This window comes from Papaver somniferum, chromosome 7 (genome assembly GCF_003573695.1).
Source record: "Papaver somniferum cultivar HN1 chromosome 7, ASM357369v1, whole genome shotgun sequence".
In the NCBI taxonomy this organism is placed as follows: domain Eukaryota; kingdom Viridiplantae; phylum Streptophyta; class Magnoliopsida; order Ranunculales; family Papaveraceae; genus Papaver; species Papaver somniferum.
The window spans coordinates 21907655-21979743 of NC_039364.1; the positions used below are offsets into that span (position 1 = coordinate 21907655).

The window sequence follows — 72089 nt, forward strand, 5'->3', positions numbered from 1 at the left end:
CGCTGAGGCATTGTCATTGCGAGATTCTGATCCTACATCTTGCCTCTTCTCATATCTTCTCTGCAAAGTAGATAATGATGTGAGAAATGTCGCAGCTGCTCATCTTTTCATATTCTGCATTTATCACACGTATTCTTTCTTCCATTTATTTCTCGACGCGTCTTTTGTAACCGTTACTTTTTAACCCCTTATATCTTTCCGTATTAATCGTGTTTATTTTCTCGAGGGGAAATTCCCTCTATATATATTCCTTTTCACTCTCTTCTTCTTTCTTTTTATCTTCTCTGCAACTTCATCGTTCTTCTGCAAATTCCATTATTGCAACTTTTCTTCTTTCTTCTTCAATCTTTTTAAGTTCTTCTTCATCTTCATACTATTTCTTCTGCAAATCTTCATAGTTCATAATTTTCTTCGAAACAATCTCCCTGCTATTATCTTCCATGGATTCATCAAGGTTAGTTTTCTTTTTTCTTCTTTATGAGTTTTGCTGAAATTGATCTTGTGTATTGCCTTATTTGATGTTGTTTATGTGATTCTCATACTCTTGTTATTTCAGCAAAAGCGCTCCAACACTAATTTACAGTTCAGAACCCTAACATTCCCAAATCGCAGCATAAGGTTGTTGCGCATAAAAGAAAGTCTGCGAATGAGAAGGTAGTAAGAAACACTACTTTTCTAATAACAATATTGTTGCCTCTGTTTCTTATCTGGATTGTAATTCGCAGGGTGATAAGATGTAATAAACCTCTCAAGAAATCTCGCCACCTTAAAACTGTTCCAACTTCTGTTCCCTTCCACTTACTCATTCTTAAATCTCCTGCGACATCTTCGCAAGATAAACCTTTATCTCCAATTCGCGAAAAAGCTGCCTCAGACTTCATTTCTTCAGCTGACCTTTCAATGATTGAAACCCCTTGTTGATCCTCTGTGAATGAAACCTCTTCTCTTCCCATTGAGAATGTTTCTCAACCTTCTATCTACCAGTTCTCTACCTAAGTCTCTTCCTCTTTCGAAAGAAACCGTGGAAGGGATAGATATTGCTTCAAAGTTTTATCTGAAGTTCTGGATGATGTCAAGAAGTCTTCTATTGATCCTATCAAGTCTAATGTTTGCGAAATTCTGAGCAAGCATTTGGGTTCTGACAGAGCTGCTTCGCAGACAGCTTTGGAAAAAGAATGTAATGCTCTTCGTCTCGAAAATCAAAGCTTCAGAATGTTTTTGGATCGTGACAATCTTCGCAAGAAGAATGATGAATTGAGAGGTATGATTTTCTTATCTGTGTCTTTAATTTGCCTTTTAATGGTTTTATCCTTCCCATATTTAATTATCCTTGAAATCCCTCTTTCGCATGTTAAGCTTAAACCAGAAACGAATAATGGAGAGATATCAATTTGAATCTGCTGTTGAAGAAGCCCGTGTTGATAAAGAAATCTTGATGGATCAATATAACCAATTAGATAACCTCTATTCATATTCTCTTGATCATAAATAATCTTACCAATGAAAATACCCAATTAGTTCAAAGACAAGATTTATTAAGTAATGAAGTATCTCGTCTTTCTTATTCTTTAACTAAAGCTAATTTAGGGATGGAAACTTTATCAGATGAGAATAAAACCTTATCTCAAGAGAAGAGAACTTATTTAAACAAGATGGCGATATCTTCGCAACAACTTAGTATTCTTCAAAAAGTATGTGATGACCAAGAGCAATCTCTTCGCTCTTTGAGAAATGAACTTAAAGAAGTAACAGAGTCATCTATCGCTGAAAGAGATACACTCATTCAAGGTAGAATAGCTTTAAGTGTAAAGGCGAATCACTTAAAGAACAATATTCCAAATTAGAAGAATCTTATTCTTCTCTTGCGAAGAAAAATGCCTTTCTTATTTCTAAAGAGAAAAATCTTCAGTCTCGACTTAAAGGTTTAGTTGGAGATAAATTTGATGACGCAATGGACCGTTGGGAGAATAGTTGTTGTCCTTGATTCAACACCTTATTTCGCAAAAGGAAGGTAGTCATAATAGTTTGACTGCCTTAATTATCTTTTCTTTGTCATATCTTCTGAATTCTTATCTTAATGAAATTTTGTATTCTATCTTTCGCAGAGTCTGAGAAGAATCTTCATTCTTCCATTTCTGTTTTGGAGGCTAAATATGCCAAAATTCGCAAAGAAAATGCATTGCTCGTCTCTACCCTTACTGGTTCTCGCGACCGAGCAGAAAGAAGACTTGATTATCTTGCTTATTTTAAGGATATTCAAGATAGGAATCATCAGAGAGCACTTCTTCGCCAAGTTCATCTCCGGGCTGAAGTCCTTGTAAATGACATTTTATTGTCCAATCTCTTCCTACATCAATTGATCCTTTAGAAGTAGATGATGATGAAGTTCCTCGTCCTGCTGATAGTGATTATGATACGAAAGCGGTGCAGAGGATAATTTCTTGGAAGATGAAGAAGATTCCTTCTAAGCATCTGCTGGTGTTAATCATGAGAAAGAAATTTCTCCTGAAGAAGTAATTGCTGGCGATAATCAAGATGCTAGTCAAGGCGAAGATCAAACCGAAATGAAGGAGAGGCTTGCGAGAATATTGGCGAAGAATTTCTGTTATCTCCTGCTACTGAATTAATACTGAAGCTTGAGCTTCTTATCTAGCTTTGTCTTCTTGAACTGTCTTATTTTTATCACTTTTGCGAGTTACTTTTTCAACCAACTTTGGAATCAACTTTTCCTTTTATATTTTGTTGATGAGAAAGATAATGCTTCTTGTGTATTGATTCCCATACTTGCCTCTCATTATCTTTCTTGCAAAAAATAATCTGTTACGAATACTTTAAATATTTGTTTTATCATATGGTCTTATTTTGCCTTCCTAATTAAAGGTCTTATTATGCCACCTCTTGTCATTGCGACAAAATCGCAGGACGTCCTTGCACTTTCATGCAAAAACCCATTGATCTTGCCTTAACTTTTTCTTTTGTATTATGGCCTCTTCAGGAATGTTGCGACAATATGACAGGCCTAAATATTCTTGCGAAAATAAAGCCCCATGACATTGCCGTCTTGCGACGAAATCGCAGGACGTCTTCGCACTTTCATGCGAAAACCCATTGATCTCGTCTTATCTTTTCTTTTGTATTATTGCCTCTTCAGGATTGTTGCACAAATATGACAAGCCTTAATATCCTTGCGAATAAAAAGCCTCATGACATTTGCGTCTTAAGACACTTATCAGCTCCCTAATGGAGGGTGCCGCCCTTATCTCCCCCTGGTTGCCCCTTCAAGGAGGCGTACTTCTACCATACAAGGTTAGCTCCTCCCATCCAGTCTTAACAACAACCAGTTGTTTTCGCAGCCTCTTATCCCTTTTACCTATAGGGCTTATGGTTACGAGACTGCACCCTAAGTGGGGTTTTCTTCAGGCCGAGTGCAGTATAAGCCAAGACTTGTCAAGAATGGCAAGGTACGCTTCAAACGTCCCTGGCACTCTTGACTCAACCGTGTACCTCGGCGCCTTGATCAGATCTGCACTCCTTGGGAGAGTCCTTATTACCTTAGTCGCCCAACCCAAGTCATATGCTTAAGCTGAGAATCCAAGGTGCCTCTCCCGGATGGGCTTTATTGACCCCAAATCTCCATGACTCAGGTTCCGGTGGCGGTGTAGCCTTTCCCTGAGCCATGCAACAGGTACCCCCTAATATGACGTACTTTAGGTCTTACATTTGCCTCTTGCGAAATTTTATTCGCGAACTAGGGTGTACGCCATAAAGGTTCGCCCCTTTTTTTATGTCATTGTTCTGTGATTATCTCTGCGAAAATTTCGCACATCATGATCTTGTTTTGATATGAGTAATCTTGCAATTATTCTTTCAGAATCCATAACTTCTCAAAGCTTCTTACGGATAATATCTTTTTAAGTACAACCTGTTCCATGGTCTGTCTAATCTATGACCAACATCTCTTCCTTCTGGATCCATTAATCTATAAGCTCTGTTCCAACTATCTCCTTAATGATGTAAGGTCCATCCCATTTTTTCGCTAATTTTCCACCATTTTCTCGCTGATATATTGGTGTTTCTCGCAGAAACTAAATCTCCTGGTTGAAATTCGCGTATTTTGACACGTTTATTATATTCTCGGGCTAATCTTCGCTGATAATTCTCCATATGTTGTAAAGCTTTTTCTCTTCTTTCTTCTAATTCATCAAGTTTATTTAAATCAAGCCCGCACTAAGATTTTTCTCCCAAGCTTCTCTTTTTGTTGTCGGAATAACAACTTCTGTTGGTAACACCGCTTCAACTCCGTATGTTAAACAAAAAGGTGACATTCCAGTAGCTTCTCTTCTAGTTGTATTATAAGCCCATACTGCATTATGTACTTGTTCGCACCATGCTCTGTGATGTCCTTCCAATTTCTTCTTTAATATATCTGCAATTGTTTTGTTTGTTGCTTCTACTTGCCCATTAGCTTGTGGATACAAAGGAGTAGACTTTCCACATTTTATCTTGAATGCATTAAGTAGCATTTCTATATTCTGTCCTTCAAATTGTTTCCCATTATCAGATACCAACTGTGCAGGAATTCCGAATCTGCAAATGATATTTTCGAATATGAATGTAAAGATATCTTTGTCGCGAATATGTTGTACTGCCTTCACTTCTGTCCATTTTGTGAAATAATCTGTTGCGACTATTAAGTATCTTCTTTGTCCAGATCCTGGTAAAAATGGCCCCACAATATCTAAGCCCCACTTTCCAAAAGGCCACACACTGGTTGAAGATGACAATGGTGCTCCAGGTGCATGTATTTTCTTTCCATGCCGCTGACAATCTTCGCAACGTCTTGATATTTGTTTTGCATTCATGCATATGGCCAGTAATAACCTTGCATTTTTGCTCTATGTGCCAAAGATCTTCCTCCACTATGATTGCCAGCATCCCCACTATGTAACATTTTTAGCACCTTTTCTCCTTCCTCTCGTGTCAAACATCTGAGTGATGGTCCATTAAAGGATTTTCGGTATAGCAACCCATCTCTTAATTCATAATTCGTTGCACGGCTTTTTAACTTGTGTGTTTCCAATCTATTTCTTGGTGTTTCTCCTTTCGCCAAATATGCATGAAGTTCCATTCTCCAGTCTGCGATATTGTTCATTTGTTCTTCTTCTTCATTGTCTATTATCATCACGTCCACGTCTTCTTCTTCTTTATTGATTGATGGTGACAGAAGTGTTTGTATTTTTATGCATCTCGCAGTTGGATCTGTCATCATGCTTGAGATGAAAGCAAAAGCGTCTGCGAGTCTGTTATCCTTTCTTGAAATGTGCCTCCATTTTATTTTTGGGATTTTCGCTGACAATTCTTCAACCAGCTTCTTGTATTTCTTCAAGGATGGTTCATTTGTAGTATACTCCCTTTATTTGGCGAATAACTAGCTGCGAATCACTAGTGATCCTGGCATTTTCTAGTTTCATTTCTATTGCGAATTTTAAGGCATGTATCACAGCTTCATATTCTGTTTCATTATTAGTGGATGCAAATTCCAATCTGAATGAAAAAGCCATTTTATTCCTTCTGGCGAAATTAAAACAATTCCAACTCCATTTCCTTCTCCATTTGATGATCCATCTACCAATATCTCCCATCTATTTGGTTCTGTTAATAAATCTTTTGGATCTCCATGTTCTTCTTCTACATCCATCATTTCTTCTACTGCTTCATCTTCTTCTAAAGGAAATTCTGCCAAGAAATCTGCAACAACTTGTGATTTTGGTGAAGACAAAATTTCATATTTAATATCAAAGTGGCCTACTTGTGCATTCCATCTCTCCACTCTTCCTGATCTTTTAGAATTCTTCATCACTGATTCAATTGGTACTTTTGTTAATACCTTTATCTTGTGTGCTTGAAAGTATATGCGGAGCTTAAATGATGCATAAACTAATGCTAAGATTAACTTTCAATCTTTGAGTAATTCTTCTCGGCAGTATTAAAAGTTTTGCTAATGTAATAAATGGGTTTCTCCACTCCTGCGTCTACTCGCAATAACACACACTTAATGCATGCGACGTCGTCGCAAGATAGATCAATAATTCTTCTCCTGATTCTGCTTTTGTAAAATAGTTGTATTCATAAGATGTTCTTTGATTCCTTGAAAAGCTTTTTCACATTCATCAGTCCATTTAAATTTCGCACCCTTCTTGAGTATATCGAAAAAATATTTGCATTTGTCTGATGATCGCGAAATGAATCTCCCCAGCGAAGCTAGAAGCCCATTCAACTTCTGTACATCTTTTATTGTTGCTGGTGTTGGCATGTCACGAACTGCTTGCACTTTTTCTGGATCAACCTGTATTCCTTCCTTTGATACAATGTAGCCTAAAATTTTCCCGATGCAACTCCAATAGTACACTTCTCAGGATTCAATTTAATGTTATACTGCCGCATTTGTTCAAAAATCTCCCTCAGGTCTTGTACATGGTCTTTAGCTTCTTTACTCTTTACTAACATGTCATCCACGTATACTTCTAATGTTTTGTGTATCCATTTTGAGAACACCTTCTCTACCATTCTTTGGTATGTCGCTCCCGCGTTTCGCAAACCAAATGGCATTTTCGTGTAACAATATAAACCTCTAGGGGCAAAGAAAGCAGTATGTTCTTGATCTTCTTCAGCGAGAGGGATTTGGTTATACCCTTTGTATCCATCTAAAGATGATACCCTATCATTTCCCGCTGTGGATTCCACCATTTGAGGAATATCTGGTAACGTAAAACTATCTTTGGGGCAAGCTTTGTTTAAATCAGTGAAATCTATGCAAATCCTGATTCCTTTGTTTTTCTTTGGGACAATGACCATATTTGCTATCCATTCTGGGTATTTATCTTCTCTTATGATTCCCGCCTCAAGCATTTTCTGTAATTCTTCTTCTATTTAGGAATGGTAAGTTGTTGCAATTTTTCTTATTCTCTGTTTAAATGGTATCACATTTTTGTTAATCTCCAACTTGTGGCATGCAATTGATGGATCTATTCCAGGTATCTCGTCCATGTTTCCTGCGAAAACATCTTTATATTCTCGCAACAAGTTAACAGTTCTTTCTTCTTCTTCCATATCCATTTTGGTTCCAATTCTCAATATTAGAGGTTCTTCTATAGTCCCAATGTTTATTTCTTTTGTTGGTTCTGCGGCAGTGTAAGTGGGTTTAGGTTCTCCCATTGGTGTTGGTTCTTTTATTATTTTCATAGGTCCTTATCCTTCTTCCGAAATTTCGCTGGGTATTCCTTTGCCTTTTTTTGCCCTTATCATATATACTCTAAATTCTTCTTCTTTCTTTGCTTCTTTTTCCAACTTTCTGCGAAATTGTTTCTTTTATGCTTGTCCTTCATAATGCTTTACTTCAATCTGATGACATAATTTCGCATTGTCAACATCTCCTCTGATTTCACCTATTCCATTTGGTGTGGGAATTTAATACATTGATGCAACGTTGATACCACAGCTTTTATCGCATGTCTCCATGGTCTTCCTAATAACATATTATATGGGGATTCCATATCCACCACGCACAACGTTACATGTGTTTCGATTTCTCCAAGTGGAATTCGTACCACTATCTCTCCTTTAGGTTTTGTTATGGATTTTCCAAAGCCGTGAACAAAATATGTTGAACTGGACATTTCTTCATCTTTAAATCCCATTCCCCGGAATGCGTCATAAAATATTATATCCACTAAACTTCCTGTATCGATTAAAGTTCTGTTCAATATCCATTCTCCTGTGGATTTTGTCGTTGTCTCCTTTTTTTTTTCCGCATGATAGGCACTGTGACAACCAATGGAGATGTGTGGTTCAAATTTTCTTTTGGTATTTCTTCCGCCATGAATGTAATTTTTTTATTTTCCCAATCTTTCTAGGGTGATGTCTTTTCTACCGCCATAACTTTTCTTCCTTCAAAATTTCGTATATGTATTCTTCCTTTGATGTTTTCATGGAATTCATTAATCATCTTTTTTGTTATCATATTACACTCTAATATTTTGTCATACTCATTAATTCTATTCATCTTTCTTCTAACCGATTCACTGATTTATTTAATCACTTTCTTGATTTGAATATTCTCAACAACAATCTTCAACTTTCGATCTTCAGTCCCTGTTTCTAGCGCCATTATGTAGTTGCAGGAAATCCTACACTACACCCCTCATATGATTTCATTGTTAATCAACTCATTTTTAGGTCTACACTCTTAATTTTATTGATTAATCCTTGAATGTTCTTACAAGAAAAGATAAAGAAATCAAGAATGATCTCTGCTCTGAACTTTCTCTCTCCTATTTACTTGTTTCTTACTCAAAAAAGATATCTCCTTTTATTTACAACTCGAACGACTATTTATAAAGAAATACATAGTGGATGACAGCTAATCTGTCCTATATTTTCGGGTATGGTTTGCGACATTCTCGCAACCTTACAAATGTTAATTTCACAAACTCTCTAATTTTCGCAGGACTATCATATCTTTCTCGTGATCTTAGTTGACGTCATTTATTTTATCATTTCTGAAATTGTTTTGCGACGTTGTTGTGTTGTGTCATTGATAATTTCGCTGAGGCATTGTCATTGTGAGATTCTGATCCTACAACCTTCTCAAGTTCGCAGACTAGGTTCGCGGACTTAAGACACCGGATAAAGTTTACAAACTCCAGCAGAAATTCTCGGGTTCGAGAACTACGCCGGTTCGCGGACTCGGTTCGCGGACTTGGCTCACGCAAGTAGTTTGTCAACTCCAGCATAAATTCTCGGGTTTGAGAACTTCGGCAGTTTGCGGACTTTGCACTTTCCATACTTCCGGTTCTCTTGATCAACAAAGTTCGAAAACTTTGGTTCAAGGAATCCATTGGTTATGTAATCTAAACTCTCATTACAATCATTGAAACATTCTTATAGGACGTTATATAGTTGTTACACTATTTCTCGTCAAAGCAATTTTCAAAGTGATTGAAACATTCATGACTTTTGTCACTAGGTAAATATAAACTTGGTCGAAGCGAAAAGCTTACCAACACATATTTCGAGATATAGATAAGCGAGGTATACTCGGCTCGAAATACCAAATTTGTATGATCTAGTCTATATATATAGCATACGAATTTTGTCTCAAAGAGTAGAAGATAGAATAGATAGACTTTTGAGTGACAGATAAGTTCAAGTCTCCACATACCTTTTTGTCGAGAAGTTCCACCGGTTCCTTGAGTAGATCTTCTACTTGTATGATGAATTGCCATGAAGTTCTTGAGATCAACTACACTTTTTATCCTAGTCCGAGACTTAGATATAAGAGACTAGAAATCAAGACTTATAGTTTTGATCACTAACATTGACAAACATGTTTGAGATAGCAACGCATGCGAGTTTGACCGAGTAGTGCTCTAACAATCTCCCCCTTTGTCAATTTTAGTGACAAAACTATCAATACATATGGAATACAAAAAGATAATGAAACTTTAGTAGCTCCTATTCCACATGTCTAATCTTCAACATTCCTCGAAATCTTCGTAACTTCCAAGTACTCCAATGATCCCAAAGGTTGTAACTTTAGCATCACCGTCGTTGAAGATCCATAGCTATAACAATGATAAAGCATCGGTCTCGATCATTGTTATACAGTATCATAGTATTATTATACAGTTTCAAAGTCCAATTGTATCACAACTTCAAAAATAATACTATGGTGATATGTATCACTCCCCCTTAGTCAATACTCCATCTCACATGAAAACCACTCCTCCTTACACAATGATCCGAAAACCATATGTATTTGTAGTGTGAACTACATATTAATTCTCACCCTTTTTGTCAATAAAATTGGCAAAGGTACAAGAACGGGATCATAATGAAATTTCCGTAAGAGACATTTCATGACTGAGAGAAAGAAACACACATCATCTTATTTAGATGCAATCATATAGCCGAAGCTAACAACATTCATCAAGGAGTTTAAAGATACAAGATAACCTCTCTAAAATTCCACAGCCGCACACCCCTAAAGATATGACCATTAAGCACAAGTTCAAAAGAACTCTCCCCCATTTGATGTCATCCCAAGGGAACAACAAGAGCGACCTTAAATTCCGAAGAAAAGAAGGATTTTTATTGGACACCAAAACCATAAGAATGATTTTTATATCCAAAACTCAATCAAATTATTCATAAGTAAACCCATGAATAATCTAATCGGAATACATAATCAAATTAACCACAAAATTGATCAGCTTAATTGTTTTATGCTCAACATAAGAAAACTTACGGAACATATGACTAACATAACCATTAGAAAATGATTAAGATAGTCGTTCATATACTCAACACAAGAAAAACTCATGGAATATATGAAAACTCAACTAGACTAATTACAAGAGATCCCATAATTAATCTAATTGGAATACACAATCAAACTAATCACAAAAGTAATCAATTTAATTAAATAATCACAAAAGTAATTTGTTTTGCTCGACATAAGAGAACTTACGGAGCAATAACTAAATAACCAAACAAGATGATTAATTTAGTTCACAAATGCTCAACATAAAGTATCTTACGGAACAACCAACCAAGCTAATCAAAAAATAATCAACTTAGTCGTATCGTGCTCAATATAAGACACATTACGGAGCCTCACGGTAATACAAAAAGATGGATCAATGAAGATTTATACCGTGGAATACACAAGGATTCATTCTTTTGCACAAGCATATACAATAGCAATAATCCTTGGATACAAAAGATTTTAACCTATCTTCCGTCAAGGGTTGACAATACAGGCTTAACTTTTGTATATGTCAAAAGTCTATTCATCCTTAAACCAATAAACGAATACCGATCGTGAACGATTTTACTTTTGACAAAAATATGGGACAACAAAGTTCACGGACGTAAACACAAATATCCCATAACAAGTTTCAATATAACAAAATCAAAAAAATTGCAAAACATCATCCTCCAAATAGTTTTAGAATTTTAAACCTAAAAACAAGAAGATGAAAATAATAGCTATGTGTAGTCACAATCATCGCTATTCAAAGCAGTAGTTATTCTTCCAACTAAGCCAAAAATAAGACATACTAGGCAACAATGTCTTTGAGAAATTCTTTATCATCCCCGAACTCCTTGTCGTCAACAGCCATTGGTACATAAGGTTCGTGAAGATAGGAGTTAATATCAACAAACCGTCTTGGCTGATGATATCGAACCAGGGCTTTCTGAATTTCCAAATATCTTAAAACGCAAGATTTTATATCACGAATCTCCTTTCTTACCTCCTTCAATTCATCAAGAACATCGTAAAATTTCTGAGAGTTAGAAGGGACAGCCCTTGGCTTTCTTGTATTCCTCCCTTTTCTTTTCAATGACGGAATTACTGGAGATTTTTATTTTTCCTTGATTGATGGCTTAACAATCATGTTGACATCCTTTCCATCCAAAGACATGATGCTTATGAGAACAACTATAACCAACTGATTTTTGTGATTGGAATTCACAATCTCAACAAGCAGTCTTCGAATATAAAGAATATCAAAGAGGAAAAAGGAACGTAGGGTTCGAAACCTTTAAACAGGTTCGTGGACGTCCAACTCTAAACCCTATAGAAAGTAGAATTGTCGAAAGTAACCCTTCCTTTTATTTCATAGACAAAAAAGAATAAACCTAAGAAAACTTTTCCTAAAGCCTGTGCATTCACAACCTTGTCTCCTTTGAACAAGCACATGAGACAAGATTTACCAAACAACACAATTAATTTGTGATGTGTTGAACAATGATTTTTCCACCATTTTCCTCATGAGAGGAATCCCCTGACTTATGTCTATCAAAGCGATTTGATCATATTTTCTTCTCAAATGGTTTTGTTTTGTCTTTGGAAGCTAACTTCTTAGACGAAGATAAAAATCCTACATACCTCAGCGGTCTTCTGAGCAAGTTTAAGCTTCCTTGCTAACTGATTTGCTCTTCGTTGAAGTTTGTTGGCGCGCCTCAATTGATGTTTGTACTTGTAACATCTTGATAGTTCATGACCCTTCTGAGGACAAAACGAGCACGTCAATCTTGGATAATAATCAGGCATCTGTGGTGCAACAACACCTAAACACACGGTAGATCCTGAAACATTACAGACAGGGTTTCCAAAGGTTGGGTCAATTGATTCTTCCAGCATGATTGGCTTCTTATCTTCACCGAAACCATCAAGATTGATATATGTATTGCTACAGTTATCAAAATCAATGTTTTCACATAGAAGACCGACACTTGATTTCCTATCTTCATCAGAATCATAGATCTCAGTCATCTCATCAAGTGTTACAGCAAGACCTTTGTTCCCAGTGTATTTTCTACGATTTTGGGCACTCGTTTGAAAAATGACCAAAACCTTTACACTTAAAGCACTGTTGCATATCCTCGTCATCAGCCTCGTCAGCATCCCTATTTTTAGGAGGAACACGATTGTGAGGTTTATCCGATGACCTAGGTTTGTCTCTTGAAAACCGTTTACTTCTCTTCAATAGAAGATCCCTAAACTATCTTGTGATCAAGGAGACTGATTTGTCAAGATCTTCATCTGAAAAATCTCCCTCAGACTGATCACCCTCAGAGACATAAACACGTTTACTCTTATCAAGTAGTTTAGTGCTCTTATGTGCTTTAAAGGCAACATCCTTTCCGATTTTGGATGTATGCTCATGATCAAAGATATTTAGCTTTCCAACCAATGTATTTATGGAAATATTATCAAGGTTATTTCCATCAATGATGGCATGCTTCTTAGACTCATATCTAGATGGCAGCGATCTGAGAATTTTCATCACAATGTCCTTTTCAGGAATAGTCTTACCCAATGCAAACGATACATTAACAATCTCAGACACTTTCTGATTAAACTCATCAAACGTATCTTCATCTTCCATATGAAGGTTCTCCCAATCAGAATTAAGGTTTTGAAGCCTAGCTTCATTTTCACTGGAGTTACCTTCGAATACGGTTTCTAAGATATCACAAGCATCTTTAGACCGAGTGCAATTAGACACATGGTGTTGAAGATTTGGGGTAATGGCATGTATGATAACATTCAAACCTTCGGAATTTTTCTTTGCAAAATTTATCTCAGCAGGGGTGTATTCACCAATAGGTTTGGGAATGTTTACATCTCCAACTGCCACAACGGGAGCATCATAGCCATTAATAACATATACCCATGATTGAAAATCACGTGCTTGAAGAAAAACTCGCATAACAATTTTCCACCATAAGTAATTAGAGCCATCGAAGACTGGTGGTACGTTAATAGAGATAGCACCTCTGTCCATAGAGTCAGATCACTACAAACACAGACTTGTAAGGTCTTGAACGTGTTTGCCTGCTCTGATACCAATTGAAAAAGCGGGGGTCTAACAACACCACCCAATATTTCGATTAGCAATCTGTATGGACTAACTCTGAAACACTTACTAGAGAATCAACTAGATAGTCAGACTCAATCTAGATAAAATTATCTCAAGGTGTTAATATTTCTCTCTTGTTTTGATTCACTCAAGCTAATAGAAATCAACAAGTCTGTAATCAAACACAAGGAATAACTTGGACGGTACCAAATACCAATGTCCAAGGATCAATCAATATCAATCAACAACCAAATGTCGGATTTCCAATTGATTGATTCAAACGCACAACCTGTATTATTTCAATTATATAAACAAATATAATTCGAAAATAGAAATAACACAGACACCAGAATTTTGTTAACGAGGAAACTGCAAATGCAGAAAAACCCCGGGACCTAGTCCAGATTGAATACACACTGTATTAAGCCGCTACAGACACTAGCCTACTCCAAGCTAACTTCGGACTGGACTATAGTTGAACCCCAATCAGTCTCCCACTGATCCAAGGTACAGTTGTACTCCCTACGCCTCTGATCCCAGCAGGATACTGCACACTTGATTCCCTTAGATAATCTCACCCACAACTAAGAGTTTCTACCAAAATCGCAGGCTTTAACAATAAAAAAATCTGTCACACACAGACAAGTCTATCAAATGATCAATCTGTCTCCCACAGAAAAACCCTAAAAGTTTTTGTTACGTCTTTTGATAATAATCAAGGTGAACAGGAACCAGTTGATAATCCGGTCTTATATTCCCGAAGAACAACCTAGATTAATCAATCACCTCACAACAATCTTAATAGTATGGTAGCGAAAAAAGATGTCGTGGAATCACAAACGATGATACGAATGTGTTTGTGATTACTTTTTATATCTTTACTATCGGAGAACTCTCACGATCTCAAGCCAATCAATATGATTGTACTGTTACGATAGAAGATGCAAGATCAAATCACACAACTACGATAAAAGTAGTATCGGTCTGTCTTCACAATCCCAATGAAATTATTTAAGTCGTTAACCTGGTTTTAGAAGAAGAAAACCAAAGGTTAAAGGAGAAACGACTCTAGCACGCAAACTAGTATCACACGTAAGGTGTGGGGATTAATTTTGCACAATACTAGATGTCTCCTTTATATATCCTTTCAAATCAGGGTTTTGCCTTAGTTACAAAGCAATCAAGATTCACCGTTAGATGAAAACCTGATTTAGATTCAAGCTAATATTTCTCAACCGTTAGATCGAAAACTTAGCTTGTCATACACAAATAATTGTATGCTTCTAGATTTGTTAACCGCACCCAAACGTGTACATTGTTGGTTCAGCAATAGTCTACCCAAAGAGGTTAACCATATGAGCATTTCATACCAACCATGTTCTTCTTCACCATAACTAGTTCAATTGACTCAAATGAACTAGTTAAGAGAGTTGTTCAATTGCAAGGAAATCTTATGTAACTACACAAGACACAATTGAAGCAAAGATGATTTGATTCACTCGAATCGGTTCATGAACTTTAATAGCCACGGTTTGCAAATGCATTCCTTAGTCTTTTAAGATTAAGTTCATAAATCATCTTTAGATATATAACCTTCTCAAGTTCGCAGACTAGGTTCGCGGACTTAAGACACCGGATAGAGTTTACAAACTCCAGCAGAAATTCTTGGGTTCGAGAACTACGCCGGTTCGCGGACTGGGTTCGTGGACTTGGCTCACGCAAGTAGTTTGTCAACTTCAGCGAAAATTCTCGGGTTTGAGAACTTCGGCAGTTCGCAGACTGAGTTCACGTACTTGGCACTTGCCATACTTCCGGTTCTCTTGATCAACAAAGTTTGAAAACTTCGGTTCAAGGAATCCATTGGTTATATAATCTAAATTCTCATTCCAATCATTGAAACATTCTTATAGGACGTTATATAGTTGTTACAATATTTCTCGTCAAAGTAATTTTAAAAGTGATTAAAACATTCATGACTTTTGTCACTAGGTAAAGATAACCTTGGTCGAAGCGAAAAGCTTACCAACACATATTTCGAGATATAGATAGGCGAGGTATATTCGGCTCAAAATACCAAATGTGTATGATCTAGTCTATATATATATCATACGACTTTTGTCTCAAAGAGTAGGAGATAGAATAGATAGACTTTTGAGTGACAGATAAGTTCAAGTCTCCACATATTTTTTTGTCGAGAAGTTCCACCGGTTCCTTGAGTAGATCTTCTACTTGGATGATAAATCACCATGAAGTCCTTGAGATCAACTACACTTACTATCCTAGTCCGAGACTTAGCTATAAGAGACTAGAAATCAAGACTTATAGTTTTGATCACTAACATTTACAAACATGCTTGAGATAGCAAGCATGCGAGTTTGACCGAGCAGTACTCTAACACCCAGTTATACTTCTGTTAGATCTGATGGCGTGTCCGAATATGTGAATGTATCTCTGTGGCGTATACTTTTGGGGTCTTTGATGCGCGTGTATATCTTCATGTTGAGAAATTCTTACGGCTCGTAAAACTTCGACAACGATGATGCTGAAATCGGGAATAACCTGGTTGAGGGCAGTAAAGGCCCCCCATTCTGGTGGTCCCCATGTGTGATTATCCTGAGCCTATTTTCTCGTGGAAGATGTGCTTTTGTTGCATTCACTGGTAAGATGGTGACTGCGTTTAAGCTTGTAAACATGAAGGAGGCTTCAGTCCCCAGGTGTAGCCTACTTTAATTGCATCTCCTTGAATCCACGCCTATGGGATTTGATACAATCTTATCATACTCTCCTGGATGTGATGCTGGGATGCTTGGAATATCATATGGACGAAACATTCTAGATAACGAAGAAGTAGAAGTGAGAGAGTCACGTCGTTAATCGTGGCTCCCTCTGTCTCTTCAAGAAAAATGTTTTTTCCGCGTCTCTGGAGTTATCTCATGAATGCTTGATTGTTGTCGGGGATGGACCGTGATGAGCAGTCCCCAGTCACACTTCTCTTTGGTTATTGAAGTTGTTTTCTCTGAGTAGGCTTGGGATCTGCCGCGACCTCGTATAGTGTTGCAGGCGCCTTCTAGACAGAGAGGTGATGATATTCTTACGCTACACCTTTGAAGGGTGGATGACCTTGTCGTGGCTATGACTTTTGGTTAATCGTGTCTTCTGAGCTTTGACAGTGAAGGGATCCCGTGTAGAGCCTCAGTCCCCAAGTGTGGTTTACATGTTTATATCTGGTGCGGACGGTGAGTTGACCATGATAAGGATATCACCATCTTACATCCGTACTGGTGAGTCTATTGCTTCTTCCATGTGAAACTAAAACATGGAGAAGTACGGATTACCCTTGTAGCGGTTGTTTCTATGCTGAAGCTCTGGCTGGTTTCAACAAACGAGCAGCAACAGTTCTTGGCAGCAGATGTGATCAGAAGATACCACATCGCGTGGAACCAAAATAGGTTGGCTGGAATTGCATGGGCGTCCATGGAAGCAAAGGGATCGGATGGATGCGTAAGCGAGTAAACTGTCCACGACCACGAGGTTTGGCGAGATGGATCAAAAAGTGGCCACAACTGCGATCCTTGATTGGTTGTGATCACGATGCTTGACAGGGAGGAGTGTGGTGGCTACAGGCACGAACCTTGGAAGGAAGAAGTGTGGCGGCTACGACGATCTTTGGAAGGAATGAGTAGCGTTGAAGCGGCTTCGGCTCTTGGAGAGGACGTTGAAGCGGATCGACTTCTGGAGAGAACGTTAAAGCGGAGCCGTTGCTGGAGAACGTTGAAGTGGAGCCGCTGCTGGAGAACGTTGAAGTGGAGCCGCTGCTGGAGAACATTGAAGCAGAGCGACTTCTGGAAAGAACGTTGAAGCGGCTCCTGGAGAAAAACTTCGAAGCGACTCCTGGAGAAAACTCCAGTGAGGGCGCCATTAACCCTTGACTTCGAAAAACGACTTGGTACGATATGGTATATGGGAAGACATCACAAATAGTGGTGGTCGGAAAGTAGCGTTTTTCAGCTTATGGGAAAGAATACGCTTCTTCTGTTTGATTTTCCCTTGCAACTCTTAAAGCCTTGACGGTTACAATGTTGAAGTCGGAGGCCGCGTCAATCAGCGTGCTATCAAACTCGACATCCTTCAAGTGAACAGTGGTTAGGAGTCCCCAGTTCCATCTATCAATCGTGCTTTCCAGGAGAGGTTGGGTTTCGGGAACGACTTCCCTGTCTGGAAACAGCTGCTTTCCTGATGCAATGCGGTTGAGGACTGCAAATATTTCTTGACGCTGCGCCTTGGAGAAATACAGAATCTCACATAAATGTTTCATCATAGACTGCACGATTTTGTAGGCGAAGTACCCAGAAATCATGCATCTCCTGATGGGAAGAGGGTCTCTGTGAACTCAAGAGGGTTGCTGATTTTCTTTGCCCCGATTTTGGAGAGGTCGTTCCTGATCTTCACGTGTGATGAAATTGGATTGATGATTCTTTTCTACTGGCCGTTTAGGAGCAACGCGAGCCTCTTCATCTATAAAGGCGCGTCATGCTGAAGTGCTTGCGCCGGATGTTAAAAGTATTCCTTGTCAGCTCCATCTGCGGTTGACATAACTCTTGTAGCAGCCGCTCGTTAGTGTCTTGAGGAAAATAGCTATGTCCTTCTGAGTTGTAGCCATGTCCGTCTGAGCCCTACGAGAATTTTTTGTCTTTCCATCAAATCAACAGTGGTAAGGGGAGTTTGGCTTCCCCTGGCTCCTCCAGTCTCTCGTCCTGGTGATGGAGTAGCAGCGGCTCTGGTGACGGTTGGAGGTGTCATACATGTAGAAACGTTGGTAGAGGCGGAAGCGGCTCTGGAGATCGGTGGTGTAACACCTGAAGGAACATTTTCTGCGCTGCTGGTCTTGGAAGGTGGCGTATTAATGCCACTGGAAGGAGCGTTAGTACCAGGGATGATTTCAACGCTAGTGTTCTCAAGGTTTGTTGTTGATCCGGACCTGAGTTATACCATCTTGAAATCGTGTTGAAGAACGGTATTGGAAATTGGAAATTGATGTTGTAACCGAGAGATTAATCTCACACTGTGGTCGCCAATTGTTTGTGGGTGAAAACCGTTTCTGCTGATTTTGGTAATTTTGGGTGTGTGGGTGAGAAACGAATCTAAGCCCTAAACAATGTACTGCACGGGAGTACTTTTGATTCGAGATATCAATCTGTACAATCCTGGCCTAAATCAAGAAATGGTCGTTCCGGGATTGCTTCGGTCACAAAGTGAAGGAGAAGGGTTGGTCTTAGGGAGGGAAGCGAAGAAAGTGTTGAGACTAGAATAGTTGATTCTAGAAGTGTGGGCGTTTTGTGACTTGTGTCAGAAAGTTGAACTGGCTAGCTGGATGAAAAAGCTATCAGATGGTTTCTGGATGTTGTATTGTTCTCATGACCAAAACATGTTGTTTGGTGGAAATAAGTGAGACCTATTTATACAAGTCATAGTGAAACGTACCCTGGTCTTGTAGGAAGTGGAAACGATTGAGTGGTGGAAGAAAAGAGTAACGTGTAACTGTCAAACGTTATGCTTCCATGATGAGGGAAGTGAATTCGTGTAACCGCCAGTCATTACGCTTTCATGATGAAGGAAATGAATTGTTTACATCGTTACTTTTTACCACCACTAATTATCCCAATTTATGACATATTTTGATGTCTCGAGTATTTTCGTGGAAAACATGTAGCACTTTGCTACGTGTGGCAAGTTAAAATCGAGAGGCTTGTCGCAGGTAAATAACATGTGATGCAAGGCTCATTTTAGCTAGTCGCCTAAACCTTGTCGCGAGCTTACCGGTTTGGTGGCGAACTTGGATGGCTGAGATTGCATCTCATGAAGAAGGATGGTCATTGAATATGGCCACATCTTGTTGTATAGCGAAGTGGCGTCGGCCACATGCTAATGGCATGCCAGTGGCGTAGCCATGGCATAGCGGCATGCCAATGGCGTAGCCGTGGCATAGGGGCATGCTAGTAGCCGCAGTATAGTGGTATGCCAGTGATGTTGCGGCATGGCCAAAGCTAAAAATTGGCTCCGTGGCCAAAGTTAGGGTTTGGCGCCGTGAAAGAATTCGTCGTGGAACAATTAGGGTTTGGCGTGGCCAAGGATCCGTGGAATAATTCGTCGTGGAAGAATTAGGGCTTGGCGTGGCCAAGGCTCCGTGGAAGAATTCTCCATGGGTGGCTATTAATGGCAGGTTGACACTAAGTGGCATGTTTGCGAGGTAGCATGTTGCGAAGTTGCCGCGGTAGAGTGGCATGTTGGCATGCTACCGCGGTAGAGTGGCATGTTGCGAAGTTGTCGCGGTAGAGTGGCATGTTGGCATGCTATCGCGGTATAGTGGCATGTTGGCATACCGACCAATATGTTGTTGTGGTAGGGCGTGTTTGGCTTGTCAGTTTAGCATGGTGGCGCGGCAGGGATTGTTTTTTAATGTATGGTGGCAAGTTCAGAGCAACTTGATTGGCCCAAAAAGGGGTCCGACCAAACATATGGCGCGACTATACTTCTGGTGAGAGTATGGCGAGTTTAAAGCGACCTGATTGGTCGAGGAAATAGGGTCGGGGAGTGGCTAATGGCGCTAGATGGCCTCGGGCATGGCCTCGGGCATGGCCACGCCTCTTTTTGCTGCTGCGACTCCCTATTTCTTCTTATTCTGAGCGAGGTTCTGCACCTGCTAATCCATGGCGGATTAATTACTCAGTTTGCTTAGGCTTAATTTTGACAAGAAAGGTCTGGTATATTACGCGAGGCGCGAAACCCTAACTTCTGCAAGTTAGTCAGGACGATTGACTGAATTCTATGTGTCGACACAGAGCTCTTTTAAGTTCGTTGCCAGATAGCAGCATGTTTTTCTGATTGAATACCTTATGCAGAGATCTTATTCTTGATACTTGGAGATTCGTGCTACTTTGCTGCGAGTGAACACGAATCGTCATGCCATATTAACATTAAGAGTTCAGCCGGAGAACATAGCATATAAGGCATTCAGAGGAACTTATATTAAGTGAATATACGCGAGGCACCGAAATTTATAGAACATCTAGGATTCGCCAGTCTGGATAAATTTCATGTAAGTATATTGAGCGGCTCAATGAGTATGCCAGTGGAGAGGATAGCACACGTGGCTCTGTTTCCTTGCAGAGTGACGTCACATCAGATGCAAGGTTTTACGATTTTAACCCTAAGCTAAAAACCACCATCAACACCATCATAAGGTTGTTGATATGTATGAGAGTATCCATAAGGCTCTGTAGGGTATGGTTGGTAGTTGTTATATGAAGGAGATTGAAAACCATATTGATTACCACTGTTATATAATGATTGGTCTTGTTCTCCATACATGTTATTTCCGTAAGGAAACATGACGACTCACAAGATAGAGAAAATCAAAAAAAAAAAAAAAAAAAAAAAAAAAGCTAAACAAATAACAAATCAATTAGCAACCGCTCCCCGGCAGCGACGCCAAAATTTGATGCGTGTCGTAACCACAACAAATTAATCAAGATATTTCCCACTATTTAACTGGTAATATAACGGTAGTAAGAGATCGCTCCCGCATAGAGCTGTGTAATTGATAGGTTATTTGAATTAGCAAATCAAAGTAAATAACAAAAAGGGATTGGTTCTAAAGTAAATAAAAAGAAACAAATAAGAAAAGAAAGAGATGATCAAGGAATCCTTCGTCGTTACCAAGCGATAACTGGATTAGTATACTTATCTATCTTTGTTAGAAAAATTCATCACCAACCATAGGAAAGAAGCTGGCGCAGTGCTATCCCCAAAGTCCCTTATGTAACTTGATACCGAAGCGCTCGCATATCAAATTCTATCCAACTGAACCACCAAGTAGTAGCGCACTCAAAGTGTAACCCAACCGAAAGTTTTAAGTTATGTGAACTTAGGTTGATCCTAGCAGTTAGACTCTTAGCGCAAGGTCCACTTACTAGTGTTATCTTCACACACGATTGCTCCACAGAATCCCTCTGCGAGGTCTCACGTTCTCTACTTGTGTAAGGATTATTCAACAATTACACAGATATCCTAACCCTTTACTAGCAATAGAATGATCAAAAGATTAATCCAATTATACACTTAAACAATCTAGAAATCAATCATAAACCCTAATTATAGTGAAAGCAAACGATAAGATAATAAAACTCTGAATAGATTTGTATAAAGCTTCACGTTAGAACATTGAATTCATCCTCAATCAAGAAAGGTTTAGCAACTCATGATTACAATTACCCGGTTTCCCCCTAAAAGGGGTAAACTCTAGAATATTTTATGAAGAACAAAAGTATAATATGAGATGTGTTTTCTTAATGTCTTGGGGTTCTCCTTATATAGTACCCACGAATATAGGGTTTAGAATCCTTCTGGGACCGCGTTTTCCTTGATTTAGAAGCCCAAATACGGTTGGGTTTCCCAACCGTAAGTTGCCCTGACTTTGTCTACGGTTGGGTTTCCCAACCATGGGTGCTTCAGAATCTCCTCCATTGTCTTCCTTCACCATCTTGGCCATAACTTCTTCATCCGACGTCCGATCTTTTTTTTGTTCTTTTTGTACCGTCGTCCTATACAAGACGGTGTGTTCAAATCCTTCATATCTTCTCATTTGTACCTATGGTTTGGTAGAGAATGCTTTCCAACCCGTAAGCTTCCCTGGATTTGCATACGGCTTGCTTTCCTCGCCGTAACTCTGACTTTGAGACTTCTCTCTCGTGCTGAACTTGATTATTTTCTCTTCTTAGCTCTTACAACCCCGATTCCATTGACTTTGGATGGTTCAACTGAGTAAACAAATAAGATAGAAAACAAGAGTAATACAAGGATAATATGCAAGAAATCCAACTAAAACAAGTATGGAATTGACATTCTAAACATGTATATTACGAACTTATCAGATTTATATATTGAAATATTTAGAGAAATCCCAGTAGGTGGATTACTATCCCATCCTAGTCGACAGTACGATTAATTTATTTTTTTGTTGTCTTTTTGGCTAAAGTATTTGCTACGTTATTGGCAGTTCTAGGAATAAAGGAAAAATCAAGAAAATTAAAGCAGAATTTAGCAACTTATTAGCCTCTTCTAAAATTGCTTGACTCTTTTATGAAATTGAAGACGAGTTTTCATTCATGTAGTCAAACAAGTTCTTGCAATCTCCTTCAATGCTACAATTAGAGATGTTCTTCTAACTGGCCCATGTTGGTGCTTGTAATGATCCTGCTGCCTCTGCTTCATCTGGTTTAGCTATTGAGGATGGTCCTACTATGGGTTTTTATGGATTATTATAAGGGTGGTCTTTGTTCTCTTTGAAAGGATATATTACATCTTTCTTTCCAAATAAACCACATCCTTGTCAAGACTAGTTCTAATGAAATTATTAGGGATGAACATGGTGTCGGTTAACCGTTGGAAACCGACCGAACCAGACCAATAAGCAAGAAACCGAACCAAACCATTTAGATTTGGATTGGTTTGGTAAAAGATGTTGAAAAACCGACATTACTGGTTTGGTTTTGGTTTGACCTGAAAACCGAACCAAAAACCATTGGGGAACCGATTAATTTTTAAACTTAATTTCTACCGTCGATTTAAAAGTATTAGATTCTACCCATTAATTTAGAGGATAAATAGAAACCCTAAATCTAATATTTCATTATGATACTCTCCCTCTTTCTCTTTCTCCTTCTCTCAGCCGCCTCCCTTCTCCACCCCCAACTACAGCTGCTGCCACTCGACTTTTTTCTTCCCGTCTTCCTTCTTTTTTATTTGTCAATATCTAAATTAAGATATATTATATATCTTCATTTGATCTCTAGAATTAGAGTAAGCTTTAACTATTCTTGATTTTTTTTTTGTTTGTATATTTGTGTAAACCAATACTATCGGCAACTACGATTTTTTTATCTGTAAATTTGTGTATTTTTTTTTGGTTTGACATAATTATTGGTTAACCAAAAACCACTGGGACAAACCGAAACCAACTGGAACCATTTGGAATCCGAACCAATGGTTAATGGATTGGTTTGGTTTAGATTTTTAGAAACCAATAATATTGGTTTCGGTTTTGGTTTGGCTAGAAACCGAACCAAAACCGACCATGAACAGCACTAGAAATTATAGTTATGAGAGAGTCCATCCAATCTTTACAAATATCAAGAAATTTAACCGATTCATTAAAATGAAATTCAAATGGATTTGGGTCGAGGGACCAAACTTGTGTAGCAAAGGAGCAGTGGAAGAAAATATTCTATATTGTTTCATTGTCATCACATCCAAAAAAAAAACAACAAGGAGAAATCTCTCTGATTATCCCTGAACGTCTAAAGTTATTAGACATAGCATTTTGAAAATATTTTCAAGCAATTTTTTTACGGGAAAGCTACACCACGCCCGCAACGACGCCCCACTTTCCGCCCAATCCAACGTGGTTAGGCTAGCTGTACATCCTATCAAGAGGTATGTGCCATGTAATCACGTGATTCTCTTCCCTTTTTTTTTATCTTGCCCTTGAGTTTTCGGTCTTTCTTCTTTTCTTTTTAATTTGGAAAATGATATATCTCTGTATCTTGCATCGTTACAAGATCATCAAATTGGAGCGCAGAATCACAAGATCATCAAATTGGAGCCCAGTATCATCAAATAGTAGCTGGACAGTAGAAAAAGAGCAAGAACTACAGCATAACTAACATGAAACTCAAAAGGATCCAATGGGTCTTATTCTGATTAGCAATGTCAAATACCAATCTCAATTAAAATCATTGGTGTCATGTTTAGAACCAATGAATTTCAATTGGTTTTAGAGTTTTACCTAGGAATTTTTAAAAACCCATCTTGAATTTAAAGAGAAGACCAACAAACCTGCGAATTCTCGCAGATTCAATAAAGAGAAACAGAGAAGACCAACAAATTTATGTTTCGAATCTCCGTTTAAACCCTGAAAATCTGTGAACACTAATTATTAACCCCTTGTATTTAACTCAAACAGATTGTAAAATCTGGGTTTTTCTAAAACTAGTGAACAAAGTGTTATGGAGTCTTGAATTAATGATATGTATTTTGGATTTTAATTCCTTCGGCTTGGTCTTGTCTTTAAATTCAAGGTCTAACGATTTCTGCAATGGGATATGAGGAAGGCTCTGTTTCCATGGAGGAAAATAAGAGAGAGATGGGAAATGTTCATAGCGGGGAAGTAAAAAAAAAAAAATTACACGGAAGAAAGAGAAAAACATAATTACGTGATTTTCAACACGTCATCTAGCCACATTGGATTGGGCGTAGAGTGGGGCGTCATCCAGGGTGGGGAATAGCATTTCCGTTTTTTTTATTCTCTCAGACATCTCCATTCCCCCCACAGATCCTTCCAGAATTGATCCGACATATTAAGGTTATTGGCATTGGTTCCGGGTTCATTCAATTTGTTATACATAGATTTAATTATTTAACTGTGAATTCACTTGAGGGAGTGAGAAGTCATCTTACAGTCTATCCATTCTCATTCCCATCCTCCCCGTCCCCATTCCATTTCCGTCATACCATACATGTGATTTAACGTTATCGCCAACTGTAGAAACTGAGCTAGATGACAAAGAACGTGGATGGTACATCAGTTTCTATTCCTATTTCAACTGGCTCCACCTATTTGCCACTCTCACTTTTCCTATTTACCACTCTCATCACAATTTCTAAAGTAATTCTATTTTTTACTATTTACTATCTTTAGAAGTCAAATTAAACTTGACTATAACTATCATCACTTTAATTTGGCTTCTTCTCCTTTAATCTCTATTTTCATTAAAAATTTATTAAAAAGATATTAACCCAACCTTAGAACTCTGTTCAATAATGAATGACTAGAAAAAGTTGTAGTCGTTAAGACTACAAAGGTACAAAACACTTGTAGTTGTCCAGAATTCGACGACTACATTTGAAGAGTTCCTTCTAAATAGAATTAGAGACGACTACGTCTGGACAGTTCGTGATTTTTAGTCATGGTTGCCGAAGTTCAGGTGAGTTAGTGATTTGGTTTCCATGGCTGCATGTTTGTCTGGCAGGTGTCTGCTAGAGCGCTAGGTCGGTACCAAAAAGCACAACTTAAGCATGAAAATGTAGAACACAAGATTTCTTATGGTTACGCACTGAGCAAAAACTCTGTTGTATCAGATACAAACCAATCTGTATATATTGATATGCTTACTATTTTTTTAACTATCCAGAGAATGACAGGCCACCCAAAGGATTACAACATAGCAAATCTAATTGGTTTTGGTGGTCTCGTGGATCTTTGAACTCTCCTTTGTTCGATATCTTCGTTTTCACCATCTTGTCGGCTACTCCCTCCTTGGTTTGATACTGCCTGAGATGGACCTTCATTAATCTCTCCAAATTCGGCTAGTGGCTCGTCCCTGTGGTAATTTTGAAGCTTCCATGCCACATCTGCATCAACGTTCCGGCATAGTGCAACTTCGATGATATGCTTAATGCGTTGCACCTAATAACAATAGAATATTTATCAGGACCATTATTAATTCAAGGAGTTTAATGCTATGACAGTGATCATATTACCAATCATCTTCAAAATGTACATGTACTTAATCATATTTTTCCTGTAATCATCTTCAAAATGTAAATGTCATATTTTGCCTGTAATCATCTTCAAAATGTATATATACTTGATCATATTTTTTCCAGGTAAAAGTACGTAATAACCAAAGTGAAAAAGCTGGAAAGAACTAAAATATTCATTTGAAAAGAAGCTTAAGTAGGCAATGTTGAATCAAATACCAAATGATTAGTAGATTTATTGAAGCGACAAACTAATACTACCGAGGCACTGTATAATTAAAATGAAATTAGGGCAGATTTGTATCTGTGATCTTGTTAAGCAGACAAATGCGATACACATAATGATAAAACTCTTTCGAGAAACATTTAGCTCAAAAATAAACAACGAGTGTCAATTGGAACAACTCTGTAGCTAGCTTAACACAACTGTAATCTCAAAATTTTCAATTCCTAGGTAATTGCAATCCCAAAATTAACAACAAAAAAAAGAAGCAAAAGTTTTCATTGAGGCAATTCAACAAACACTTGAAGTACTTGCAATAATCTGTCTGTGAACTAGATAAAACATGCAACAACTTTTGAACACAAACTGAATCTAAAATCAAACAACAAATACATCAAATAAAAAATCTAAAATCAATAAACAAAAATCACCAAAGATGGGTTTCCACCAAAAATGAAAAAGGAACATCATCACAGCTTACTTAATGTTTGGAACGTGTATAACAAAACTACCAGACGATAGACTGTTGTGGACTCGGCATGTATAGTGTGGTAACATGAAAATCGATTCAATGTATTTGAGGATCAGAGATTAAGATAAAAATTAAATTTTAGAATCGCTAATTAGGTTTTGCTTTACCTCTTTTGGATTTTTTATTTGGTAGAACATTCCCTTCCTCTGGAGGCATCTGTTTGATATGAAGTCAAAAATGAGAAGAAAAAAATTAAATAAAGTACGAGAGAAGGTGGTGATGGACGGATGGCGGGAAAGATGGAGTAGAAGAACGGTAGGAGAAATGGAACAGAAGAAGTGCCGGTGAGAGATTGATTTGTATCTGTTGGGTGTTTGTTCAATCAAAGTTATGGGGGTTTTGTTGGGTGCAAACAAAAAGTCAAACAAGTGGTAATTCCTACAATTGGAAAATTTCTTGTTTGGTTCTAGGCCCATATAGTTATTTATAGTAGGGTCCAACCGGATCTTTTTTTTATCCGCAGGTCCAAAATTAATTAAAACATGGAAATATCCATAATACCCATTACTACCAAACGTGTGTGTCTACACTGCTTACAAATTTGAGTACATATCTGGTACGCTGCTTACAAATCTGAGTACATATCTGCTACACTACGTACAAATCTAAGTATGTATCTTCCTCACTGCTTACATATAGAGTATGTATCCGTTGGACATATTGAACCTGTAAATGTGACCAGAATATAACAATATTAAAACACAACAACAAAACTAGCATCCATTTCAGTATTTCGCATACGTACTCATGGATCAAACCAAAATAAAGTGGCAAAACTATGAATAAAACAGAATTAAAAGAAGTTTTTATCAGTACAACATATACGTACCGCGGATTCATAAACTAAAAACTCAATTACATGTCAAGAAGTGATGAATCCATGAATATAACCGAATCAAAGCACATACTTCAGTATTTCACATACGAACTCATGGATCAAACCAAAAAAAGTGGCAAAACTCTGAATAAAACAGAATCAGAAGAAGTTTCAACCAGTACAACATATATGTACTCCTGGATCAAACCAAAAAAATAAGAGAAAACCTATAGATTCATAGTAAACAAAAAAAGAAAACAGTACGTCAGATATGTATTGATGGTTAATACACAAAAGAAAATTGAAAATCAAACCAAAAACCATAAAAATATCAGATCTACTAATGAAATAAACATAAAACATGATTTTTTATTTAGATCTGAACTTGTTTCATTAAAATCCACCAATATATCATATACGTACCGATGATTAATACACAAAAGCAACTCAAAAGCATATAAAAAAAACCAAAATGGAACTAAAATCAGCTGCATGTGAAAACCAAGTAATGAATCTATAAAAAACTGAATCGAAACACTTTGTTTTTCCAGTATTCCATATATATACTTCTAGATCGAAGAAGAAGAATATCCAAAACTACAAAAATAACAAAATTAAAGTATAATTTTTCAGTACATCATATATGTACTGCTGATTCATAATATAAAATTTAGCTGCATGTGAAAAACAAGTAGCGAATCTATGAAAAAATAGAATCGAAACACTTTAATTTGAGTATTCCGTATATGTACTTCTGGATCAAACAAGAAAAATCTCCAAAACTATAAAAAAAAAAAAAATTAGAGCAGTATATTTCAGTACACCAAATATGTATTGTTGATTCATAGTCTAAAAATCAGCAACACGTGAAAAACTAGAGAACATCATGAAATCGAACTACCAAAACTGGAAAAAGAAAGTGAAAACATCATGAAATCAATCAGATCTTCATGATTCAGTTGAGAATTAATCAAAAACAAAGAAGAACTGGAGAAAAGATGACATAACATACCTGTAAAACCACGAAACATCTTCACAAACCCTAGGTCTAAACTTCATAAGCGGCTGCAGCAGAGAAGAGGAGAGCGAGCGAGAGAGAGAAAACGGATCTGAGAAGAAAATTGAGAAAATGTGGCTTTCATTTCTGTTATATTTATAGTGAAGGCCATTTTGGGAATTATTAAAATGCACGTAATAGGTTACACACGTGTGTAGGATCTGGGCTTAAAAAATTTGGTCCATTTCTATGTTTTGTTTTAATTATGGACCTCCGGTTACTGGGCTTTAATGGGTGGACCTGCCACTAACTAAAAACACTATAATAATACCTATTGGTAATTCCTACAATTAGAAAATGTAAAAAAATATATGGGTGGCAAATAGGATAATTGAGAGTGGCAATTAATGACAGTGGCAAATAGTAAAAGTGAGGATGACAAATAGGTGGAGCCATTTGATTTCGGCCGGTCACTTTACTTTATATATCCAACAATAACAACTATTCTTCTTCTTGTTGTTGTTCTTTCGAAAAAAGCGATTTCCCATTACTTAACCGCGTCATCTACTATGTTCTAGAATAATAACCACCTTTCTTTTTCGTCTTTAAAATCAGGAATAATATCCAGTTTCTTCCCCAATTTCATTTTGATATCATCTTCCACTGAATTCTTCTCTCTTACTGCGTTTGATTAATGGCTGGAAAACTTATGCGTGCTGTTCAGTTTGAAGGTTATGGAGGCGGAGCTGCTGGATTAAAGGTTTGTAGATTTTCAATTTGGTGTTTCCTGGGTTGTTGTCATATTATTGTTGTTTTATAATGTCGATTGAATTAATCTCCCTAACCAGTTGAGACGTTGCACTTTATATTTTTGAATTTTAAGTTGAATACTGGAGATTATCTTGGATTTAGAAAATTTTCACATTATTCAGTTGCCAACCAAGTGCTTGTGATTATTACGCAGTTGCTTTTCGATTTTAGTTTTTTTTTTAGTATGAAAATCTTATGAATGAAGTAGGTTTGGTTGAAACTGTTTAATGGAAATTTATTAGTGAAGTAGCTAGGTATCCTTTGGTTTCTTGTTTTGTTACTGAGCAAATGGAAAAGGATGTGTGTTCTCTTGTTTTAGAACCATGTGTTGGCCAAGCAATTTCGCCTTCGGTAGTAACAGCTTGTTTAATTTTTTTAACTAAGCAATTTCACCTTGAACACAAATATCTGCAGTCTTCTTCTTTCACTAGTTTTCTTCCTCCATCTTTAGATACCTTTCTCTACCGGAAGCTCATCATTGTTGGGTGTAAGAGTAATGACGAAATCGGTTTAGGAGGTTAGAACTCTGCTTCTTTAGATTGTTAAACAGTAAGCCCCTTGTATAGACAATGACTTATATGACTGAAAACCTACCAAAAGCTACCATTGCTAACAACTTGGATACTAAAACATAAACACGTGATGCGTCAATCAAATAACTAAGACAACCTAATTCAAACAACTAAGTAATTTAAATTCTAACAGGGAGTAGCAAAATACATGTAACGTTTTAAGGAAATAGTTGATGTTATATGATGATTAATATTACTTTTTCAACAGCATGTGGAAGTTCCTGTTCCTTCTCCAAAGAAAGATGAGGTTTTGCTAAAGCTGGAAGCAACAAGTATAAATCCAGTTGATTGGAAGATTCAAAAAGGGGTTCTGCGACCAATTCTGCCACGCAAGTTCCCTTATATACCAGGTATTAATGATGAATTTTGTGGTTTTGGATGTTGTTGGTTTAAGGCTTAAGATACTTTTCTTGTTGTAAGTTAGAAAAATATCTAATTATTCATGCATCTGAAAGATCAAAAACAGAAGTGCAAATCAAAATTTATGTGCAAGTCCGAGTGGTGTAACAGTGGAGTAAGATCATTCACGCCTCAGTACAGTGTCAAAGTAGAACGACGAAATGTTTGTCCAGAATAGAAAAACAGGTTCCCAGTATTTCACAATCAAACATATTTTGTTGCGGGTCTGAGAATCTGGCGGATCTTAATAGCATCATACCTAATCCCTATCCCCCTTACCTAAACACCTTAGGTGATTTTCTGAGTTCATAAACTGATGAGATGCCTGTTGTTGGAGAACACCAAAATGGGCCTCTATGAGGATGATTCAGCATTTTAATACAATCATATATCTTTGTGCATAACCATGGTTTTAATGGCACAGTAATCTTTTTAAGGCTTGGTCTTATGATTCGTCTCTATTTTTAGCAGGAGGTTTTTGCTTTAGTTTATGAAAGTCACAAAGAGGGTCCTTCCCTCCCTCCATAAAATCTAGGCATCACAAATATTTCTCTGACGTTTCTCCTTGGATCAGGTACTGATGTTGCAGGCGAGGTGATAGAGGTTGGTCCAGGTGTCACAAACGTCAAAGCCGGTGACAAAGTAGTAGCTTTGCTTAGCCATAATGTGAGTGGTTATACATAATTTTAACTCGGTCCCCCAATCATGTTTTTTTCCTTTTTGATCAAAGAAAATATATTTAACTAACCAGCGACATCCATATATTGCCATTATCCATCCAAAAGAATAACTAATTTCCCTATTAAGTAACTTAGGAGCATTGTTGTTGAGAAGCATGCATAGTTCACGAAGAGGGTCTGCACTGAAAGCGTTTAATTTCTCTCTTTAAAATGATGCGTTGTTGAGTAGGGTAAGTAATTTTAATATATGAATCGTTATCTTTCAGCTTAACTCAGCGTACATACTAGGTATCAGTGCATGTTTGTTTTCTCATATCCTTAATTTTAAGTTATATTCTAGAATATAGAGTGGGGATGTTCAACCTCGGCCTTGGATTAGAATTGCCAACACTCACTCTTTGTTGGTCAGAGATGGGTTTGATATGGGAGAGGCGCATATGGGTTTTCCAAACAAAGATCTAATGGCCTCTCTTTGAACCAATTATTTGTGCATGATTATGGTTTTCTTGTATACTTATGATTCAGAATTCATTTTATGACCTTTTGAACATTTAATCATAACATGCAATTTGAATTCGTCAGAGTGGAGGTGGGTTTGCTGAATATGCGGTGGCGTCGAAAGGCTTGACAGTTGAAAGACCACCTGAAGTATCTGCTGCTGAAGCTGCAGGCTTACCTGTAGCAGGCCTTACTGCACTTCAAGCCCTCACCGATGCATCAGGAATCAAGCTAGATAGCACAGGGAAACCAACTAACATCCTTATCACAGCTGCCTCAGGTGGAGTGGGTCAGTACGCTGTTCAGCTTGCAAAGCTCGGAAATGTTCATGTCACGGCAACCTGTGGAGCACGTAATATTGAATTCGTCAAGAGCTTAGGGGCAGATGAAGTTCTCGATTACAAAACCCCGGAAGGGGTAGCCCTTACAAGCCCATCAGGGTGCAAATATGACTTTGTCATCCACTGTGCTACAGGCATTCCGTTTTCTACATTCGAGCCCAATTTAAGTGCCAAAGGTAAAGTGATTGATATTACTCCTGGTCCAAGTGCCATGCTAGTGGCAGCATTTAAGAAGTTGACATTTTCGAAAAAGGGATTGGTGCCACTGCTTATGATTCCAAAGAGTGAGAACTTGGCATATCTAGTTAATTTGGTGAAAGAAGGAAAGCTTGAGACGATAGTTGATTCGAAGCATCCATTGAGCAGGGCTGAAGATGCTTGGGCAAAGAGCATTGAGGGCCATGCTACAGGAAAGATAATTGTGGAGCCCTAAGCACCATCGTGGCTGCACAAATAGTGTCTTGTTTTGATCTGAATATGTATGTATGTAATGGAGGGGATGTTTACTTCTTATGCACTTTGTATGCATTAAGATGTACTACTGGTACACTGCTGTATTTAGGTTACTTTGGATATGTGGTTTTCTTTTGGGTGGCGCTGTGTTTGGCCTGTAAAGCATTACCTTTTTAGATTAGACCTGTGTGGTTCATAGTTAAACTCGTACTAATGTTGCATTATGGAATACAAGTTGAGTTTCAATTTGTCTTTCTCCACTGTGTTCCTTTTCGTTTTCCCACACTAGCATAATTTAATTTTTTTTTACCTTGTTGGCATATCATCAGGGATGACTTTATGGAGTTCATACAAAAATTCTTCAACACCGATGAAATGTCGATTAGATATGGGCATTCTCCAGTTGTCTGAAGTTATTGTTTAGATGCAAGATCAGCTAATCCAGCCATATCAACTACAAGCTGAAACACAGGCAAGTAATATCGAATAAGCGAACCCAACCACATTGGCATTGTTGATTTAGAAGAATCTGAGGCTTAGTCAAAAACTTGTTCTTCACTTTCTTTCAAGTTAATCCCACAGTCTGAGCTACCAGTTCCCAGAACAAATCGGTATTTTGACTACTGTTGGATTGGTTTTATATCGACAACATCTTCAATATAAACCAGGAACTGAGTCCAGTGGTTGTTCAATCTCGCTCCAATCAAACGTTCCAAATCCAAGTGAGAGAAATCATAAGAAACCCATTTCCGATCTCAGAACTATTATTAGGATTTCAGAATTTAACTTATCGTTGCCATGGAGTAGGATAGTTTCACATCGTGTAGATTACTGTCTTGCCTTTTGTTTATATCCCACAAGATTCGGTGAACTAGCATCGAGTTAAGCGGACAGGAGCTGAAAAGTTTAACCCGTAGTTCGCATCCTTGCGGGGATGCTGAGCGACCAACGCCCTTGGCTGGCTTCGATCCGTTGGCTTTTTGTTTTTCATGTCCTTCCCTCTCTGACTCTCTGAAGCTTCAGCTTCAGCATAAATTAGCTTTGCGTCGACAAAAATATATTGTTTTTTTGCTCTTTTTTTGTTTTGTTTTGTTTCGGGAGAAAGCATAAGAGAAGCTGGTTTGTGATCAGTAAAATAGGTAATCTTTAACATAGCTTGTATAGATTTTTACAGTTATATGATCAATTTTACTATCATATTTGAGAAAAAACATGATCTGTATAGCAGTGGCCTTGGGTTAGCAATGGCCTTCGGTTATGGAGTGGCACTTTGTTATTCAAGTTTGTTCTTCAAAGGATGTGAAAAAAATATTTGTCCGCGTGTATTAGTTCACTTTATTGGATTATTGGTCTAATGTATTTAGTCTAATGTTCATGTTTGGTAATCAAGAAATTATGTTGTATGTGATTATTGGATGCATAGACTACGCCATGTAAGTGTTCGATGAAATGTCGATTAGAATTTTTTAAAGTGTTGTTAGCATCATCAGGGGATGACTTTATGAAGGTGAATTTTTAAGTATGTTTTAGGGCATTGGAGATTGAATTGTTCATATATTTTTCTAGTTCCAAAGAAAGAACAATTCTTGTACTCCCAAGGATTTCAGGCCTTTTTGTGTCTCTTATGAAGTAGTTATAGAGTCTCTTGGGGGTAGCTGAGTTCCTCACACGTAAAGAAGTCATGTCTGAATCGCATACCGTTCGGCGCTGGAAATGTGCTTTAAGGTCTTATTTTACTCTTAAAAAGATTTAATACTCCTGTATTTTTAAGCAATAGATTTTATTTTTCTGTTCTTCTGCATTTTTTTCTCTATAGTGCAAAATCGCTTTATGGATTTGTCCAGTTCAGTTCACTTTACCCAACAACCATTCTTCTTCTTCTTTTAACCGACTTAACCTTTTTCTCTCATCTTTAAAATCAAGAATTTTAGTTTCCAGATTCATTTTGATTCTCTCATTCTTACTCCTCTATATCTCTCTTTCTACGCTTTGATTAATGGCTGGAAAACTTATGCGTGCAATTCTGTATGAAGGTTATGGAGGTGGAGCTGCTGGATTAAAGGTTTGATTCTCTTTTTTTTTTTTGTAGATTTCAATTTGGTCTGTGTTGTTGTTGTTGCTGATTTATTATGCCAATTGAATTATCTTCCTTATGCCGATTTTTAGAAATTGATGACATTACTCAGTAGCCAAGTGTTTGTGATGATTCTTCAGTTTTTTTTTTTGTTTTTAGTTTGATGAGTATGAGTGAAGTTTAATTGAAGATCTATTAGTAAAGTAAGTACTAAGTAGGTATCCTCCATTCCTCCTACTAATGAAGGAAAAGGATTTTTGTTTTGTTACTGAGCAAATGATAAAGGATCATGATTCTAGCTGAAACCACCTGTTTTAATCAAGTAATTTCGCGATCGACTGGTATATACCCTAGCTAGTAGCAAAATACGTGTATGGCGATTAGTAAATAGTTGATGATTAATATTACTGTTTCAACAGCATGTGGAAGTTCCTGTTCCTTCTCCAAATAAAGATGAGGTATTGTTAAAGGTGGAAGCAACCGGTATAAATCCAATTGATTGGAAGGTTCAGAAAGGCGAACTGCGACCGATTTTGCCACGCAAGTTTCCTTTTGTACCAGGTAACTTCGATGAATTTTATGGTTTTGTATATTTGCTGGTTCAGGGTATAAGCGGTACTTTTCTTGTTGTAAGTTAGAAAAAATATCTCATAATTCCTGTTATCTGAAAGAAAATAAGCGAACAATCAGAAGCAAAAGTAGAATCGGTCTTAGAAGTAGTCCAAGTTGAAATTCTAGTTTAAGTGTAAATGGATGCACATATTGAAACATAAAAACCTGGTTCCATGACCTTGGGACTTGTCTAAGCTTACAATGGAGTAAGATCATTCACGACTCAGTACAGAGTTGAGTATAATGATGAAACTGCATGGCTAAAATAGAAAAAAAAAATGTTTTCAGTATTTAAAAATGAAACATATTTCAAAGCCACAGGTCTGAGAATCTGACAAATCTTTATAGCATCATACCAAATCCCTGTCCCCCTTACCTCCTTGAGGTTATTTCTTCTGAGTTCCTAAAGCTGATGAGGAGCCGCTTGTTGGAAAACGGGTTCCTATGAGGATGGTTCAACGTTTTGATACAAAACCTGTCTTTGTGTATAACTGTTGCTTTAATGGCACCGTAAGTTTAAGGCTTGGTCTTATGATTCGGCTTTTTAAGCATGAGGTTTTTATTTTGTTTTGAATCAGAAACTAGGCACAACATTTTTGCTTACCTGTCTCCTTGGATCAGGTACTGATGTTGCAGGTGAGGTGATAGAGGTTGGTCCAGGAGTCGATAACTTCAAAGCCGGTGACAAAGTAGTAGCTTTTCTTACCCACGCTGTAAGTGGTTACATGTAATTGTGATTCTGTCCCACAATCATATTGCTCTATTTTCCAAACAAATGTGTGGTTAATTGGTTGCCAACGACATTCGTATTTCCATCAAAACTATTATTGTTTATCCGAGAGAATGACTAATTTCCAGATAAAGTAGCATACTTGCATTGTTGTTGAGAAGCATGCATAGTTCACGATTAAGCAACTGCTAGTTATGGAAAAGTATCTCTAGTACTATGATCTGACCTTGTGAGGGTTTGCACTGGTAAGACTTCATTTCTTTCTTTAGAATGATGGATTGTTGAGCTGATAAAGAAAATTGATTGGTGAATCACTGTCTTCCATGAAGCTCAGCTCAACTTACATACTACTTGTACATGTTTGATTTAGTATGTCCTTAATTTTGAGTTGTATTCTAGAATATAGACCGTACAAATAAAAAAATGAAAAAATCTAGAATACAGATTGGGGATGTTTAACCCTGATTCTGGATTAGAATCGCGCATAATGTATGTATCACTTGTGATTCATAGTTTATTTTATGAATCTTTGAACATTCATAACGTGCAATTGAATTCGTTAGAGTGGAGGTGGGCTTGCTGAATATGCGGTGGCTTCGAAAAGCTTGACAGTTGAAAGACCACCTGAAGTATCTGCTGCTGAAGGTGCAGGCTTACCTATAGCAGGCCTAACTGCACATCAAGCTCTGACTGATGCATCAGGGATCAAGCTAGATGGCACAGGGGAACCAACTAACATCCTCATCACAGCTGCCTCAGGTGGAGTGGGTCCGTACGCAGTCCAGCTTGCAAAGCTCGGAAATGTTCATGTCACGGCAACCTGCGGAGCACGTAATATTGATCTTGTCAAGAGCTTAGGAGCTGATGAAGTTCTTGATTATAAAACCCCTGAAGGGGCAGCCCTTACGAGCCCATCAGGACGCAAGTATGACTTTGTCATCCACTGTGCTACAGGCATTTCATTTTCTACATTCGAACCCAATTTAAGTGAGAAAGGTAAAGTGATTGATGTTACTCCTGGTCCTACTTCCGTGATGGTATCTGCATATAAAAAGTTGACATGTTCGAAGAAACAATTGGTGCCACTGGTTGTGAGTCCAAAGGGTGAGAACTTGGCGTATCTAGTTAATTTGGTGAAAGAAGGAAAGATTAAGACGATAATTGATTCGAAGCATCCATTGAGCAGAGCTGAAGATGCATGGGCAAAGAGCATCGAGGGCCATGCTACAGGAAAGATAATTGTGGAGCCCTAAGCACCATCGAGTCTGCACAACACTAGTGACCAGCATGATATATTCAATGCTTATATAGAATGGTACAAAACATCACACATAGATGACTTGTTTCCGTCACTTGTGCATGGGATACTCTGAATATGTATGTAATGGCAGCAATAGGTCTCATTTACCTTCCTATAGGTTGAGATACTTTGGTGTCACGTCTTTTAGTTTTGGTGTTGATTTTTTCTCTTCCACTCTCTGAGGTCAGGTATAGGCCCTCTTCATTTCTGTTTTTGATTTCTTTTACTTGTAAAATTCCCCCTTAGAGCTTTGCCAAAAAAAAAAAAAAAAAAAGTATGTAATGGAGGGAATGTTTACTACTGTATTCTGGATCCATAAAGATGTACTACTGGGACACTCCTGTATATAAGTAACTTTGAATATGCATTGATTTTCTTTTGGGTGATGCTGCATTTGACCTGTAAAGCATACTTCTTTTGTGTCTAAGCTGCTTCAATATTTGAAATCCTGTTTAACAAAGAAATGATCAAGTCACTATAGAGTTACCTAACTTACTGGGTAACCATAAGAAGATGGCCATAAATTTGTCACAAAAAATTTGTGGCCGTGTCAATAGACGTTTCTAGTCTAATTGTCAAAATGGGTCTTTGAAGGTTGAAATTCTAACCTACTCTTCAAGCTGCCAAACATGAATCTCCTGCCTGACAAAGGATAAAAGTGATACTGATTCGAGTAAGATCGATATTCTAGATTAGACCTGTGTGGTTCACAGTTAAACTCGTACTAATACATGTTTGCATTATAGGCTACAAGTTGGACTTCAAATTTGTCATTCTCTATTCCTTTTCATTTTTTCGCACTTTAGCAAAATTTAATGGCCAGCGTTAGAGTGATAGAAATGATTTTTCTCTTGGTCTTTTCAGTTTAAGAAGTATCAAATTTTCCCACGAAATTCCGACTCCTTGTACTACTCAGGTCATGTCATAATGAATATATTGTTTTCTTGTCAATTTGATGGCTACTTTTCTTTTGCTTCACGGCTTATATTACATGCCCTTGCCTCAATTTACACCTCTATATATATACATGCAGCATTAAGCCCCGTATTAGAAGACAAACGCAAAAGATTAGTTTTGCCATTTTTACCACCTTGGTGAGTTCTTGATTATGGCTGCAAGGCTTATGCGTGCAGTAGTATATGAGGGTTATGGAGGTGGAGCTGCTAAATTAAAGGTTTTTCCGTTCTACTTTTTGAGCTGTCAGTTATTTTTAAATTCATTTGAGTTTTGATCGAAATGATGAATATGAATTATAGTATCTTCTTGTGCTAAATTTTGTATAGTCAAACTTTCAAACTGAAACTGTGATATTGATCAGCATGTGGAAGTTCCTATCCCTTCTCCAAGGAAAGATGAGGTTCTGCTGAAGATGGAAGCGACAAGTGTTAATCCATTTGATTGGAAAATGCAAACAGGGCGGATGAGCCCCTTTTTGCCCTTCAAATTCCCGTATATAGGAACGGTAAAGTGATAGATCTTACTCCAGGACCTAGAACAATGCTGAACTTTGTATTTCAGAAATTGACATTCTCAAAGAAGCAAATTGTACCGTTACTTGTAATGCCGAAGAGTGAAAAATTAGAATATATGATTGAATTGGTGAAAGAAGGAAAGCTCAAGACAATAATTGATTCGAAACACCCACTGAACAAGGCTGAAGATGCATGGGCAAAGAGCATTGATGGTCATGCTACCGGAAAGATAATCGTGGAGCACTAAGTATTTGTATCATCACTAGAATCCATCATTGCAGGGATCATAGCCGACTCGCATATTTCCTTAATCAACTAGAATTGATTATGAGCGTATTATTGTTTTCTGAAATGAGCATTATATATATATATATATCATTGTACACAATAATTCAGTTATATTGTACAAGAATGTGGGATTTTTCCACTTTACTCTATTAAGACGAATATTGTTATAATGTAAACATTACAAGTTTTGTTCCAAGGGAACAACACTACAAGCCTTCAAAGTTTATGTTAAGAGTTTGATTCAAACTGAACAGATGATAATCCAGTTTCCTAAGCAGTGTAAGAAGAGTGTTAGTAGAAGGATTCGGACATCAATACCCTTTGTGCATGTTGTTATAGCCAAGAAATAGACATTTGACAGACCTATTGTACAACTTAATTATGCTTATTGTAAGGCATGATACATAGATATTAAATTGATATACTTTTCTTTAGATTGAGTCTGACTGTCTAGTTGATTCTCTTGAAAGTATATTGGAGTTTGTTTATTCAGATTGCCGAACGAAATATTGGGTGTGGTTGTTAGACCCCCGCTTTTTCAATTGGTATCAGAGCAGGCAAACACGTTTAAGACCTCATAAGTCTGTGTTTGTAGCAATCTGATTTATGTGGACTTTAGAAGTATCTCACAAACCACGTACATAGAAATGTCTTCCAAAGTTTCTGATTATGTCAAAAATCTTGGGTTCACTCAAAGGATAACTCCTTAGCAGATTCTTCCGAATCCCGAGGGAAAAACGAGAAAAGTGACATCGTATCAGAATCTGAAATGGAGCTCACCAGATCGTTAAAAGAATCTTCTGATATCATTGACTTTCAAGGTTCTAAAATCAAGACTCTTGAAGAAAAGAATGATCAACTCACTGATGAATTCGAGAAATCTCTTGAAAGAGAACGTGAACTCTATTGCTTTATTGAATCTCTCTCTAAGAGTATTGAAAAATTGATTCAAGAAACTACTCTACAACATGAAAAAATTAGTAGACTTGAAGATAATGTTAATGAAGACTCAATAAGAGAAGAACATTTAATCAAGACTCTCTAGTCAGAAATAAACGGTCATCGTGTTGAAAAAGAGAAACTTGTTGCATCTCTTCGATGTGCCCAAGAACAGTGTAACACCTTGAAAAAGGAAAACTTTGTTTTGATGAGTAAGTCATCCTCTGTACCTTCTTCTTATACTCACAAGGCTTTACCCAGCGTGAAGGAAATTCCCTCCAAGGAATTACCCACTGTGAATCACTTGCAAAATTCGCATGTGCCGGAAAAGGTTATGAATCAAGGCAATTAAGTTTCTAATCCACGATGTTGTTCCTTCTGTGGGAAAAAGAATCACTTTTCCATTCATTGTTTTGCTACAAAGAAACAAATCTCAGATCTTCATAATTTGCTTCTTTCTACTGTCAATGGAGTAAATCGTCTGACGACATCTACAGTGAATTTCTTTCCTACAGAAAACCAGAATTCTTATAAGAATGATCTATTTTCAAGAAATCGTCACAGGTTGCAAGTTCCTCTTAATGGTACAAACTATTGTGCCACAGATGAACACTTTCCCTGTACTTATAAGAACAAGTCTGGCAAGTCTAAATCGAGAAGATGGAAGTCCTCCAACTCCTCTCCTCTGGAACCGATCTCTAGAGGTCCTAGACTTAGTCCTCAGAAAAATCCTTTCAATGGACTTTTAAAAGTGTTTATGAAAAATTCTCCTGGAATAAGTTATAATCAATGGAAAGAAGGAAATACACGTCACAAACGCACAAAATATTGGTACAACTCTTCTCTCATAATTCATAGTCAAATTACTTCTCACCCTTTACCTGATCTCAGGTAATATCATCCTCGTATCTATCTTGAGAGGTGCAAGGATAATGATTGTGAGAGTTTCAAGATTAGTTGTATGATTTTTATGCGAGTTCTTGATCTTGTTGATCATGAGTCATGCTCTAACTCTTTGAGCATTGTTAACAAATAGTTTGTTTCCTCTTGTTGGATCTTTTCAAAATCCATTCTTCTTCTGTAACCGGTCCACGAACGTCCGTGTCCCCTTTATATGAGTTCATAGGGTTTCAATAACAAGAGATTCCTTCTCCTGTTTACAAACATATATATATATATTGTGTTTTCTCTTGTTGGATCTTTTCTAAATCCATTTGTGACCAGTCCACATGCGTCCATGCTCTCTTCATATGAGTTCATAGGGTTTCCATAACAAGAGTTTCTTTCTCCTGTTTACAAACATATATATATTATGTATTGTGTTGTACCATCCCTAACAAAAATTACATGTAAAACTCTTCAAGATCTCAAGAGATTGTGAGTCTTGACATGGAGGAGGATACTCAAGGACGTGGTTCAGTTCAAGAACTTGTTGTGAAGAAGATGCTTCCAAGGAAAGAGCACAACTCCTGGATTCATGAATCTGTCAAGGATTTAACTCGTTTTCAGGATGTTTCAAAGGTCGAGTTTGAAAATCTTCAACTGCAAATAAATCATCTTTTAGATGGTCAGGCCAGAATCCTTGCTAATCAACAGATCGTGATACGGAATCAAAAGAAACTCATCGTGGACTGCGCTAAGGCTAGACAACTTGCTCATGTTGTTGATCATAAAGTTAGTGTTCTAACTCATGAACATGGAGTTTCCACGGTCAAGAGAGTCAAGGAAATCAGCGACACCTTCTATGATGGATTCATTGAAAGGTATGAAGTTATCAAAGAACAATAATCGTTGTCTAGAAAACTTCTTATGAGAATTTATTCTTGTGTTTTTAAGAAGGATAACTAGGGTTTGGAATAGCCATTATTGTGAGTACACATAGATATTGCCAACGTTTTTCATCTTGCAATGTTTTTAGATTTATTTGTTTAAATTCTAAGTTATTTGGAAGATGATTTTTGCAGTATTAATCTTTATGGTTTTATATATTGCAAATTGTTATGGGATATGTTGTTTACGTCCGTGAACCTTGACTATCCCATATTTGTTCAAAAGTTAACTCTATTATATGTCGGTATGAAAGTATTGATAAAAAATAGAATGAACTTTTGACCAGAAAAGTTAAGCCTATTATGTCATTATACAAATATTGATGGAATATAGGATGAACTTTTGTTTACAAAGATTCAGTCTATTATATGTCATTGTGCAAATGGTGATGAAAAATAGAATGAATCTTTGATTATTCTGCAGTATTTGTCTTTCCCTGATCCACATCTTTGTGTATGTACTGTGTGGCTCCGTAAGTTCTCTTATATGAGCATGACCAATCGAATTGATCATTTTTCTTGTGGTTAATTCAATTGATATCTTTGGATACAAATTCATTATTCATGAGATTTGTTAATGTCCAAAGAAATCATTATTTTCTTGTAAAAGTAAGGTCGCTCTTGTTGTTCTTTCGGGAATGACATTTATGGGGGAGAGTTCTTAATTGAACTTGTGTTTAATTACCAAATCTTTGTGGGGAGTGCGGTTGTGGAATATTTTAGGAGTTTTCTTGTATCTTTATAAACTCTTTGATGAATACACTAAGTTTGGACTATGTGAAATCATCGAAACAAGTTAGTATGTTGTTTTCTTTTGGTCATGAAGTATCTTTATGAAAATTTTATGAGGATCCCACTAGTTTTCGTACCTTTGGCAATTTATATTGACAAAAACGGGGAGAATTATTGTGTAGTTCACACTACAAATACATATGGTTTACGGATCATTATGTAAGGGGGAGTGGTTTTCATTATGAGATGAAGTATTGACTAAGGGGGAGTGATACATATCACCATAGTATTGTTGTCAAAGTTGTGATACAATTGAATTGTGATGTTATATAATAATACTCCATCCGTTTCACTTTAGATGATATTTTAGGGTTTTTTGTGTGTTCCAAAATAAATGAGAGTTTGGCTATTTTTTTCTAAATTCTCACTGATTTACCCCTGCTTTGGGATCACAACATAACGTTTATTGTCTTTGTTATTAGTGAGAAATAATAAACCTAAATTAAGATATTAAACCTATTCTCTATTATCTTAGGATATTTAGTCATCCCAAGTGGAATTACATAGGGATTCATAATTTATACTAGAATCCAAAAACAAAAAACTTGGAGGTTTAAATTTTTATGAAGGTATTAATATGGACAGATTTGGGAAAAAAATATTCTCTTTGATGTTTCTTAATCTGCGTAAAAAACTCTACAACATCATCTAAATTGGAACGGAGGGAGTACTATGACACAGTATAACAATCAGTATAACAATGATTGAGAGCAACTGTTTTCTCATTGTTATAGCTACGGATCTTCAACAACTATGATGCTGAGTTGAACACATTTAGAATCATTGGATTACTTGGAAGTGACGAAGATTTAGAGAAATGTTGAAGAACCAAGGAGATCAAGCATTTGGATGAGAAGGGGGAGATTGACATATTGATAGTTTTGTCACTAACATTGACAAAGGGGGAGATTGTTAGAGCACTGCTCGGTCGAACTCGCAAGCGTTGCTATCTCAAGCTTGCTTGTCAATGTTAGTGTTCAAAACTATAAGTCTTGATTTCTAGTCTACTTATAGTGATGTCTCGGACTAGGATAAATTGTGTAGTTGAGAATTAGACTTCACGGCGTTCATCAATTGAAGACAAAGAACTACTAAGGAGAGCTTGTGTAACTTCATCAACAAAAGGTATGTGGAGACTAAAACTCATCTATCACTTGGAAAGTCTATTTCTACTTTATCTCCTATATTGAGACAAAACTCGTATTGCTAAATAGTATTCGATTATGCACATTTGAGATTTCGAGCTGAGTTTAACTCGCTTACACATTTCCCGATATATGTGTTGGTAAGCTTTCGCTTCAACCAAGTTCATCTTATATTCTTGACGAAAGTCAAAAGATGATCATATGAAAATCGTTGAGTAACATCTTACATGGTTTGTGTGATACAATCATTTGTACTAGACTTGGAATGTTTCGTTTTGATTATTTCAATAACTTGAAAATTTCTTTGATGCTAATAGTGTGTGAAAACGGCTATTGTCATCCTCTAAGAAAGTTTGAATGATTGAAATAGAGTTTAGAATACTTAACCAGCTTGTTAACAACATCATCGCTACCTTTACATTATTTTTTGGGTTTAAACCATTACACGCTTGCAATTCAGTGGCCTTTTACGGTATGTGAAGCAGTTAAAGATCGTCCTCCAGATTTATGTGGCACCTATGAATTACCTAAACGCTTTACTATGCATGGTCTTTGGCTGCACGATGAGACATTCGATAAAGAAAAGTGTGATTATGAGAATTGGGGTATCAAAGTATTGAGGGAAGACGTGGATCTATGCTACGGTTACGGGATCACTGGTTGGACCCAAAGAATCCAGATCCCAAATGGTTGTGGACCATGAGTATCAGGGCCGGCGCTACAATGTTTATGCCCCGAAGTTAATTTATGAAATGATGCCCCTAAACAAGACCATGTATAAAAGATAAATCGTTAGATCACTTTTTTTAGCACCGTAAGTAAATTAATATTTTTTTATTAGATCATAATTATAAGCATAATATAATAAAAAAATAAATTCGAAAAATGTGTTAATGTGTTAAATTTATTGATTATGTGTAAAAGTTTCCTCCTATACATTTCCGGAAGCAAAGTCTCTAATAATAATAGGCTTATAATCAAGTACACTACTTCTCTTTCATTGTTGCCGTATGTTTCAATATGCACTTCAAATGTTTGCTTCATTAACACAATTATCATTTAAATCTTCGACTGTAGACTCGGTAGGTTTAATTATATATATTTATTTAAAGATTCGACAAGAAATTTTACTAACTCACCACGTTTTTTATTTATTTTTCTATTTTGAGATGCCGACGTTTGCTTTCTTTTTAGATCCGGAGGCATACCGACAAATCATTACATACAATTAATATATTTTGTTAAAATCTAATCATAATAACTTTTGCAAAATAACTTATTCCCTAAATCTACCATTATAATCAACGATTCAATCTATGCCCTAAATTTAATTTTAACAATTAAAAGAATAAATTGATTAGTCAAAATAAAATGATCAATGATTTGATAATTGATTAAAAGAAGAATTTAATAATATACCTTGTATTGTTTTAATGAAATAATAATGTCCTCATTCTTTGATAGTTAAAAAAGAAAGAAATGACTGAAAACGCTAATTAAAAGAAGAGTACAATAAAATAGTGTTAAAAGACACGTCATAATTAATTGTGAGAAACAAAGCGTTAAAAATCTCATTCCTTCCATAACGTGTTTTGGTAACACTTCGGTTGAATTCTTTTTTTTTTTTTTTTTTGAAGGAAAACATGAGCAAGAAACCTTAAATTTCATATATTTTCAAGAAGATTTACATCAATCAAATACATTGTAAAGGAAATACACGAAGAAATACAAATATTATGTATTTAAAATACAACAAAAATATGAAATACATGCGTTCCATTGAGGAGGTTGATGATGATGATTGACGGATGGTGTGAAACTGCTGATTCCACCATTTGAAGTTTTGTTTTTCAATGAGAACAATTTTATCTTCTTCATGAAGATAAGATGCTACAAAGAGGAGCGATTTGAGCGGTGCATCGAAATTGCAATCACATCTAGCAACAATGGATCTTCATAAGTATTCATATCTACGTCACTCCAGTGTTAATTGAGTTTGAATGTATTTGAAACGATTGAATCAATCGATAGAAACGCCTTATAAGGCTATATGAAACTGAATAATCACCAAACTTGGAATTATGTATTTTAGATAATAATAATTAGTCTATTTATAAACCCTAAAATCTGGGCAGAAAACTTAATTGACAAGGAAACTAAACTTAAACTCAAAGTATTTTCTGATTTTGAAGAAGGATGGAGAAGAAGGAAAATAAAAAGCGGTTATGCGGAGAAAAACCCGTGAAGAAGAAATCAAAGTATTGGCGTTGGGACCTTAGTCCCATATTGGTCAGATGGGGATTAATTGGGTAGTTTATAAGTCAATGGGATCCCACAACTGGTAGACCGGTTTAGGGTTAATAGGGGCTTAATTTGGGCTTATCATAGTAGCCCACAATTTTTTTAAGAAAAGCATAATTTGGAGATAATGAATAAAGAGATTTTATTGGTGTAGGGTTACCTAATATTGGAGTTGGTAATCTGTTGATCATATAATTAGAAGTCTCAAAGGAATACGACCAATAGGAGGAAGGCACAGAAACATGATTCAATAAAACAAGACCAGTTTTCACTATGTGCATATGCTTCATTTCTGTTGATGCTCATGAGGACAACTGACTCTGTGAAAAACACCACAAATTGTCAAAAAGGAAGAGACATTTCTATATACACCACCCCGATCAGTTTGCAACATTTTTATGGAAGTACCAAAGTAATTCTCAACATGAGTCGTGAAGGTCTGAAATGTACAAAATGCTTCTGATTTATAAGCAAGAGGATACAACTATGTGAACCTGCTAAAGGTGTCAATGAAACTGACATAATGCTTCTGGTTTATTGACTGAACTATGTGTTACAGTATTGCTCGCGAGCTCACAAGTGTTTCTATATCAAGCTTGTTGTCAAATTTAGTTGTCAAAACTATATCTTGATTTCTAGTCTACAATTAGTTAAGTCTCGGTCTAGGATAGAGGTAGTTGAGAAACGAACCGGTCATCATTTTCGTTCACCGTTTGAAGGAGAAGATCAACCGAAGCTTTTGGAGAACTTCATAAACAAAAGGTAAGTGAAGACTAAACAACCTATTTCTCAAGTTATATTCACTATTATATCCTTGAGACGAGTGTCTCATAACTAATTAGACTAGCTTGCATAGACAAGAATTTCGAGTCGAGAACTAATTATTTAGTTTACGAATTTCTCGAAATATAATAACTAAGCTTAATGAAAATTTGTTCATACTTGATCAAATTTCGGAGAACTGTAATTTATTGTTCAGAACCTAATCATGATTCAACTTTATCATTTGAAAATAGCCTGGAACTATTGATGTTATTCATAAATGTTTCGAATTGATTTAGAGAAATATAGAACTACTATATTCGAAGTACAAGACAGTGTTATAAGTCTTACAAACTGAGAAAACTATTATATGTCTGAAGCCACATTACATAGCGGAGTATCTATATATCGACTTTAAGATTTGTGTGATATACATATTCGTATGTGCATCATGGGAAAATCAGTTTGTTTCGGAATCCGGATAGGTTCATATTCGTATGCAAACTATTTTGGAACTGTGGTAAGGGAACCAGGTTAAAATAATCAAACCGGTATGCAAGACAAAACAGTTCTATGTTCTATAACCAGTTTAGCACCCAAACCGGTACGTGAACTGAAAAAGTTATGTGAACTCCGGTACCGGTAAAAAGTCTTAAGTTTGAAAACCGGTACGCGAACTTGAAAAGTTCTGTCAACTCCGGAACTTTGAGTTGAGCCAAAATTTACAAAGTCGTACGTGAACTTGAAAAGTTATGTCAACTCCGGAACCCGGTAATTGCTTATAAGATTGCAAACTGCATACTATGACTCAGCTGATTCACGAACTATCAGGTATTTATACTTTATGCATTTACAATTCTATGTCGATTATGAATCAAGTGTAATTAAATTATTTCTATGAAGTAATTTGCATTTGATCAATTCTCTAATTAACATTAGACTCATTTGATCACATGATTGTGACTCAATACTAATATCTTAGTGAACATGAAAATGAGTGTTAAGCTTTTAAAGTTCAAATCGGCTAGTTTCGGCTAACCATGTTGGATATAATCTTTATACACGGTTCAATTACGGTTTACCTAACCATAGTGTATATCTTATGTATGTGATTAAGATTCAAAGCTTTCATCTAACCGTGAATATTGTTCGCTTGGTTCCAAAGCTATCTTAGCTTAAACCTAAAGCAACCTATAGGCTTTGAAGTTTATATAAGGGAAACTCTTGGCAACTGGGATCTTTGAATCTTGACACTACTTTTTGGTGTGTCCTAGTTGTATATAGAGTCGTCTTATGCTGAAACCCTTTTAGGATTTGTCGATAATCTAGGATGCACTTCGGATTGCATAAGTCCGGATTTTGAGGATAGCCAGACTTTTTTCAAGTTGCTATCGATTTCCATCACCTGGATCTTTCGTTTGATCTGATCAACCCTTTAGATCGTAAATCAGGAAATCAATCATAGGCTTAATATGTAGGAGGCAGATTTGGTTTAAAGTCTTCAATTGAGTTGAAGCAACTCTTAGTTGGTGTGAGACCGTCTAAGGGAATCAATTGCGTGGAGTCCTGCTGGGATTCAAGAGGCGTAAGGAGCGCGACTGTACCTGAATCAGCGGGAGACTGAGTTCGGGCTCAACTACATTCACAATGAAGTTAATTGGTAGTAGGCTAGTGTCTGTAGCGGCTTAATACAGTTTGGTGTTCAATCTGTACCAGGTCCCGGGGTTTTTCTGCATTTGCGGTTTCCTCATTAACAAAATTTTTGGTGTTTGTGTTATTTTTTTTTCCGCAGTATATTGTTTATCTTTATAATTCAAATATCACAAGTTGTGCGTTGATCAACCACAGTATATTGATAAGACGTGATTGATCCTTGGATATTGATCTTTGGTATCGTCCAAGAACTCTCTTTGTAGTTAGGTTCACGGATTCAGTTATGTAATCTTTCTAACAACGAGAGAGAGGGAAATTTAACTCTAGACACTTTCCTTGATTGAGTTTCTACTCTCGGAGTGGTGTTGAGTTTTTCCATACAAATTGCCTACGAAAAAGTTGGTGGTGCATTTTGGTACCCTAGTGTTTTCACCATGAAAAAGCAAACTATGAGATTTTGTCAACTGACACTTACTACATACTCAACAACTCAAATGAATTGAAATAGACTCATCAACTGTTGATAATATATGCTTCAAGGTCTTGTAGGCTGGATGTCCAAGCCTCTTATGCCAATCACAGATGAAGCAGCAGTAGAAACAAAGGTTGTACAAGGATGGGGAATCAAAGTTGAGATCATATAAGACATGATTTACACTTTTCTATAGCAAAATCCTTGTGTGTTTGAAGGTCTTTAACACAGAAATGAAAAGGATGAAACTCAAAGTAGCAGTGATTATCTCTTGTGAATTGAAGAACGGAAGAAAAAAAATTCTAGAGACATCAGGTACATGAAGGACATTGCTCATAAAAAGTTGGAGTTACCAGAAGTAAAATGAGAAGTGCCAATATAATTAATGGACAAACCTGCACAATTGCCAACTTTCACTTGCTTAGCACCTTGATATTCAGAATGCAAGTTGAGATTACTCAAATTACTTTTAATATGATAAGTAGCTCCAGAATCTGGTGTCCAATTATCACCACCAGCAGAAGCGGAAGAGGGGTAATAATTATCACTATAGACAGCATACACCTGAGGATCTGGATGCCAATAGTCATCATAGGAATTTTTATAATATTCATCATCAAAATAAACATTGTTGGCTTGAGGATAGTCTACAAAACCTTTATTGTACCTAGATCTGCACTCAAGTGTTCTATGGCCAGCTTTAATGAAAATTCGAAAAACAATTGTCGATAATGAGTGGGGAAAGAATATATTATGTCCAGCACCATGATCACCACGAAAACCACCACGATCAGATCTTCCTCCTTAATAAGTACCATATGCCCCACCACGAGCTCTAAAGTTTGGAAAATATCTACCACCACGACCACCATCACCATGAGCTAGAAAACTAAATCCACCAGCAGAAGTTCCGGAATGCCATCAGAAGGAGTTCTATAATGAGAATTAGATGAAAAGTGGGTGGAACTAGATGAATCTGATAAGGTAGTGATGTTTTGAGCAATATTAACATATACAATTGGAACATTAGATGGAGATTCAACAATTTGATGTTCTTCACCTAAAAGTAAATTGAGAAGATCATCATAAGTAATTGATTCTAGACTTTTAAGTTGTTGAGTATTAACTGATGTGCGAAAAGCGTTGATTTCTGATGGTAAACCATTCAAGATATGAAAAACAAGATCTTCATCAAGAACAAGATGACTTACTTGAGCAAGTTGATGGGCGATAGACTTAGCACGACTGAAAAAGGTTTGCATAGATTCATTTCCTTTTTGAAGATGATGTAAGTCATTCTTGAGTTGCATAAGTCGAAATTTGACCGAAGAATAATAATTATTCGTAAGGTTTGCCAAGCATTCAAAGAAAAAGTACATCCAAGAACAGGGAGGTGAGTGTCATCTGATAAACATGAGATAAGCCATGAAAGAAAAAGTTGATCTTGATGAATCCACTATAAGTAATCTGGATAGCCGATTAGAGCTTGCGTTGTTGGATCTCGAATGAATTCAGGAGGCTCGGGTACAGGTCCATCCACATACTTGTACATATCAAAACTTCTCGACAAAGGAACAATTTGAGACTTCTATATCACAAAATTTGTTGAATTAAGCTTCTCTGAAGGAGAATACCGAGTTTTAATAGGTTTGAAGAAGGAAATCTTGATGTATTCAATATTGAATGATAAATTTTGGTAAAAAGGTTAGTGAATATCTTGAAATTTACAACAAAAAAAAATGTAATTTTTCTTTTTTTGATTTTAGGTTTTGGAAATCAGAGAAGGGCATGATACCATGTCAGAATCACTAAATCGGTGGACAAAACTCTGAAATTCACAACTGAAAATCAGAGAAGAGAAAATTCTTATTTATACGCAAGAACACAAGAAGGACTTAGTCAACAAGACTAGTCTTGACTAACTACCGGCAGTTGAGGTAAAAACAGCTAATAACTGTCAGGTGTAATAAGACAAACACTCTTCTTACACTGCTCGGGACACTGGCTTAACAACAACAAAATCTCTAGAACATTTTTTTTTTTATCGGTAAAAATCTCTAGAACATTCATATTCATTTTATGCTCAAACGATTACAAATACATCCTTTATGTAAGGTTGAGGTTCCCTTCATACAAACTATAAAAAGAATAACACTTATCTGACAATCCTAATTGGAAAAAATAAATAAACCTAAAGAAAGGATTAGATATGGGCAGATGCAAATTGAACTAAAAATCATTGATTTAGTTAACCATTTTTTTCATCTCTTCAACCAAGTTGGTGATAAAGCCATCTTGGATATCTTTATTAAGCAGAAAATCTCTCCATTTCCCATGATTAGCACTAATGGACTTCCCTGGCTCTTCATTCACATCCACAGTTACCATCTTAACAGCTTTACACAAATCTTCTTTGTTAAAATGCCCATCTTCGTCGTCTCTAATAACTTGCACCCCGGCTTTCAAATCTCCACTGATTAACATGGAATTCAAAAATTGATCACCTTTTTGTGGCAACATAACTAATTGACAATCATTGATGAATGCTTCAATCACAGAGCTTAAACCTGAATGATTAACATAACACCCAACACTGTCATGTGCTAGAATCGCTTGTTGCTGAACCCATCCCGTGTGCACCACTCCTTTACCCTGCACCCTCTCTGCAAAACCAACTGGTAATGCATTTTTCAACTTTTCATTACTATCTCCATCACCAGATGGGAAATTCAATACCACAAAGAATGGAAGACCAGTTTGCTCTAATCCTAGAAGTAGTTCCTTAATCTGTTCGTCTGTCAGAAACGTTTCGCTGCCAAATGAACAGAACAAAACAGATTTGGCTGGAAATTTCTGCAGCCAGTTTTCCCATTTTTCTTCCAACTTGTATTTTGGTGCGTCAGGAACTATAGGGCCTGTTAGCAGTACAGGTTTACCGTAATGTTGCCTGATATAATCTATGTAAGGACCTTCCATTTCATGACAACTCTTCATGACAATGGCGTCACACGACTTCCTCGTCGTTTGCACTCGTTGTTGCACACTAGGACCTCCATTAAAGCTCATGAAAGGATACAAGAAATCACGAGCTTGGTAAGTACTCAATGATGATATTGAAGTTGTGGGAAACCCTGGTGGAGGCTTCTTTAAATCATCAATAGTTGGTGATTCCCGGTATGGATTTGTTACATAAGCTTCACAAGCAGCCGCGAAAACGGAGAAATTGAATGTTTTGATACCCAGTGAAGAAGCAGTGGAGGGAATCCAGTGTTGCTCAAAATCAATAAAGATGATATGGGGTTTGAGATCAATGAGAATGGATTTGATTTGAGGTTGCATTTTATCAGCTGCAATTTTGAGGAGATCGGCCAAAGCCGGTGACATATCTGAAGTACTGTCAAGACCTGGTGGAAGACCCTCAACTGGTGGGATATGAACAGGTATAATTTTGATAAGAGGTGAAGAATTGAGAGATAATGAGATTCTCTGGATGTTTCCTGGTGCAGACAAGAAAGAGATTTGAACTCCATGAGAAGCAAGCTTATTAGAAAGCTGAACAAATGGTGTTATGTGACCAAACGCAAACCATGGAAACATGACTACATGAAGTTGGGAGGCAGATGATCCTTCTTGGCTTCCCATCTCTGCTATACTCTCAAGATTTTTACAAGTTGGTGATGAGGATGTAGGTTGATGCCAAGTTTTATAGGAGAACACTGAGCAGAAATATTTGTGGAATTAATTATGTTTTAACTGAGGTTAGGTTTGGTTTGTGTACCTAATAATGACACGTTCATGAAATGCAAACTCCTTATCATAATGAATGGCACAAAGATGGGGAAACCATCTTTTACTTTCTTTTTTGTTTGTTTCAATTACTCACCCACATGTCAAGACGGATATAAATGTCTAACTTTAATCATCATGATTAAATTGGGGCCTATGCCGTTTAATTGGGGCCTATGAATTTCTTCATCCATCCAATAGAGAATGATAAGGGATGTCTAAAGATTGTAAAATCACAAAAATAACCTTAACTTTAATTATTCTAACACAAATACAAACACAAAATCATTACTTAATTAACAAATACAAAAATTATTAACCAAAACTCAACTTCCATCAAAATTAAAACTAAATCCTAATCAATCACAAACAACAATTATAATCTAATTTCATTTTGGTTTACCAAAAAAAAAACCCAAGAACAGACTATTCAAGTGATTGAGTTAAATCCCTTTAACCCCTTCCTTTTAAGAGATACTCTACAATGATTTACCTCTAAAACTTTGAAATTCGCTCATCAAGGATTTCTGAAAATCACAGAATCGGTTTATATATAAACCATAGTTATCCGATTGTGTAAAGAATCGGATTTTACTGTGAACCTACATACCCCGATTCTGGGTTGATGTGATGAACATCAACTATAATCGGATTACGTTAATACACAAATAAACCGATTCTTAATTCATGTTTGGATCATTTTGGACCATGATTGTTTAGTTAAAAGTCTCTGTATCCGATAATCGGATTTCTTTATACTTCATATAAACCGATTCTGAAAAAGCTGCAACAAACTACTTCAGGAATCGGACTTTATAAATAAACTTAAAATCCGATTTTGGAACAAATTTCATGAGTCTAAGTTTCCAAAAAAAAAAAAAACCACTTTCATTCATTAAGCTTGGTTCAAGTTCGCAAAATACAATATAAGAAAGCGACAAAATATTAGCATCTGATAGATCAAGTTTTTAACATAAGGAAAATACTCATTCCAACAAATGGAGACCCTCGAATTGATTCGGCTCGATCAATTCCTCACATCGCCTCATGTTGGCATCATATTTTTTAAGCCACTCCTTGGTGAGCTCCGAGACCTCATTTAACTTATATACCGGTGGTAATGGACAATCATCACGTACTCTAAGACCGATTATGGTTGAATAAAACAATTCTCCGATCCTTAAGAGATTCATCCCAAATGGTGTATTTTGGTGCGAATGTATAACATGATCCCTTACCAAATAGATGAACAACGCAACTCCACGTTTCTGCCAAGAGTTGACCACATAGAGGCATCTGCATCCAATGCGCTCGGGTAATTGGTTCATTCCCCTTTGGTCCTTGTACTCTAACAACCATTTTTTCAAAAATCACTTCTTTGTCTTCTCTTGTTTTTCCTTCCTTCATTATTGATATGTAAAATTCATTGTCTTCTTGTAGTCGCAACTACAAAGTCCGATTAAGGAATTGAAGAAAAAAATTCGAAGTATACAATCGGTTCATGTATCATATCATGTAATCCGATTTTCGTTCACATTTCTCCTGGAACTTTTTTCCCATAATCGGATTACATTTATACGTAAATAAATCGATTGTCAACTTCGGGTATTCTACGTGATTATTCAAGTTAAGGAATCGGGTTATGCACATCACCAATATAAACTAATTTTGGTCACGTACCCAACTCTCCAAAAAGTTACTACAATCGGTTTATATGGTGAGGAACAAAACCCGATTATGATACCCAATTTGGGAATTTTACACAGAATCGGTTTATGTGGTGCTATCGAATAAACTGATTCTGGAAAACGATTTTGAATTTTTTTTCCTTTTTGGGCGATCGAGACGTGCAAATGCATGTTTGTAGATCGTTACAACTCATACCTGTTTATTAGAAGCATTATCACCTTCTTCTTCTCGACGAATCTGTTCTTGTGCTTGAATAATATCCTCAAGCATTCTTTGGTTGAGTTTCTCTTCTTCATTCAACAAATTATCCAATTCGGTAGGATCGAAATCATGATAATCTGATGCATCAACTTCTTCATCACTACTAAAGTCTTCATCATCACTATAAAATTTCATTTTTGCTAAGAAAATCACAAACCCTATTTTTTTCTTTTTTCCCTCTACTTCTTCTTTCCCTCCAAACCTTAAAAGAGGAAATGAATTTCTACTCTAATCCTAACACTATAATCAAACTCAAACACTAATTAATTTAACTAATATTAACTTAATTAATCATCACTAATTTAATAAAGGTATATTAGGTATTAACAAAAATAGTGGTTAAGGAGTTTCTAAAAATTATTTGTTAGTGATCATATTTTGTCATGCAATTATAGGTCCCAATTTAACGGCATAGGCCCCAATTTAGCAAGGTTAAACATCCGTAGCACATTTATTGGATATCGGCACCATGCATCAAAAAGTTTTGGGTACGGTTGACTGTGCCCCACTCACTGTGTGTCTTTTTCATGCAACTCTACTCCAATAATCTCAAATATTGGATCTCCTAGATTGATAACCCCCATGGAGCAATCGCCTTCAGCAATCATGCCTGACGTATTAAATAATAATGGTCAGTGCCGACCGTGCAGGGTCGATAGACGTTGGTCCACGGGACCACGAGTCAATAACGCCAAGGCGAGCATTGACTTAGGAGCGCTCCTACGTCGGTGATGTAAAGTGATTATGGGCCATGGCCCAGCTCATGTTTCTTCACAAATATCTGAATTTTATTGTTTAAGATTTAGAATTAGTTTTAAACCGCATATCCTATCATATATAAGTAAATCAGATCAACCTCCTTCATTTGAGTTTATACATTTAAAACGTACTAGTTTGGTTTTACGCTCGAGAATTAAAATTACATTTTCACGGCATGCTCCACTTTTAGGCACTAATTTTGCTAGGACTGGTACCAACACGAAGATCAAACATTGTGTTGTTTTGTATAGATCAGTACTATCCTAACAAAGCTTGTACATACATTAAGTAATCGTGCTCTCTAGATAGGTAGCCCACAAAATTTTGTGTTACGGGAAAGGTGGACCAATTTGGTCCACCACTGCTGGTCCGCCCCTAGCACTACGGATTATTTGATGATATGCCAGCTGACACACCGAAAATTGGCAGATCTTAGAATTCAATGCCATTTTTATCCTCGGATTTCACAATCAACCCACTTGGGATTTCTATGACCACTTATTTTCAGTTTCTATAATAGTCTTGGACCTCTTGGTTGGTAGTATTACTTTACTTACCAGTAGCAACTTTGAAACAGCGCTGGTGAGTTGAACTGCACATTTACCCATTAGATCTACCATACCGGATGGCCTACCATGTTCTTAATTCTTATTGCTAACTTCTCAACATTTAATGCAAAGCATCTATTTGTGTGTAAGCGGGCTATATACAGGTAATTACAATCTGGTCCCACAGCCACAATCATATATTGTTTTATTTCCGCGTGATTTATAAAAGGGATACCAGTTTTATCAAGTGATGATACCGTTTCATATAAGATAAAAAGATCTCATTGGTCCTGATCGTTGGATCGATGAAATGGTATCAACACTTAGTAGGATTGGTATCTCCCTTTATAAATCGTGTATTTCTGGGACAACATCCTACTTCAATCAAAATATTGTTGGAAACTTATGCCTGTTCTTCCCGCTGCCAAGAATGAATCCCCGCCCCCAAAAATGAAACTCATACTAGAAAATTTAGGGCAACAAGTATCAAATTTACTCCTGCCTCAATCAACAGCTTTATTGTATAAGTGGAGCAGAAACCCCATATTTGAAGATGACAAAGAAATTTAGTCTTGCCATTTTCGACCAGCTCAAGTGAATTTTTTGATGATGCCTAGAAACCTCACGCGTGCAGTGGTAATATGAAGGTGGGGCTTCTAATTTAAAGGTTTTCTTGGAAGCCGCTTCCCATCCCACTTTTATACACCACAATTTTACACATCTATGTGTCACTCCTATTCACCGTAGATTTCATCCTCATCCTACCCCATCTTGGAAAAACAGGAGGTCCGCTTTAAAAGTAAGCCAATAAGACATGGACATATAGGGGTGTAAAAAATTTGGGGCATCAAAGTGGGGGATTTCTAGCATTTTCGGGTTTTCTTCTTCCCGTTCTATTTTTTGAGCTTTCAGCTGTACCATCGATAACCTCATAAGTCACATTAATGTCGACAACCAAACACAAACATTACTCAGACTTGGTATTTCTTTGCAGTCGTGGTAGCTAGGGTGCACATATGCTCACTCTCCTAGGGGATGATGCTACACACACCATGTAGAATCCCGTGGATAATCCCGGGAGGGAAATGGGTAGCATATCTTCAGCGTTCTAAACATCGAGATTTGGAATGGGCAAAGTGGTCCCAATTCCTCTCTTACACGGTATTTGTTCCGGGAATAACTCTCGGTATACCAATTATTGTTGCTCTCCTAGGTAGGCATCTTAATCATCTTTGACCAAAAGATCTGTCTGGATAGATCGACATAGGGTAACTAGAAAAATAAAAGATTGAAGACGTGTCATATTGTTAAGCAGTGGTCACCTTTGATTATTTATTTTAATCATTTTTGTTTATCTTAGCATACGTGTTTGTGTCGTGATATTTTTGTTTGTTTTTTGAAAAAGAAGGTTGCATTAAAAGAAAAAACTGTACAAGATTACAACCATGGAATCAATTCTTAAACATACATCACATGTGTAAGATTTACTTCCAATTGAACAAAACTGAATTTACAGGAATATTATCAAAAACCATAGTCTCTGACAACCAAAGAACTAATGTCTGTCTTATGACTAAACACATCTCATCCACAGTCTTAGCTCTGCCTCCATAAACTCTAAAGCACCTCTCCTTCCAAATATGCTATAAAACAGCATAGATAAGTTTCCACCATATCTCCCTACCCCTACCTTGAACATTGTTCAATTTCCAAGCTTCAAAAAGTCTCCAAACAGTAACAGAAGCAACCCAATCAATTCCAAATCCCTCTAAGAATTTTGACCAAACTTTGAAAGCATAATCACAATGCAGAAACATGTGATCTGTTGTCTCAACTTCAGCATTGCAGAAAACACAATTCACAGACTGCAGGTCCATTCCTCTATGCCTTAACATTGTTAGTGTAGGTAGAGAATCATGAAAGTAATCCCATAGCATAAAACTGACCTTTGGTGGAACACGTTTCTTCCATAGAAACTTGTTAAAATCTCCAACTGGATCATCCTGCACTTGTAATTCATAACACTTCTTAACTGAGAAACCTCCCAAGAACTCAACAGTATCTTCCTCTTCATTCAAACCATGCACATGTCCCATTTCATTACAAAGTAAATCCCACTCCAACTGTTCCATTGCTGACAGATTTCTTCTTGAACTGTAATGCAGTCTGCCATTCTGTATCATCTCCTCCACTGAAGCCAACTTAGTATTGCAAGCCTTGTAACTTGCAGGAAATCTTTCTTTTAAAATACCTCCTGAAGTCCAATTATCCTGCCAAAATCTTAAAGATTTACCATTATTTATATTGAAAGACAAATGTTCCTGCAGAAAAGAAGATGAATTCAATATATTCTTCCACACATTTCTTCCAACTTACTTCACATCATCACTTGCCAGTAAAATCTCACTATTGTTATTAAACTTTTGTTGCACTATTTTCCTCCATAAAGCTCTTTTCTCCCTACTGTACCTCCAAATCCATTTTGCTTTCAAAGTTTTACTAGTAATCTAAGATTCTTTATCCCTAATCCAACTAGTGTCTTTGGTTTACATATTTTCAACCAAGAGACCCAGCACATCTTACTTTTTTTTGGATTAGAATCCCATAAAAAATTCCTCATCAACCTTGTGAGCTTCAATTCTACACTAGTCGACATATGAATAAGTGACAGAAAATAGAATGGCAGACTTGCCAAACAGCTCTTAATCAAAACCAATCTTCTTGCCTTTGACAAAAACCTTTTTTTTCCATGAAGCTAATTTAACCTCCATTCTCTGCACCACCTCATCCCACACAGATGCACATCTTGCAGTTGCACCTAGTGGTAAACCCAAATACTTTATAGGCAACTGCTCCACTTTACAACCCAGCTCCAGTGCCAAATCCTTAACCACACCATCTGCTCCAACACTAATCATTCAACTCTTCTCCAGATTCAACTTCAACCCAGTTAAAAGCTCAAAAGTATTTAGAATGATAAACAATTTCCTAATCTCATCCATATTTGCATTAATGAAAATTAGAGTATCATCAACAAATTGCAGATGAGATACCATAGCTCCATTTTCCACCACCTGAAAACCCTGAATTTGACCTCTCATTACAACATCTTTCAATAGCTTTGAAAAAACTTCCACAATGAGCAAAAAGAGAAATGGAGACAAAAAATCTCCTTGTCTCAAACCTTTAGAAGGCTTGAATCTCTCAGAGCTACTACCATTCACAAGAACTGATATATTTGATGAAGTAATGCACCATTTTAACCAAGTAATCCATCTTCCTCCAAACCCATGTTTCTCCAAAATCTTCATCAAAGACTTCCATTTTACATGATCAAATGCCTTCTCTATATCAATTTTTCATAGAACACCTGGAATTTTCATCTTCAATCTACTGTCAATACACTCACTTGCAATTAAAACCCCATCCAAAATTTGCCTATCTTTAACAAATGCACCCTGACATTCTGACACCAATTTATTCATCACTCCCTTCAACTTGTTGGCCAAAACTTTTGAAAGAATCCTATATACACTACCCAGCAGACTAAGTGGCCTAAAATCTTTAGGTGCACTTGAATCTTCCTTTTTTGGGATAAGAGATAAAAAAGAGCAATTTAATCTCCAGTCCCATGTTCCATAAGTATGAAACTCCACCATTAACTTCATAAAATCTTCCTTTATTGGAGAACCCATCTGGGCCTGGAGATCTATTCTTCCCTGCACACTTAATCACTCCAAACACCTCTTCTTCAGTAAACTCCTTATCCAACTCCACCCTATCACCCTCATCAATACGTGCAAACTCCAAATTATCAAGAGAGAAAGACACATCATTATCTTCAGTGTACAAATTACTGTAAAAGTTTTTCGTTTCCATCTTAATAATATTTTGATCAAAACATTCAACACCATCTACATCAAGTTTCACAATGGTATTCCTCTTTTATCTTGCATTTGATATTCTGAAGAAGTATGAAGTATTAGAATCCCCCCATTAGAATTCATTTTGCTTGGCCCTAACATGCTTTCTTCCATTACTGTTATATTCTTCAGCTTCAACCTACACTGCAATCTATCACTAAACTGCTCTTCACTCAAAGGATAAGTTTCCTCCATTTGATCCAGATAATCAATCCTCTCCTTCAACTCCTGTTTCTCCCTTTTAAAACCACGAAATTCCTCTCTACTCCAATTCTTCAAGAAGTACTTCAGATTCTGTAACTTTTTGAAGAAAATGAAACTAGCAAAACCATCAAAATTCATCATCTCCCACCATTGTTCAACCAATTTCTTAAAGTTTTTATGAAAAATCCAACTATTTTCAAACTTAAAGTAAGGCTTACAAGTAATACCTGGTTTAGTAACCAACATAATTGGCTTGTGATCTGAAATAACTCTTGTAAGAGCCATTTGAACAGCTTCTGGGAACATAAGATCAAAATCCACACTCAGCAAGAACCTATCCGACCTACATAATAATGGATCAGTGTGCATATCTGACCAAGTAAATGCCCCTCCTAGTAATGGCAAATCCACCATCTCCTGCTTGTAGATGAAATTGTTTAAGAAATTATTGTTCCTGCTATCACCATCTCCCATATTCCTCTCTTCACCACTTCTTACTGCATTCATATCTCCTCCAAAACAAATTGGTCCATCCCACCATCTCCTAACCTCCTCCAAATCATTCCAGAACACCTCCCTGTCATTATAATCACAAGGAGAATACAAATTGCAAGCTGCAAGCTTATCCCCATTTGACTTAAGAGAATAGCTAACTGCAATATTGTTAACTCTCATTCTCTCCCCCTCCTTTAATAACTTATTTCTATCCAAACTGTAAGTATTCCACCACTACCACCCACAGAAGGCATGTACACCCAATCAAAATCAGTATCATACCAAATTTGTCTAATCAACCACTGATTCATCTTCATGATCTTTGTCTCCTGCACCATGCACAAGGAGCATTTCTGACTCACAATAATATTCCTCAAAGCCACCATTTTGTCATAAGAATTGAGCCCTCTAACATTCCAGCTAATTATTTTAAGATCCATTAACAACTTCAAATAGACCCTGAGATACCTCATTCAACGGATTAGCAACTTCAATTGTAACCTGAGACACTTCAATTCAGCCTGATGAACTACAATTAATGGATTAACTACAACTAATTCCAACTCCTTAGCCCAGACCTGATCCATCATGCTCACAACATTTTCCTTCTTCTCATCATTAATCTTCTTAAACCTTTCTCTATACTTCGTCACCTGTTTCAACACCACCTCCTTCAGACGCTCCTTATCACCCTCACAAACACCCCCATAAGAACAACAATGAACCATCATCAGCTCAGCAGCTTCCATAACTTTTTCCATACTTTCTGTAAGTGACAACTGAAGATCTCCCAGTTTCATCACCACCTTATTTTCTATCTCCGATAACATATTGATCTCCACCAACTCGTTATTACCAAAGACTTGTCATTCCTCTCCCCTTACTTCTTCCACATCCTCTTCAATAATTGGTTCATCTAATTCCCTAGAATTCAAAACTCTCTCAACCGTCGGATTTTGTTCAAACAATACCATCTTCCCTGGGTTTGATTTTGTTTTAAACCTCCCACGTGAAACATAAGCCCATGAACTAGACTCGTTCTCCAAGTCAGATCTTCTTTCAACTTCATGTACTGACTCACCACTGGTTGTTTCAGTTCTGACTGAACTTTACTCAATCAAATCCATATTCCACGCTAACAAATTTGAATCAGCTGCGTTTTGAATATTAGACTGGACAGTCTTCTCCGAATAGTTGTCAAACTTCCTCAATTCTTGCCAATATTCCTCCTCTGTTACTGAATTTTTTCCTCGTACTTCGGATCCCATTCAGCCGTCAGCACCACCTTCTCCTCTTCTACCTTCACCACCATCGCCGCCGGCATAAGGCTAATATCTTCATTAACAACAATACAAAAAATGGTGTCATTCTCTTCGTAACGACTCCACTACTATTTTTGAAAATTGGCCTTTCGACATTTGATTCCCTATACATGCTATAACATCAGAGGACCATTGAACTGATTTAAGTCCCATAATTTTAAACCAATGTAGTGGTTTTAAAGTTTGTTGTATAGAAAAGTCAACACCTTCCTTCTTCTTATCTCCTTCACCCACCTTACGAACTACCACTCCTTCACTCCCACCTCTCTTCTTAGTAACTCTCCATTCTCCAGTCCATTTCGAAACACAAAGATCAACATCTCTATATTTCCAAATTTTTGGTTCTCAAATCTTCAACCACTCATCCTCCTCCACAAGAAAAATTGCTCTTCCATCTTCAGATATCTTTGAATCCCCATTTTTTGCTTTATTAACCTAGCTATGAAGTTCCATCTAGGTCTCTTTGACACCTTAACCACTCCCATGCGTCTTAATTTTGGACTGTTAGATGATAAGACATGTGGAAAATCTACCCCTCTTGGTATAACCTGCACCATCTCCTTCTTTCCTTGTTTCTCCATGTAAAAATCCAGAACCTCCGCTAAAATAGACCAGCAACTCCGATTATCTCCGCTTGGAATACAAATGCTAAACGCATTCTTTTCATCATCTTCTTTGAATGTAGAGATTCTGATATATTCTCCCAAATTGTTGCTCTGCAACTTCATCTCAATAACTTCTTTTCCAACTTTCATAGCAAAACTGTTCTTCCTATGTTTCCCTTTGAAAACCATCTTTAGATGTTCGATCAACCAAAACACAACATTATCAGGAAAACCTAACCATGCTCTTGTACCTCCCCAGCCTCTATCTAAGATCTTAATCACCTCCTTATTACCCAGTACCTCTATTGAAATCTCAAAGCTCTTCCTCTCCAGTTGCAGCAGCTTCCTACCTCCATTCTTCCTCTGATTTTCGCGCATCTTCTCTCTCCAAGTCCTCTATTGATATTTTTGTTATTGCCACCTTTTTCTTTCTTTTTTTGGTATACATAATTGTTGCTTATGAAATCCCAAAATTTCGGAGCTTGATAGAATGTTCGCAGTTAAATTGGCTGATCCTTTTCAAAGAATTCAGCATTTCAGAAACCAAATTTGAAATATGTGGATGCACTTACAGGAACGAAAACAAGACCCTTGCAAGCCTCTAGGTATTATATATATAGATATATATATAGATATAGATCACCCAATTAAAAAAAATCAAAATGGAAATAAACAAATTAATCAAGAATAACTAAGTAATTTATTTATGCTTCAAAAAAAAAGTAATTTATTTATTTTAGGACACTCCTTGATACCCCGCCCAAGTTGGGATAATAAATCCCTTGATATAGAAGTACTGAAAAGAAAAACCACATTTTGAGCCAAATTATTTTGCTATCAGCCAATGGACATTACCAAACTTATATCTTCAGGTCCAACTAGACACGATTTATAAAGAACGCGCGATTGGGGGATATTGAAACTAATTGGGGGATATCGGAAAAGGACAAAAACGGGATCCAAATATCCATACAGGGTCACCTCTTATCTAAGTAGTTTAAGTAATTCCTAAACTAGTTCAACATGTAAGCTCTCCCAATACTCAGGTAAAGCTGCGAATAGGTTGAAAAATTGATTTTTTTTCTTTGAATCCACCATTTTTCTGCTGCTAAAAGAGCTCGGTACTGGCATGGTCGCGGCATGAATACAATGTCGGAACCTTCAATACCGGCATAGAATTTATACTACTTCCATGTCGGAAGCTCGATATCCCTCATTTTGAATCTAAAACCGGCATAATACGCAACCAAAAAGCTATGTCGGTACATGGTGTCTCTCTAAAAGAGTCACAGAAATTATAACCGCAAGTGCACGGTGTCGAAAGTGGCAAATGTGCAAGTACGGGTCGATCCACAGAGACTTGGGGGAACAATTGTTGTTTTCTTTCTTTCCTAACTATCTCTAACTGCTAACAGAGCATGAATGGACTGAAATGAGAGCTGTGAGAAGTGAACAAAATCAGAACTAACAGTTATAGCAAAAGTGAAAACATGAAAATTAAAATTTGAAAACAGGACATGAAAGAAAATTAACAAGAACAGGACATGGAAGATGTGAATGTGGATGGGAATGAAGTGTATGGAGATGGATGAGAATTCTCTTTCACCCAGCTAGTTAGCCTAGGATAAATCCTTGTCATGTGGCTAGTTAACTACCTAAAATCCTTAGATTAACCCCTAGCATTGCCTATCTGATTAAAGCATAAACAATCGCAGGTCATTTAGGTTCCTAGGTTTCTAACTAATATGGTTTGTTCATCCCTTAGATTATTACTAACTCCTAGCATTAATGGTCTGTTTAAAGCACCACTAATCACAAGCCAGTGAACCCTTGGAATGTCACTAACCTAAGTGTTTTGAGCTCAACAGGGTCTAGCCCAAATGGCTAACCAACATGGTTCAATGGTCTTCTCTAAGATTTAAACAGGAAATTAAACTAACTAACATGTGAGAAACAAAAATTGAAAGATGGAATTAAACAGCAAAGAACAAATATGAACAGAAACTGAAGAACCCTAAATTGCTTTGAAATGGAAATTGAAATGAAATTAACCCAATTAGGGGGTATCTCGGATGACCCCAAGAACCCTTTAAACATTCTACATCAGTTTCTATTTATAGCTTACATCAAATCCCTAATTTCTAAACCCTAAAATTTGGGGATTTTCAATTTCTCTCACCCATTTGTGAATTCATCTCGACCCATGCTTTATCTTCTCTTCCTCCTGCTCCTTCTACGTTTCTAGCTTGATTTGTGTCATCAACTGCACACTCTAGGGTTCAGAGAGGAAGAGTGTGAGATTGATGGAACAACTCGGCTAGGAGGATAGGGGGCTAGGTGGTAATGATGGTTTGGGGTATGGTGAGATAGGATGGTTGTGGCAGAACAGTTGGGAGAGCAGGTGGAGGAGCAGGTGGTGGAGATGGTGGTGGTATGGCGTCTGTAGAGGAATGGAGAAGATGGAGTCGATGGTTTTGGGAAGAAAGGTGTGTTTGGTTGGGTTAATAGATTTGGGTTCTTGGGTGTTGAGCGGGTTTAGCAATTGTTGATGCACAGCGAGGATGAGACGTTGAATGCGAAGATGATGGATCGATCTAACGGCGAGATGGAAGGAAGCGGGGAGCGACCGTTGGATGCCCGATACAACGAAACTGACGGCTCAAGATGGAGTTAGGTGCTGTAGTGTTAGACAGAAGCTTCAGACTTTGATGTACTGGCGATGCTGCGACCGTAGGATGCTGAGATGATCCAATCTGACGGCTAGAAAGGGAAACGGGTATGGATATAGGAAATGGATTTGGATGAGGGTTTTGGGACTTGGGTATGCCAAGCCCATATATTCTTTAAGAACAATTCTTCCTCTTCAAGCCCACTTCTAGCGTTTTGGTCTTGTGCACAACATTCTTCGCGGCTTCCTTGTGTGATTCCTCTTGGCTTCCACCACTTTTCTGCTCTTTTTGCTCCGTAATTCATCCAAGCTTTATTTAGTACCTAAAATACAAAATTAATTAATAAAAATATTTATTTTTGAAAACAATGAAAATACAGAATATGGGATAAAATGTAGAATTAATGCACAAAAGATGAGTTAAATGCCAAGAAAAATATATAGAAATATGCACTTTTTAGCACTCATCAAATACCCCCAAACCTGAATTTTACTTGTCCTCAAGTAAAAAAAAACTAAGGAAATCCTACCTATACCACTGTCGCTGGTCTCTCGAATGCATTTAGCGTATGCACTAAGCCTTTTAAACCACTAAGTGTCCCTAGTGGACGAGTGAAGTCTCGTGAAGGTTTGCTTAGAACGTACCTACAAAGTTCTAGGTCAAAATATAAGCTCAGATTCCATCAAATGTGACATGTGCAAGTCAGTTTAAGCTCACAGCAAAATGAGATGTCAATCTAGCTATCAAAGGCACAATCCTAGCACTGATAACAAATAAAGACATGTGATAAGAGTGTAAAGTGTATCTACACATGTGTAAAGAAAGATCGGATGTTATGACTACTAATCACCAAGAGATAGTTTCTCAGGCTAAGAACCAAGGTCGAAATCTAGCTAGCTGTCCGGACTTTACGAGAATTGTGAATGAGTTGGAGGTATTTCACAATTACTCGCGTTGTACATCAATGGCATACACCCTCCTTGCTTATTACAATGAAACAACAAAATGACTCTTTACATGACTCTTATTTACATTGACTACTCTCTTTTATTTTTGGAACAAGAGAGGATGGAATTGATTTTTTTATTTTTTTATTTTTTTATTTTTTTCTGAATATATACATCGTTCTTTTTCTTTTCTTTTTTCTTTCTTTTTTCTTTCTTTTTTTCTTTTTTTTTTCTTTTTTTTTTAACACTTGCTAACACTTTTGATACATAACAAAAAGAAACAAAAAAATTACATGACTCTTAGCAAGAGGTAGCCCTTTTTGATGCACCCAGTTAAATTCGATGGTTGTCTTTCTTAATGTAACCTCCACCTTCTATCCCAACCAACCAAAGAACAAGCTAGTCAAGTTTCGTTCAGTATTCTAAAGTGATTGGCAACTAAAACTTCCGATAGAACACCTCAAGGATGAGGCTATACATGTATTGGTAGATCGTGCGCGTGCAAATTTCTTATCACTATGTTAATTGTGCTAGAATCAGGGTGCCTAAATATCTAGACTAAGACTCCTAAAAATTACATATTTGCACAAGAGTCAACATTTCAAGGTAAATGAGCTCCATTTTTACAATTTTTTTTTTCTTTTTTTTCTTTTTTTTTTTTGGAATTTTTAATTTTTTCAAAAAGAAGGAGTTCTTGTTTTCAATTATGGCATATTATCAAAGTATCTACTTTTCACCCCCAAACCTAAACTAAACATTGTCCTCAATGTTTCAAAATATGAACAAAATTATAATACAAAATATGAAGAGGATCATGTTGAGTAGAGAAAAAGGAAAGAGAATACCCGATTTCGGCGAAAGTAATATTAGAACTCCGTTATTCAAGGCAAGAATCCAACATATGTCAAACGAGATCATATTGGATTAGCAAAATATATACAAAAGGAACAAAAGGGTTTTAAGAAATTTTATCTACTGGATTATATACAAAAAATTCACCATACACTAACAATCTAAAGAGTTGAGGATCAACCCAAAAGACAAAGTGTAGAGGTTTCAACAGCTTCACACAAATATAACAGGAAATAAACGCAAGTGAAACTGTGAAACAAAATGAGCTACCCCCAAACCTGGATTTTTCAACGGATAAAATTTTGGAAACAAAATCTCGCAGTTTTGGGGGTTCATCATGTACAAGGTCTAACTCAAAGTGAACTGTGCTAGGGACGGGCAAACATGCTAATTCCAACTGTGGTTCCTCAAATGTATTATACTTAGAAGCAAAATAGTCCAAGAGGACTTGGGAAGCACACAGTTCCAAACCTAGATTAGGGACTCTCAGAAAAGTAGGTTTGACAATATGGGTACAAACCAAATCTAGGTTGGGTGGAAGGCCATCAGATTGTGACTTATGTAGGAAGATAGGCACATCATTATTAATCACATCAACATCTCCTAAGTCTTCTACACGTGTCACAACATGCTCACAATCATCAAACAAATTGGCAAGATCACAATCAGAGTCATCAACATCATCAACAGATTTATTCTCATGCATCGGCAAATCAGGAGAAATATCACAATGTGACCTAGGTAGAGAATCAGACACATTAAATATATTTTCATGCATATTAACATTAGTGTCTACAGAAGATTCAACTATTCCTATGTCATGCTCATCTTCACAGAATAATTGTACGAATCCCATGTCAATATCAAAATCATATGAATTACAATGAGTATTAGAAAGAACAACATTCAAGAAGGTCGAGGGCGAGAAGCCATATGTTTTTGAACCAACAGGTTCCACAATATTTTCATGTTCTTCTAACATATCATCATAATCATCATCATGGTAGCATGCATATTAGTCCTCATTAACAGTGGTGGTGTCATTAGTCGATTCATGTTCCTCTAAATTAGGTTCATATTCAACATCATTTACAAGAATGGGACTAGAAACTTCATTAGGGACAACATACATTTCCTCATGAATTTCCTCCTTTTGTAGGTGAAGCAAAATCTGATCTAAACATGCCTGAATTCGTGATGTAGATCTATCAAAGTTTTGCTCACTGAGTCTGAAAGCTTCTGTGGTGGAGTCTAAATTCATGGGAGTACAAAATTCTTCATGTTCAAATTGTGGTGAATGGTACATGTGTGCATGGTCATTAGGGTTTACAAAATATTGATCGCAACCCTCAAAGGATTGATTATGGTCCCAATGACTACCATTCTCACAATTTATGGGCATTTCATACCTTGTATTTTCTCTAGATTGCCTAAAATTATGCAAAATATGACAATTCTCAACAGGGTGGTCTAAACTACCACATGCGGGACATGCATAGATTTCAGGTTGCCTAAGAAAATTAGATGTGACAGATTCCCCATGTGATTGCATTTCTAAAGCTGCGATTCGAGCTTCTAATTGATCGATCAGTGATGATTGTGTGAGTGAGGCACTAGCAAAATGTTCATTTTCACGTTGTGATGAATGATGCATGTGTGAATAGTTATTAGGGTTCATGGATTGAGGCTCGGGACTTTGAAAATGTCCATAATAATTCCTATAACTATTGACATCATGGTCTATGGGAGGTTCATAACGTGGAGTATGTCCATACGCAAGTTCTCTAAGGGATTTGTTGTATTCCCCAACTGTAGACCAAGATCTAGACATGATTTGGCTCAAAAGCTAAGTAACTATGTTACAAAGCCCAAAATTTGGTTTTTAATGGGTTTGGATTTTTGGGAAAAATTTGGTTTTTTTAATTGGGAGCAAAAATTTTGGTTTTAGTATTGGGAGCAAGCCCACATTGGTGGGAGAAATTGCTTTGCCAAGGGAAGGTGAACAAGCCCACAATGTGTATGCAAACTGAAGCCCAATGTAGCTTTTGAGATAGCCCAATTGTTGCTTGTTTGGTCTGCGGCCCAGTTGGGCTTTTAAAAGTTCAATTTTTCTAATTTAAAACTACAGGCCCAAATCAATCTAACACCACAAGCCCACAAGCAATTAAACAAACAAGCCCACAAGAAATTAATTACAAACCCAACAGAAAAATGGAAAAAATTATTACAAGCCCACAAATTAAAAATGGAAGCCCACAGGTTGGGTTCTCTTAATGGGTTTAGGATTACTTGCTTAAGCACAGCCCAGCTACTCAGTTTGGTTGCAAAAGCCCAGTTGGGCTTTGGATCATCCTAAGCTTTGGCTTCAACACTCAAGGCCCAGTTGGGCTTTGGTCTTTCTTCTTTGGCTTGTGTAGCCCAGTTGTGTTTTGGTCTAGCTACAGCAGCAGCAGACAACAACACCAGATCAACTCAGCAACAGCAACAGGCTTGGCCTGGCAGGAAACAGCAGCAGCACCAGGCAGCACAGGTAGGCTTCAGGCAGCAGTTCTGGCACCAGCAGCAGCAATCTAGGCTCAGCAGCTTCACCAGTTCAGGGCTTTGCCGCAGGAGCAGATCAACAGCAACAGGTGCAGAAGGCAGCAGCAGGCAGCAACAGGGAGAGTAACAGCCTCAGTTCCACCAGTTCACCAGCAACATCAGAGGTAGTGCAAATGGGCTAAGCAGTTCACAGCAGTGCACTAAAGCAACAGGCAAGAAGATGCTCTGATGTTGTGCAAGAACAGCAAGCCAACAACTAGATGAATATGTAAACAGCAAGAATGCCCTGTAAACATCAAATGATGCAAGTGCATCTGCAAGTTAAGAGAAGCAGCAAGCAAATGAGCAAGGAAAGAAAAACAACATATGCGCCGCAACCGAGTCCCCGGCAGCGGCGCCAAAAACTTGGTGTCTCTCTAAAAGAGTCACAGAAATTATAACCGCAAGTGCACGGTGTCGAAAGTGGCAAATGTGCAAGTACGGGTCGATCCACAGAGACTTAGGGGAACAATTGTTGTTTTCTTTCTTTCCTAACTATCTCTAACTGCTAACAGAGCATGAATGGACTGAAATGAGAGCTGTGAGAAGTGAACAAAATCAGAACTAACAGTTATAGCAAAAGTGAAAACATGAAAATTAAAATTTGAAAACAGGACATGAAAGAAAATTAACAAGAACAGTACATGGAAGATGTGAATGTGGATGGGAATGAAGTGTATGGAGATGGATGAGAATTCTCTTTCACCTAGCTAGTTAGCCTAGGATAAATCCTTGTCATGTGGCTAGTTAACTACCTAAAATCCTTAGATTAACCCCTAGCATTGCCTATCTGATTAAAGCATAAACAATCACAGGTCATTTAGGTTCCTAGGTTTCTAACTAATATGGTTTGTTCATCCCTTAGATTATTACTAACTCCTAGCATTAAAGGTCTGTTTAAAGCACCACTAATCACAAGCCAGTGAACCCTTGGAATGTCACTAACCTAAGTGTTTTGAGATCAACAGGGTCTAGCCCAAATGGCTAACCAACATGGTTCAATGGTCTTCTCTAAGATTTAAACAGGAAATTAAACTAACTAACATGTGAGAAACAAAAATTGAAAGATGGAATTAAACAGCAAAGAACAAATATGAACAGAAACTGAAGAACCCTAAATTGCTTTGAAATGGAAATTGAAATGAAATTAACCCAATTAGGGGGTATCTCGGATGATCCCAAGAACCCTTTAAACATTCTACATCAGTTTCTATTTATAGCTTACATCAAATCCCTAATTTCTAAACCCTAAAATTTGGGGATTTTCAATTTCTCTCACCCATTTGTGAATTCGGCTCGACCCATGCTTTATCTTCTCTTCCTCCTGCTCCTGCTACGTTTCTAGCTTGATTTGTGTCATCAACTGCACACTCTAGGGTTCAGAGAGGAAGAGTGTGAGATTGATGGAACAACTCGGCTAGGAGGATAGGGGGCTAGGTGGTAATGATGGTTTGGGGTATGGTGAGATAGGATGGTTGTGGCAGAACAGTTGGGAGAGCAGGTGGAGGAGCAGGTGGTGGAGATGGTGGTGGTATGGCGTCTGTAGAGGAATGGAGAAGATGGAGTCGATGGTTTTGGGAAGAAAGGTGCGTTTGGTTGGGTTAATAGATTTGGGTTCTTGGGTGTTGAGCGGGTTTAGCAATTGTTGATGCACATCGAGGATGAGACGTTGGATGCGAAGATGATGGATCGATCTAACGGCGAGATGGAAGGAAGCGGGGAGCGACCGTTGGATGCCCGATACAACGAAACTGACGGCTCAAGATGGAGTTAGGTGCTGTAGTGTTAGACAGAAGCTTCAGACTTTGATGTACTGGCGATGCTGCGACCGTAGGATGCTGAGATGATCCAATCTGACGGCTAGAAAGGGAAACGGGTATGGATATAGGAAATGGATTTGGATGAGGGTTTTGGGACTTGGGTATGCCAAGCCCATATATTCTTTAAGAACAATTCTTCCTCTTCAAGACCACTTCTAGCCTTTTGGTCTTGTGCACAACATTCTTCGCGGCTTCCTTGTGTGATTCCTCTTGGCTTCCACCACTTTTCTGCTCTTTTTGCTCCGTAATTCATCCAAGCTTTATTTAGTACCTAAAAATACAAAATTAATTAATAAAAATATTTATTCTTGAAAACAATGAAAATACAGAATATGGGATAAAATGTAGAATTAGTGCACAAAAGATGAGTTAAATGCCAAGAAAAATATATAGAAATATGCACTTTTTAGCACTCATCAGTACAAAAGTTACTTTTTACCTACCACGGAATATGCTACCGGCATGGTTAAATTATAAGGTTACCATGTCGGTATTGCATGAAAAACATACAGGAAGCAGTGTTTTCCAATGCTAAATATCGGCATCGTGATTTAATTAACTACCAGGCCGGACCTGCGTACCGGCGTAGAACCATAGATAACGAGCATGCCGGCACTGTCGCCGGCATTGTTAAATTTTAACGTTACCATGCCGGTACCTACAAAAAAAAACATACAAGAAGGAGTGTTTTCCAAAGCTAAAAACCGGCATGGTATATTATATATTGGTTACGCCGGAACCATATACCGGTGTGGTCACTTAGATTACGAGCATGCAGGCACTTGTGTTTCCGGAGTTGATTTCAAATAAAATGTTTATGCCAGAAGCGTATCAAAATTGTCTTCAGTTTCGGTGCAGTTCGACTATGTCGGGACTGTGATCGAGCATGCAGGAAGTGCTTACGGCATCGT

The 72089-nt window shown here is 37.1% G+C and overlaps 4 protein-coding genes across 4 annotated transcripts; 2 read left to right on the top strand and 2 right to left on the bottom strand.

The window, feature by feature from the left end:
- Window positions 1-29108: 29108 nt before the first annotated feature.
- On the top strand, window positions 29109-32609 carry LOC113296666 (chloroplast envelope quinone oxidoreductase homolog). The gene is made up of 4 exons (XM_026544971.1): window positions 29109-29356; window positions 30187-30328; window positions 30952-31043; window positions 31640-32609. The coding sequence occupies exons 1-4, from the start codon at window positions 29291-29293 to the stop codon at window positions 32327-32329; spliced, it is 990 nt and encodes a 329-aa protein (XP_026400756.1). The 5' UTR covers window positions 29109-29290; the 3' UTR covers window positions 32330-32609.
- A 1535-nt stretch (window positions 32610-34144) lies between these two features.
- LOC113296667 (chloroplast envelope quinone oxidoreductase homolog) lies at window positions 34145-37451 on the top strand. Its single transcript, XM_026544972.1, has 4 exons — window positions 34145-34411; window positions 34843-34984; window positions 35657-35748; window positions 36329-37451. Exons 1-4 carry the CDS (start codon window positions 34346-34348, stop codon window positions 37016-37018), a joined length of 990 nt encoding a protein of 329 aa, XP_026400757.1. The 5' UTR covers window positions 34145-34345; the 3' UTR covers window positions 37019-37451.
- Window positions 37452-50741: 13290 nt separating this feature from the next.
- Window positions 50742-52420, bottom strand: LOC113296668 (anthocyanidin 3-O-glucosyltransferase-like). The gene has a single exon (XM_026544973.1). The coding sequence runs from the start codon at window positions 52358-52360 to the stop codon at window positions 50963-50965; it is 1398 nt and encodes a 465-aa protein (XP_026400758.1). The 5' UTR covers window positions 52361-52420; the 3' UTR covers window positions 50742-50962.
- A 4984-nt stretch (window positions 52421-57404) lies between these two features.
- On the bottom strand, window positions 57405-58679 carry LOC113294330. Its single transcript, XM_026542719.1, has 2 exons — window positions 58500-58679; window positions 57405-58082 (listed from the first exon to the last, which is right to left on the bottom strand). The coding sequence occupies exons 1-2, from the start codon at window positions 58677-58679 to the stop codon at window positions 57405-57407; spliced, it is 858 nt and encodes a 285-aa protein (XP_026398504.1).
- Between the last annotated feature and the right edge of the window lie 13410 nt (window positions 58680-72089).

Excerpts from the sequence above, each read along its gene's own strand:
- LOC113296666 (XM_026544971.1), top strand. The coding sequence starts at position 29,291 with ATGGCTGGAAAACTTATGCGTGCTGTTCAGTTTGAAGGTTATGGAGGC. Across the intron at positions 30,329-30,951 it reads CAAGTTCCCTTATATACCAG|GTACTGATGTTGCAGGCGAG; the intron begins GTATTAATGATG and ends TCCTTGGATCAG. Across the intron at positions 31,044-31,639 it reads TAGCTTTGCTTAGCCATAAT|AGTGGAGGTGGGTTTGCTGA; the intron begins GTGAGTGGTTAT and ends TGAATTCGTCAG.
- LOC113296667 (XM_026544972.1), top strand. The coding sequence starts at position 34,346 with ATGGCTGGAAAACTTATGCGTGCAATTCTGTATGAAGGTTATGGAGGT. Across the intron at positions 34,985-35,656 it reads CAAGTTTCCTTTTGTACCAG|GTACTGATGTTGCAGGTGAG; the intron begins GTAACTTCGATG and ends TCCTTGGATCAG. Across the intron at positions 35,749-36,328 it reads TAGCTTTTCTTACCCACGCT|AGTGGAGGTGGGCTTGCTGA; the intron begins GTAAGTGGTTAC and ends TGAATTCGTTAG.
- LOC113296668 (XM_026544973.1), bottom strand. The coding sequence starts at position 52,360 with ATGGGAAGCCAAGAAGGATCATCTGCCTCCCAACTTCATGTAGTCATG.
- LOC113294330 (XM_026542719.1), bottom strand. The coding sequence starts at position 58,679 with ATGATTAGTGTTGGAGCAGATGGTGTGGTTAAGGATTTGGCACTGGAG. Across the intron at positions 58,083-58,499 it reads TAGCTTCATGGAAAAAAAAG|GAACATTTGTCTTTCAATAT; the intron begins GTTTTTGTCAAA and ends TCTTTTCTGCAG.